Raw genomic sequence first — 71,227 nt, 5'->3', positions numbered from 1 at the left:
GTTAAAAAATTATGAAGACTTTCAAGATGGTGACAGCAGAGCATGAAACCAAGTAAGCATTGGGCACTTCTAAGTGTGGGACCCTGTGTGGTGGTGCAGGTTGCACACTCATGAAATTAGCCCTGTGCCCAGGCTTACCTCCAGGGATCCATCTTTGACTCCTCTCTCTCCTTCATCTTGGTTTGGTTGACACAGTATATAGTGAATCCACTCACAAATATGAGAAATAATGGAAGAGAAACAAATTTTAATGGTGGGAAGGGATGAGAGGGAGATGAGTTCAGTTTGGGCCCTAGGAATGCAGGATGCCAGTGAAACATCTAAATGAGAGAATGCAATAACCAGTTGTCTAGAGGTCAGGCAATCAACCTGCTGTCAACACTCATGGTAGAGGATACTGAACTCCTGGCTGTTGATGAAATTGGCGAGGGAGAGGTCAAGCAGGGCCTTTCAAGTTGGGGTCCATAGACCATTCACACTATAATTTCCAGCTTGTTAAAAATGAAGTCTCCTTGGGCTCACACCAGCCTTCTGAATCTGAATATATTTGGAAACAGGTAAGGCTTGGAAATTATAGTTTGAACAAGCTTTACGTGATTCTCTTGCTCATTAGAGTTTGGGAACAATTAAGGTGAGTCAGAAGATTGACATGGCTACAACCCCTGGGGGGAATATCAATGTATAAGGTAGTGACTTTCATAATTTTTTTGTTGAGACACACAAGGAGAAATATATGTTATGTTGTAACTCCGTAGATATACATGTTTTTGAAACATCTTTCGGCACGTACACATCCTTTTCATGTTGTCTGATATTTTTATACCACTGTATTTCATTATTTTAAAATGCCCATCATGACCCACTAATAGGCTGCATCCTGTAATTTGACAAACACTGGTTAAGGAGTTAACAGAGGGAGAGGGTGTTGCGAGGGTCCAGGAAAAAACTCTCCACAGGTTCTTCCAAGTCTAAACTACATTTCAAAGTTTTTGAGAGCAAGCCTGCATCTGAGTGGTCTTTGAAGAACCCTCAATTCTTCACTTGTTAATTGTTGCTGGACAAATGAATTCACGGAAGCCATGGCTGTGTCAAGAGAGCACAAGAGCGACCCCTGCTGTCCATGCCACCAACCCAGGTTGTAAGGAGGCTATGCAGATTGGGGCAGCAACACCAGATGTTCGTGAACGATGGAAGTGGCTATAGAGAAGCTTCCCTGGCTTCGGCTGTGCTGTCTGCTTACCAGCCCTGCTAAAGATTGTCTCTGTCTTCTGGGTTGCAACTACCTGTCTTTTCAAAGGCCTCCCTGATTCCAGCCTGTACCATATCACCATATCCAACTGCTATCGACATTATCACCCTCTATGATTAGGAGCCCAAGGAACTGGTTTGAGCCTAAGAAAGAAAAAGAGAGCCTCTGACATCTAGGAGTCGGTCTGACATTTCCAGCTAGGCCTCAGTGTTGTTAGAAGTTGACCTGGTGCTCACACCTGGGCCACATGATTCTGCTAAACATAAACAATCTCAGAATATGAACAGCCAAGTCACTTTGAAATCATGATAGAGTGAGAGGAAACAAAGGTACTTCATAATTGTACCCAAGTACAAAGTAAAGGTCACTGCACAAAACTCTGAACATCCCCCTCTCCCAGTTTAGATGTGTGGCAGCTGCTTCTTAACCAATTACAGGTGTGTTTTTTTTTTTTAATCTTTATTTATTTTTGAGAGACAGAGCATAAGCATGAGCAGAGGTGGGGCAGATAGAGAGGGAGACACAGAAACCAAAGCAAGCTCCAGGCTCCAAGCTGTCAGCAAGAGCTGGATGTGGGGCTCAAATCCACAAACTGTAAGACCATGACCTAAGCCAAAGTCAGCACTTAACCAACTGAGCCACCAAGGCACCCCAACCAATTACAGTTTTATTCTCACTCTGGTCTATCCTTCCTATCAATAAGATTCATAGAATTGTCCTTGGTTTCAATCTACAGCGAACCTCCATTCCTTGCCCCACCCCTCCAAATCACCCAACAAATCCCGTCTTTTTTTAAATTTCTTTCTTTATTTTTGAGGGGGGAGCAGAGAGGGAGAGGAAGAGCGTGTGCAAGCAGGGAAGGGGAGAGAGAGAGAGGGAGGGAGTGAGAGAGAGAGAGAGAAAGAGAGAGAGAATCCCAAGCAGGCTCCGAGCCATCAGCACAAATCCAACCCAGAGTTCAAACCCACAAACTACCAGATCATGACTTGAGCTGAAGTCAGATGTTCAACCAACTGAGCCACCCAGGTGCCCCTCATTTCTTTTTAGTGCAGAGTAGTATTACATAATAAAGAAATTGTTTTTTCAATGGCCAGTTGATAGATATTTAGTTTGTTCCAGTTTATGGTTTTCATAAACAATGCTATTTTCATATCAGTCTTTGTGCAGGCATACATCCACATTCGTTCTTGGGTAAATACCTAAGAATAGGATTAGTGGGTTATAAGGTAAGTATGTATTTAACTTTATAAGACAATGCCAAGCTGTTTCCTAAGTGTTCATACCATGTCACAACCTCACCTACAATGTGTTAGAGTTCTAGTTTGCTTTATTCTTTTTATAATTTTTAAAGCATATTGATTTTGAGAGAGAGAGAGAGCATGAGCAGCGGAGGGGCAGAGAGAGAAGAGGGCTTTATTCTTTTTAACAGCTGAAATGTAATTGCTGGAGAAAAAGCAATAAAGCAAATGTAGAAAAGTGTTAACAATTGGCGAATTTGGATAAAGAGTATATAAGTGTTCATTTTACTACTCTTTCCATTTGTCTTTATTTTTTATTTTTAGAGAGAGCGTGCATGAGCAGGAGAGAGGAGCATAGAGAGAGAGAATCTCAAGCAGGCTCCACGCTCAATGTGGAGCCTGACTCGGAGCCCAATCCTACAGCCCAAGGATCATGTCCTGAGCTGAAATCAAGAGTCAGATGCTCAACCAACCGAGCCACCCAGGAACCCTGCATTTTTCTTTAATTTTTTTTTCAAAGAAAAAAAAAAAGCTGGGAGAAAGACTAACTGTTGTAGACTCTGGGTCTAAAGTTCTCTCTTGTCTTATCAAGAGAATGGGATCAGGATTAAAAAATAGGAGAGAGAGAGATGGCTTGATGTCCGGGAAAAGACAAGAACCCCAAACAAGGGTCCTTGCCCCGTATTTATTAAGATCAGGAGGCTTACAAATGTGATGGGCATGCAACAAGAGATAAAGAAACTGTGAACATTAACTTACGGGCATGAGGAAAAAGTGGGGTTTTTGAAGATATACAGTGTTTGGGGTTTGGGTCAATATAAACCAAAATCCAGGCGCCAGGCAGATGGACAGAGGTTGTTAACGGCAGATAGGAGGCGCCCTGTCTGTTTACCTTAGCTAGCGTCGGGGAGAAGACAGATGGGGGAATAACCTCAGGGTTACCAAGACACCTTTCTTTTGTTAACCATCTCAGCCTTGGGCTGCTTCTCCTGCAGCACAGTGGTCTGTAGTCCAATTTACTTGTTTTGCCCAACCTGGCCCTATTCTCCTGTGAAAGCAGCCTCTCTGCTACAGGACTAAACTGGGGGGGACTTTTGCCCTGCGTGTCTAATCTTGCTTACCTCATATACCTTTGTATTGGAAGCCTTTGCACCTATTCCTATTTTGGGCCTTTGCCCACCCCTCTCTATTTTGGGGGTTCAGCACCTCCCTATTCTTGTGGTGTCTTTGCACTGTCCTATTCTCGGAGTGCCAATCATGTTTACCCAAACTCGGGTGTGAGCCTACTGTGGCTTTTTATTTCTTTATGCCTTGTTAACCCATTGGTATAAGCCCGGGGGATTCCTAAACCTATTTCCCACAACGAAATAGCATATTATATGGAGTTGGATTGATTCTAAAGTTTATCTGTCAAGGTAACTTTGTAAGGAGAGCCCAAGAAAATTTTGAAAGAGAACAATGAAGGGTAATGGATCCGACTATATATCAAAACTGCCTTCTAAAGCTATGGTGATTTAAACATATTTTATTGTCATGCACAAAAGCTTCTCATATAAACTATACAGAGAGTCTAGAAAAAGGTTCATGTGTCTATGGGTATCTAGTTTACAATAAAAGTGGCATTTTATTTAAAAAAATTTTTTTAATGTTTTATTTATTTCTGAGAGACAGAGAGAGGCAGCGTGAGCAGGGGAGGGTCAGAGAAAGAGAGAGACAAAGAATCTGAAGGATGCTCCAGGCTCTAAGCTAGCTGTCAGCACAGAGCCCGACGTGGGGCTCGAATCCACTAACCATGAGATCATGACCTGAGCTGAAGTGGAATGCTTAACCGACTGAGCCACCCAGGCACCCCAAAAGTGGCATTTTAAAATCATAAGGGGTCTGGGGCGCCTGGGTGGCTCAGTCAGTTAAGTGTCTGACTTCAGCTCAGGTTATGATCTCACAATTTGTGAATCCGTGCCCTGTGTCAGGCTCTGTGTTGACAGCTCAGAGCCTGGAGCCTGTTTCAAATTCTGTATCTCCCTCTCTCTGCCCCTTCCCCACTTGCATTCTCTCTCAAAAATAAATAAACATTAAGAAATTTTTTTAATCAGGGGCGCCTGGGTGGCTTAGTTGGTTAAGCAGCCGACTCTCACTTAGGTCATGATCTTGCGGTTCGTGGGTTCGAGCCCCGCGTCGGGCTCTGTGCTGACTGCCAGCTCAGAGCCTGGAGCCTGTTTCAGAGTCTGTGACTCCCTCTCTCTCTGACCCTCCCCTCCTCACTCTGTCTCTCTCTCTCTCTCTCTCTCCTAGAAATAAATCAAACATTAAAAATTTTAAAAAAAGAAATGTTTTTAATCAGAATGGGTTAATATTATGGTGAGACTTGACTTTTATTTAAAAAGTTGAGTCCTATTCCATCCCACTTACAAGTGTGAATTCAGGAAATAATAGAAGTAGGGGTGCATGGGTGGCTCAGTTGGCTAAGCGTCCGACGTCGGCTCAGGTCATGATCTCATGGTTTGTGGGTTTGAGCCCCATGTCGGGCTCTGTGCTGACAGCTAGCCTGGAGCTAGATCCTGGAGCCTGCTTCAGATTCTGTATCTCCCTCTCTCTCTGACCCTCCCCTGCTCACACTGTTTCTCTCTCTCTCAGAAATAAATAAAACATAAAAAAAGGGAAAAAAAGAGGAAATAATAGAAGTAAATATATTAGAAGAATTATATGTGATGTTATTTTTTTTTTAAAGTTTATTTATTTTGTGAGAGAGAGAGCACAGTTACACCGGAGGGGCAGAGAGAGAGAGAGGGAGAGAGAATCCCAAGCAGGCTCCACTCTATCAGCACAGAGCCCAACTCAGGGCTTGATCCCACCAACCATGAGATTATGACCTGAGCTGAAGCCAAGAATCGGTCACTTAACCAACTGAGCCACCCAGGCACTCCTGATTATATGTGATTTTAAAAATAAATCCGGGGTTGGGGTGCCTGGGTGGCTCAGTTGGTTAAGTGTCCAATTTCAGCTCAGGTCATGATCTCACAGTTCATAGGTTTGAGTCCCCGTGACAGGCTCTGTGCTGACAGATCAAAGCCAGGAGCCTGCTTCAGATTCTGTCTCCACCTCTCTCTGCCCCTCCCCTACTTGTGCTCTGTCTCTCTCTCTCAAAAATAAATAAACATTTTCAAAAAATTCACTTTCTTGACTAGTATATTAAAATCTTAATCAATCAATCAATCAGTCAAGGAGTGCCTGGGTGGCTCAGTTGGTTGAGCGTTAGACTTCAGCTCAGGTCATGATCTCACGGTTTGTGGGTTCGAGCCCCACATCGGGCTCTGTGCTGACAGCCAGCTCAGAGCCTGGAGCCTGTTTCAGATTCTGTGTCTCCCTCTCTCTCTGACCCTCCCCTGCTCATGCTGTCTCTCTCTCAGAAATAAATAAAAACATTAAAAAAAATTTTTTTTATCAATCAATCAATATGGGGTAGGCATGCCATTCCTAAGCAAGATATAAATCCAAAAGCAATAGAAAATACTGATGTATTTTGTACATAAATATTTTTAAATTAGTTTAAAATTTTTTTTTTATTTTAGAAAGAGAGAGGCAGAACAGGTACGCAAGTGGGAGAGAGGGGCTGTGGGAGAGAGGGATAATCTTAAGCAGGCTCCACACCCAGTGCAGAGCCAGATGCGGGGCTTGATCCCACCACCCTGGGACCTTGACCTGAGCTGAAATTAAGGCTCGGATGTTCAACTGACTAAGCCACCCAGGTATCCCCCCAAATTTAAAAATTCTTTAGAGTAAAAATAACATAAGGGCACCTACGTGGGCTCAGTTGGTTGATCCTCTGACTCTTGATTTCAGCTCAGGTTATGATCTCATGGTGAGTGGGATGGAGCCCCACATCAGCATCTCAGCATCTGACAACATGGAGCCTGTTTGGGATTCTCTCCCTCCCTCTCTCTGCTCCTCCCCTACCTGCAAACAGCCCTCTCAAAATAAAAAGAATAAACATGAAAACAATTTTTTAAGTTAAAAAAAAAACATACAGTATATCTGTCCATGTGTGCTCTCAGTAATTTGTCTTGTGGAATTTCCCATAGTATAGATTTTACTGATTGCATCCCCATAGTATCATTTAACATGATTTTCTTTACCTTGCATTTGCTTTATTATTTTTTAGAAGTTTATTTATTTATTTACTTTTGAGAGAGGGAGCAAGCACAAGTAGGAGAAGGGCAAAGAGAGAAAGAGACACAGAATCCAAAGCAGGCTCCAGGCTCTGAGCTGTCAGCACAGAGCTGACGTAGAGCTCGAACCCACAAACTGTGAGATCATGACCTGGAGTGAAGTTGGATGCTCAACCAGGCACCTCTACCTTGCATTTGCTTTAAATTGACAGTTATATCTAAAGCTTGGCCAGATTCAAACTTGATTTTTCAAAAAAAAAATTAATGTTTTATTTATTTCTGAGAGAGAAAGAGAGAGAGAGAGACCGCATGAGCAGGGGAGGGCCAGAGAGAGATGGGAGATACAGAATCTGAAACAGGCTCCAGGATCTGAGCTAGCGGTCAGCACAGAGCCCGACGCGGGGCTTGAACCCATGAACAGTGAGATCGTGACCTGAGCCAAAGTCGGACACCTAACCAGCTGAGCCACCCAGGTGCCCCAACCCTGATTTTCTTTTTTAAAGCCAGACTACTTTATGATGTTGCATGCTTCTATCACAAGGAACATTAGAACATTATCTTCTCTCTCTCTCTTTTTAAAGTTTATTCATTTATTTTGAGAGAGAGAGAGAATGAAAAGAGGTGGGGCAGAGGGGGGGAGAACAGAGGGTCGGAAGTGGGCTCTGTGCTAACAGCACCATGCAGGGCTCTCACTCACAAACCGTAAGATCATGACCTGAGCTGAAGTCGGCCACTCAACCGACTGAACCACCCAGGTGCCTCTACAATGTTCTCAGTTCTTGATAGTCTTTTCCTAGATCCACTAATTCATTAGGGGTTACCAGCTGGTGATGTTTTAATTTCTGTTTTACTTCCTAGAAATTATTTCTACTCTGCTTATTACTTCTATACAGAGATATTTCCTTCTATTACCTATTCAGCTACTCTGAGATATTTAGTTTGTATAGGAAAAGCATAGCAATGGGGCACCTGGGTGGCTCAGTTGGTTAAGTGTCTGACTTTGGCTCAGGTCATGATCTCACGGTTTGTGGGTTTGGGCCCCACGTTGGCCTCTGTGCTGACATCTAGCTCAGAACCTGGAGCCCGCTTCAGATTCTCTGTCTCCCTCTCTCTCTGACCTTCCCCTGCTCATGCTGTCTCTTTCTCTCTCTCTCTCTCTCAGAAATATATAAAACATTAAAAAATTTAAAAAAAAAGGAAAAGCATAGCAAATGTTGATTGTTTTTTCTTTACCAGGTTTCAAAATAACGAGCTGATTTCCTATCGGGCTTCAACGGTCACCAATAAAATGGGTTTTATAGTATCATTATGAATAACGTATTTAATCCTATTTGATATTTCAATTCATTGTAGCTATTACTCTTATTGATGCTCAAATGGCACAACTTTTGGCAGTGTGAGTTTAGGTTGGTTTCTGAGTCCTTTTGACACACCAGTTGTCTTTGTTGATTTCTTTGCTTCCTGACATGACAAGGTATTTTAAGCTCATCTTCTACAATTCCTGCCAAAACTGGAATCAGCCATCACCAAGGAGTCCAGTTTATTTTTTTTAACATTTTTTATTTATTATTGAGAGACACAGAGAGACAGAGCATGAGCATGGAAGAGGCATGAAGAGGAGACACAGAATCTGAAGGAAGCTCTAGGCTCTGAGCTGTCAGCACAGAGCCCAACGCAGGGCTCAACTCACAAACCACGAGACCATGACCTGAGCTGAAGTCCGACACTTAACCGACTGAGCCCCGGGTCTAGTTTATTTTTAACAAGAAATAATAATTAAAATGGGGTGCCTGGGTGGCTCAGTCGGTTAAGTTTCCAACTTCAGCTCAGGTCATGATCTCACGGTTTGTGAGTTCGAGACCCCGTCGGGCTCTGTGCTGACAGCTCAGAGCCTGGAGCCTGCTTCAGATTCTGTGTCTCCCTCTCTCTCTGACCCTCCCCTGATCACGCTGTCTCTCTCTCTCTCTCAGAAATAAATAAAAAACGTTAAAAAAAAGAAATAATAATTAAAAACAATAATCTGGGTGCCAAGGATGCTCATTGGTACTGGATTTTTCATGGGTCTTAGTCCTTTTCAGCTGAGAGAGCTAGAAAATACAATTAAAAAAAAGATAAGAGATGCCTGGGTGGATCATCAGTTAAGCGTCTGACTCTTGATTTTTTGACATCATCATACGTCAGCATCTTTTTTTTTTTAATTTTAGAGAGAGAATCTTTTTTTTTTCAGTAAAAGCTTAAAAAAAAAGAAAACTTGGTCTTTTTACTTAATGCTTCATGAGATAGATTCCTCCACCCAACACCCCTCCAGCAACACTCAATTTGTTCTCTGTATTTGAGTCTCTTATGCTTCGTCCCCCCACCCCGTTTTTATACTATTTTTGCTCCCCTTCCCTTATGTTCATCTGTTCTGTATCTTAAAAAAATTTTTTTTAACATTTATTTATTTTTGAGAGACAGAGGAGCACGAGCAGGGGAGGAGCAGAGAGAGAAAGAGACAGAGAATCCAAAGCAGGCTCCAGGCTCTGAGTAAGCTGTCATCACAGAGCCCGATGGGGGGCTCAAACCCACAAACTGTGAGATCATGACCTGAGCCGAAGTCAGACGCTCAACCGACTGAGCCACCCAGGTGCCCTTGTTTTGTATGTTAAATTCCACATATGAGTGAAGTCTTATGACATTTGTCTTTCTCTGACTGATTTATTTCGCTTAGCATAATACCCTCTAGTTCCATCCATGTTGTTGCAAATGGAAAGATTTCATTCTTTTTGATCACTGAGTAATATTCCATTGTATATATATACCACATCTTCTTTATCCATTTATCAGTCAATAGACATTTGGGCTCTTTCCATAATTTGGCTATTGTTGATGCCCCTTTGAATCAGCACTCCTGTATCCCCTTTGGATAAATACCTAGTAGTGCAATTTGTGGGGTTGTTGGGTAGTTATATTTTTAAAAATGTTTATTCATTTTTGACAGAGAGAGACAGACTGTAAGCAGGGAGAGGGCCAGAGAGAAAGGGAGACATAGACTCTGAAGCAGGGTCCAGGCTCCGAGCTATCAGCCCAGAACCCGATGTGGGGCTCAAATTCATGAGCCATGAGATCATGACCTGAGCCGAAGTCAGATGCTTAACTGACTGAGCCACCTAGGAGCCCCTCTATTTTTAATTTTTTGAGGAACCTCCATACTGTTTTCCAGAGTGGCTGGACTCTGATATGTGCTACAATATGAATAAACCTTGAGGACAGTATGCTAAGTAAAATAAGCCAGTCTCAAAAAGACAAATATTGTATGAGGCACTTATATAAGGTACCTAGAGTAGTCAAAATAATAGAGACAGAAGTTAGAATGGAGATTGCCAGAGATTTGGGGTGAGGGTAGGGATGAGAAGTTACTGTTTAATGGGTATAAAGTTTCAGCTTTGTGAGATAAAGACTTCTGGAGATGAATAGTAGTGATTGTTGCACAATATGAATGTCCTAATACCATTGAACTATACACTTAAAAATGGTTAAGATGGTAAATTTCATGTTGTGTGTATTTTGCTACAAGAAAAATTGGAAAGGGGTGCCTGGGTGGCTTAGTCGGTTAAGCACCCGACTTTCGCTTAGGTCATGATCTCGTGGTTCGTGGGTTCGAACCCTGTGTCGGGCTCTGTGCTGACTGCCAGCTCAGAGCCTGGAGCCTATTTCAGAGTCTGTGTCTCCCTCTCTCTCTGACCCTCCCCTGCTCACACTGTCTCTCTCTCTCTCCTAGAAATAAATTTAAAAAATATTTAAAAAAAAAATTGGAAAAATATATAGAGCAATACATAGAATCTTTATTAAAATTTTATTAACATTTTAAAACACAAATACATAGATCTTTTATAATAACAGGAAAAATAAAAATTATTAATAAAAAAATGAAGGAGAAATTAAGGCATTTCCAGATAAACAAAAGCTGAAGTTCATTACAAGTAGACAAAAAATGCCTCGCAAGAAATTTCAAACTGAGGGCCTCCTGAGTGGCTTAGTCTGTTAAGTGACCAACTCTTGATTTTGGCTCAGGTCATGATCTCATGGTTTGTGAGTTCAAGCCACACATTGGTCTCTGTGCTGATGGTGCAAAGTCTGCTTGGAATTCTCTCTCTTTCCCTCTCTCTCTGCCCTTCTTATGTGCTCTCTCTCAAAATCAGTAAAATAAACTTAAAGAAATTTCAGCCTGAAATAAAAGCACACTAGACAGTAACTAGACGTCATACAGAGAAATAAGGAACAATAGTAATTGTAACTACATATAGGTAAGTATAAAATTCAGTATTGTATATTTGATTTGTAACTTTTTTTTTCCTATATGATTTAAAAGACAAATGCATAAGACGATAATTATAAATCTATGTTAATGGGCACACAATGTCAGCACAGAGCCCACTTCGAATCCTTTCTCTCCCCCTCTCTGCCCCTCCCCCTCACTCTCTCTCAAAAAATAAATAAAAACATTAAAATAATATAATAATAATGACTTAAAAAACATTATGTTAAGTGAAAAAAGTCAAACACAAAATACTACATTAAATTTATATGAAACTATTTATTTGAATCCTTTCTTGAGAAGTCTGGCTAGACATTTATCAATTTTATTGATATTTTTTCAGAGAACTAGGTCCTGGCTTCACTGACTTGTTCTATTTATTTTTTTATTTTTTTTGGTTTCTATATCATTTATTTCTGCTNAGAGCCTGCAGCCTGTTTTGGGTTATGTGTCTCCCTCTCTCTCTGACCCTCCCTTGCTCACGCTGTCTCTCTCTCAGAAATAAAACATTAAATTTTTTTTTTTAAAGTTTGGTCTTGTTTGCGCTTGATGTTTTACAAACTTCCGTCAGGCCAAACTGGATGTACTTTGACATTTAATTTTAGAAAACAATTGTTTGTTCAAGCTCATTGCATTCCGTTAAATTTTGGTATTGGGGATTTCATAGGTTTCTTGGAGTGAGGAAATTAATGGTCAGATTGAGTGCCTTTTATTTGATAATATAATTGCGGGTTTGGTATAAATTTACTTGGTTTAGNGTTTGAAGCCTGCTTCAAATTCTCTCTCTCTCTCTCTGCCCCACTCACGCTCTGTCTGTCTCTCAAAAATAATAAATGTTAAAAAATTAAACACAGGTATAAAAATAAACTGAATTTAGACTCAGAATTTTTTAGAGAGAAATATGACTGTTTTACAGAAACATAATTTATTGTCAGGTTAGCTCACAGACTGTGTACACAGTGTGCTCTTGGTTTTGGGAGTAGATTTCCTGGGATTCATCACTTACATACAAGACCCAGTGCTCATCCCAACAAATGCCCTCCTCATTGCCCATCATGCATTTCCCCTCCCCCCATCAACTCTCATTTGAAGTGGGTCATACCAGTTATATGAACATATTGATATTTTTAAAAATACAATTATAACAACAACAACTAACATTTACTGAGTCTTGCCTTGTGCCAGGTTTTGGCTGACAACTTGGGGCACTTGGGTGGCTCAGTCAGTTAGGTATCCAACTTGGGCTCAGTTTATGATCTCAAGGTTTGTGAGTTCAGGCCCAGAATCAAGCTCTGTGCTGACAGCTTCTGGATTCTGTGTCTCCCTCTCTCTGCTCCTTCCCCCACTCACTCTCATTCTCTCTCAAAAATAAGCATTAAATGGGGCACCTGGGTGGCTTAGTCGGTTAAGCGTTCGACTTTCGCTTAGNGCCCCCCCCGCCCACTCCGGCGTGCGGGCCCCACCCCTTAGCCCTAGTTGTGCCTAACTATGAAGTAAGCTGGGTTAAACTATTAAATGGCATGTGCAGGCATTTGAAATAGACAGAGATGGCTTATTTATATCCATGCTTCTATTTTGTCAAGTCTAATGTGTATTAACTGAATTAAAGGAAAACTCTGGTCTCTCTCAACGATCTGAGAACTGAGAACCCTAACCCCCCAGAGGGACCTGATTCTTGTCTTGAGGTAAAGTGGTACTGGCTGAATTTGGTTCATTCTTGATTTTGACTTGAATTATGTATATTTTTTATTATGTAAATGATTTATTGATACCTTTAATGGTGGAACATTGTTACTCTCCAAGTATTATTTTCCTGGACTATATTTTCCTGGACTATATTGAGATTGTTGCTAGGTTTGAAAAGCTGCATCTGCTTTTGTTGCTATGAGGAACCAAGGTTTGGGGAATGGGGACATTAAGCTTCAGAAATACTACTATGTGGGGGCGCCTGGGTGGCTTAGTCGGTTAAGCGTCCGACTTTCGCTTAGGTCATGATCTCGCGGTTCGGGGGTTCGAGTCCCGTGTCGGGTTCTGTGCTGACTGCCAGCTCAGAGCCTGGAGCCTATTTCAGAGTGTATCTCCCTCTCTCTCTGACCCTCCCCTGTTCACGCTGTCTCTCTCTCTCTCTCCTAGGGAAAAAAAAAAAAAAAGAAATACTACTATGTGAAGCAGAGCCAGCTCAGGGTGGCTCAGTTTGTTAAGCATCCGACTTCAGCCCAGGTCATGATCCCATACTTTGTGAGTTTGAGCCCAGATTCAGGATAGGCTGACAGCTCAGACCTGGAGCCTGCTTCAGATTCTGTGTCTCCCTCTCTCTCTGCCCCTCCCCTGCTTGCACTCTGTCTCTCTGTCTCCCAAAAATAAATAAACATTAAAAAAAATTTTTTTTAATGAAGCAGAGCCCCCCCCCCCAAATGTTTGTTTTAGTGTTAATTTATTTTAGAGAGATCAGAGCACGAGTTGGTGAGGGGCAGAGACAGAGAGGGAGACACAGAATCCGAAGCAGGCTCCAGGCTCTGACTAAACTGTCAGTATAGAGCCTGACGCAGGGCTCAAAATTGGGAATGGTGAGATCATGACCTGAGCTCAAGTCGGATGCTTAACCAAGTGAACCACCCAGGTGCTCCCAGAGCTTCTTTATTTTCTATGGTTGATTAATATTATATTCCATTGTATGCATATACCACATTTTCTTTCTCCATTCATCTGTTGATGGACACTTTAGTTGTTTCAGCCTTTTGACTATTGTGGATAATGCTACATGAACATCAGCATACATATATTTGCTTGAGTCCCTATTTTCAATTATTATGGGCATATACGTAAGAATGAAATTTCTGAGTCATATGGTAATTCTATGTTTAACTTTTTGAGGAACCCCAATGCAGACTTAAAAATATAGATAGATGTCATTCCCCTCCTTAAAACCCTGTAATGCTTTTCACTTTAAACGTATTATAAAGTTACAATAGGGGCACCTGGGTGGCTCTGTCAGTTGAGCGTCTGACTTCTGCCCAGGTCATGATTTCCTGGTTTGTGGGTTTGAGCCCCACATCAAGCTCACTGCGTCGGCACAGGGCCTGCTTCAGCTCCCCCTGTCTCTGCCCCACCCCTGCTCATGCTCTCTCTCTTTCTCCCTCTTTCAAATATAAATAGACATTAAAAACATTATTAAAAAATAAAGTTACAATAATCAAGACAGTGTGGTACAGGCGTAAGGACAGACATAGGTCAATGGAATGAATTGAGAGCCAGACACAAACCCATTCATTTACTGGCAAGAGGAGGCATACTACTGTCTGCCAGCTCTTTTCACTGACCTTTACTCCCCTAAGATTACCACTGATGCGGTCAGAGATGTCCTCTTCTGAATCTGAGGGTGTGGAAGAGGGGACAGCAGCTGGCAGGGAGAAGAGAGAGGAGCTACTGATAAATAAAACCTGAACGATTTTGCTTAAAATAAAATAGAAAGATATAAATCAATAAAAACAGATCCAAGAGTAATAATGGTGATGGAACTAACAAAGACATAAAAGCAGTGATTATAAAAATGCTCTATAAGTTCAAAAAGGGAGGGGAAAACATGGCCACAATAATTTTAAAAAAGAAAGATATAAGAAAGATCCGATGAAACTTCTAGATATGAAAAATACAATATCTGAAATGGAGAATACACTGGATGGGATAAAAGCAGATGCTGAAGAAAAGATTAGTAATCTGAAGAAATATAATAGAAATTAACCAAGATAAAGTACAAAGACAAAAAAGAATGAAAAAGTGAACAGAGCACCATTTATTTATGGAATATTAAACAGACAGGTATATGTATAATCCCATAAGGATCCCATAAGGAAAGAAGATGGGTGAGAACAAGTTTAGAAAAAACATTTAAAGACAAAATGGCCAGAAAATCCAAATTTGCTGAAAGTTACAAACCTACAGATTCAAGAAGCTCAACGAATCCTAAGTTTAATAAACCTAAAGAAAAGCACACCAACTCAGTAATGAAAACGCTGAAGCCAGTGATAAAGAGAAAATATTAAAAGCAGCCAGAGAAAAAAGACATATTACTTACAGAAGAATAAACAGAAGAATGACAATAAACTTATCAGAAACTATGCAAATCAAAAGACAGAAGAAAAATATCTTTAGAGTGCTGAAAAACAAAAACCTGTCACCTAAAATCTTTACCCAGCAAAATTATCATTTGAAAGTGGAGGCACAATTCCTTAAAATGTTAAATATAGAATAACCATATGACTCAGCAATTCCCCTTTTTGGTATAAACTCCAAAGAACTGAAATCAGGGACTCAAATAGGTACTTGGGGACAAATGTTCACTGAAGCATTATTCATAATGGCCAAAAGACCGAAACAACCAGAATATCCATCAACAGATGAATGGATAAACAAAATGTAGTATATACATATAATGGGATATTATTCAGCCATACAAAGGAATACAGTTCTCTTTTTTTTTTTTTGCAGTTTTTAAATGTTTTTATGAGTTTTATTTTTTAAGGAAAGAAGTTCTGATACCTGCTACAACAGGATGAACCTTGTAAACATGATGCTAAGTGAAAGAAACCAGACACAAAAGGATAAATATTGTATGATTCCACTTACACAAAATATCTAAAAGTGGCAAATTCATAGAGATACTAACAGATTAGAGGTTACTAAGGGCTGAGAGCAGGGGATAATGGAGAGTTGTTGCTTAATGGGTAGAATTTCTGTTTGGGGTCATCCAGAACAAGCTTTGGAGATAGTGGTGATGGCTGTATAACTACTATGAACACGATTCATGCCTCTGAACTGTACACTTAACTGTTAAAATGGAATACTTTGTGCTATGTATATTTTGCCACAGTAACAAAATGAAGGCAAAAGGAACTATTTTTTAGACAAACAAAAGATGGGAAAATTCATCACTCAAATTTTGATGAAAAAGAAAATTCATGCTCTACAAGAAATGTTCAAGGAAGTTCTCCAAGGAGAAGGAAATGATGCCATGTGGAAATTTGGATCCATACAACAGAATGTAGAGTGCCAGAAGTAGTTGATACATGGTAAATGTAAAAGACATTTCTTTAATCTTTAATCTCTTCAGTAGATAATGGGCTCTTGAAAACACAACGGACAACAATGGGGTTTAAAGCACATGCAAAAGCAAAATGACCACAATAAGACAAAAGATGAGAGGGAAAAAATGAACATATACCTCTGTAATGTTCTTCTACTACATAGGTAGTGATATATTAGTTGAAGGTAGAAGATAATTAAAATGCATTTTATAGATTCCAGAGCAACAACTAAAGAAATAAAAGGTATAACTAAGATGTCAGTAATGGAGACAAAATGGAATTATGAAAAATAGTCAATCCAAAGGAAAGCAGAGAGACAAGAACAAAGTAACAGAGGATATGGGACAAATAAGAATTTTTTTTTTCTTTAGGAAAAGAGTATAAAGGGGAGTGGGGAGGGGAGAAAGAGAGAGAGAGACAAATATCTTAAGCAGGCTCCACTGTCAGCATGGATCATAACTTGGGGGTTGATCCCACAACCCTGGGATCATAACCTGAGCCAAAATCAAGAGTCCAACACTCAACCGACTGTGCCACCCAAGCACTCCGTTTGGTTTTTTTAGTTGTGCCTTCTTTTATTATGCTTCTAGTGATTACTTCAGAGATTATAATATGCATCACTACAAAAGCTTACTTCTATTTACCCTACTTTGACAGTCAATCTTAGCAGCTTGATGTGTATCCTGCTACATCTTTTTTCCTTATTGTATTCATTTTAACACATGTGTCGTATTCCATTGGACATATGTTATTATTTTAAGATTTTAAGTAATCTCTACACTCAATAAGAGCCTGGAACTTAAAACTCTGAGATCAAGAGTCACATGTTCGGGGCTCCTGGGTGGCTCAGTCAGTTAAGCATGTGACTCTTGATTTCAGATCAAGTCATGATCTCACAGTTCATGAGTTCAAGACCCACATCAGGCTCTGTGCTGGCAGGGCAGAGCCTGCTTGGGATTCTTTCTCTCTCTCTCACTCCTTCTCTCTGCTCCTCCCCTGTTCGTGTGTGTATGTGTGTGTGCTCTCTCTCTCTCTCAAAATAAATAAATAAACATTTAAAAATTTTTAAAAGAAAAGAAAGAGTCACATGTTCTACCGAGTGAGCCAGCCAGGGGCCCCTGTAATATTACTGAAAAAAACCACAATTCAGAAATTTTTGAAACATGACTTTTGGCATTCACTAAGACATCTGCATACAGGAAGAAGTGAGAGGAGTTTCTGCCAGTTAGAATCTGGGTAGTATCTGACCTCAGTTCTTAACACACTGGTTTCATGGGTTCTCTTATACAGGAGTCAACTCAAGACCTGCTGCCTTCCCAATTTTTCCAGAAATCATTTTGGAATCTAGAGGCAAAGAAGGCCCTTGTCCACACAAGCAAACAAATTTCAAAATATTGAAAAGGTTGTATTTATTTTGAAAATGCCACGGGGGGTACTAATATTAATTAAGATAAAATGTATGTTTGAAAAATGCTCCAAATATGCATTTTGAAAACAAGTGGAGTCACAGTAAACAAGGTAAAGTATACATCTGAAAGGAGATTCAAATATTTGAAAACAAAGGGAGTAGTAGTACTGTATTCAGAGTGTTTAATCTTTTGGATATGTGACTCAGAGTTCCTTTGATTAAGGGACTGGTAGATTTCCCTCACCAGAAATTGATATAGGTTTCCCACCATCCACTTGAGTCACATTTATAGCAACATTCACACCTCCAAGCTTTGATTCTAGGATGTCCCTCTATAGTTATTTCTCTAAGAGTCCTTAGAGGTGGGGGTGGAGATATTTTTTATTGATATCATCACAACAGCTGCCAACAGTTCTGCAAGCCATCAGCTTTCATTTCAACTGCTATTGTGGTCTGCTGGCTATTGCTCTGCTGGCTGCTGTCACCCTGTTGTCCACAGGCCAGTGCCCACATTGGTGCCAATTAATCATGATGGAGCTTAGGCTGCTGCTGACCTTTTCTTTTCTTCAGTGTCATGGCTGCCTGCCTGACCACTACCTCAGCAGCTGCAGTCGCTGCCAACATGAGTGCTCAAAGCTCTCTGGACAAAGGGGTCATTCCTGTATCACAACCAGAGGGGATTCTCACAGCAGAGATGTTGAGCTCCTAAACACTCAGGTCATTCTTTGACACTATAGATCCCTCCTTCACTGAACAGACTTTCTGAGAGACTATCAGAAAATGGTCAGGATTCCTGACCATCAGAGGTGTATGCAGTCTAGAAACATCAGTAAAGAGACATATCATCAAGGACATCTTCAATCATAAAAATACTATTATGCAGGGGCGCCTGGGTGGCTCAGTCAGTTGTGTGTCCAACTCTTTTTTTTAAAAGTTTATTTCTTTATTTTAGAGAGAGAGAGAGAGAGAGAGAAATCGGGGGAGGGGCAGACAGAGAGGGAGAGAGAAAAGAATCCCAAGCAGGATCCACACTGCCAATACGGAATCTGATTCAAGGCTCAATTTACGAATCGTGAGATCATGACCTGAACCAAAATCAAGAGTTGGATGTTTAACCGACTGAGCCACCAGGCATCCATGAGTGTCTGACTCTTGATTTAGGCTCAGGTCATGATCCCAGGGTCATGAGATCAAGTTCCATGACAGGCTCACACTGAGCATGGAATCTGCTTGATTTTCCCTCTCTCCTTCTGCCCTTCTCCCCCACTGCTCACTCTCTCTCGCTCTCTCACTCACTCTCAAAAAAACAAAACTATTTTCTGTTTCCAGACTTTGTGGATATTCTGCCTAGACTAGAACCACTGCTCTTTATTTATTATTATTTTTAAATATTTATTTATTTCTGAGAGAGAGAGAAACAGTGTGAGCAGGGGAGGGTCAGAGAGAGAGGGAGATACAGAATCTGAAACAGGCTCCAGGCTCTGAGCTGTCAGCACAGAGCCTGACGCGGGGCTCGAACCCACGAACTGTGAGATCATGACCTGAGCCAAAATCGGATGCTCAACCAACTGAGCCACCCAGGCGCCCCACAGAACCACTGCTCTTTAAAAAAATCCAAGTATGCTGTTTGGTCCAGCCCACTCCAGCAGACTCCAGCTAATGATCTATCTTTCAAGGTTTCCAATGATTCTGACTTTTTCAGAAATCCTTCAGCCATCTAGTAGCACACATTTCAAATTCTAAACATGGGCCAGGTTCCAGTTCTTGCCTCACATGGCCTCCTAGGCCTCCTCCATACCTCACGTTTCAGTATCTGTCAACACCATATGACCTTTTAAAGCTCTATAGTGTTGTTGACAGCCGGTCTGCCGTAAGCACACTGTAGGGGGCAGTGTTGTATTGCTACACTCCAGCCTCAGTGTCTCATCTTTAACCCAGCCAAAATGTTGTTTTATTGTTATTACACACATAAGTAAACTAATACTAATTAACAATAAACAGTGTTTTTAAGATTGGCTTGAAAACCCTTCAGAAGCATTAAACACTGGAAATATTACAATGTTCCTTCCTATCCCTGTATAAAAACTAAAAATAAAAACAATACCAATGCTAAATTAACTGTAAGAACTTGCAGCAATGTTGATTTTTCTCGAGATGATTTACTCAATGCCATGTTAGAATACCAAATATCAAGAGTGTCCAACTGGTAGAGTCAGTAGGGCATGGAACTCTTGATCTCAGTATTGTGGGTTCAAGCCCCATGCTGGGTGTAGAGATTACTTAAAAATAAAATCTTTAAAAATGTGGAATACCAAATATCAAATTATTTCAAAAAGTTTTTTTTCTTATCTTTCTACTCTTACTCTGTTGGTTCGCTAAATAAGTGGTTAGTGTCCCTTTCTGTCTGTGTTGACTCTTGTAAATATGTAATTTTGCACTTGCATAATTCTCTAGAATACCTCTCTCTAAAAATGAAATTATTCAAAGGGCATAAAATTTAAAATTTCAAAAAATATTGCCAAATTGTCCTTAAGAAGTGCACCAATTTGTACATTTACTAGCAATATGTAAGAATGCCTATTTCCTCACTCCCTTACTGGATTTCATTAATCTTCTATGTCTTTGCCAAACGAGTAGGTAAACATGACCTCTATGTGTCAATTTATATATTTTTAAGTATTAGTATAGTTGACCATCTTTCTATATTGGCTACTTTAATTTCATTTTCTGCAATCTATTCATGTCTTTCACCCAATTTTTTTATTGGGTTGTTTTATTTTCTTTTTCTTTAAGATTTGTGTAATAGGGAAATTGCTCTTTGCCATATTTTGCACATATTCTTCTCATGTCTCTTCTCTTTTGGCTTTTTCCCCTAGAAAGATGTCCTACATTGTTCTGTAGTAAAACTCACCTGTTTTCCCTCTTTTCCCTCCTCGTGGTTATGGGTTTGTTTAGAAAGGTTTTTTCCTATTCTAATATTATAAAAAGTATTTCATATTTTATATCTAAACCTTAGCTCCATCTGAGGTGGTTTTTGAGGGGTGTTTTTGGGGGGTAAAAGAAAGTGAGGTGGTCCTTCATACGTCACTAGTAGTTCTGTAAGATGGTGCAGCCATTTCGAAAAATAGTCTGGCAGTTCCTCAGTATGTCAAACAGAATTATGGTATGACCCAGCAATCTCACTCCTAAGTATATAACCATGATAAATGAAAACTTAACAATCTGATATGATCCAGCTCGAGCACATCACTGAATAAATTATGAGGAACTACAAGAAAAAGAAAATATTCATTATTTTAACTGTGGTAATGGTTTCATAGGTGTAAACATTTATGAAACCTCATAAAATGTACCCCTAAAATGTGCAGTTTGAGGTTCCTGGGTGGCACAGTCAGTTGAGCATCTGATTTTGGCTCAGGTTATGATCCCGTGGTTCATGAGTTTGAGCCCCACGTCAGGCTCTATGATGACAGCCTGGAGCCTGGAGCTTGCTTCCGATTCTTTGTCTCTCTCCCTCTCTCTCTCTCTGCCTCTCCCCAACTTGTGCTCTGTCTCTCTAAAAAATAAATAGGCATTTAAAAAAATTTTAATGTTCACTTTGTCAATCATACCTTAATAAAACTGTGGAGAAAAGACAGAGAAAAGGTAACTATTTATTTAAAAATTTTTTTATGTTTTATTTATTTCTGAGAGAGAGAGACAGCAAGGGACGGTCAGAGAGAGAGGGAGACAAGGAAACCAAAGACCGGCTGCAGGCTCTGAGCTAGCCGTTAGCACAGAGCCCAATGCAGGGCTTGAACCCACAAACCGTGAGATTATGACTTGAGCCGAAGTCAGATGCCTAACCAACTGAGCCACCCAGGTGCCCCAAAAAGGTAACCATTTAAAGCAAAGCATTAACAATGTATTTTTGGTTTTATAATGTGTTGAAGTAAAATGTATGACAACAATAATAAAAGAATGGAGTGTGAAAAATGGAAGGCTTTTATATTACACGTAAAATGTTATATTGTTTAAAGGGAGACAGTGAGAAGTTAAAGATGCATACTGTATCACTAGAACATAAAAAGTAAAATGCAGAGGTATAACAAATAAGCCAATAGTGGAAGATAAAATGGAATAACAAAAAGAAGGAAGAAAAACAGATGGGGAAAACAGAAAATACAGAGTCAAATGATAGATTTTAACCTAACCCTATTGATGATTACATGAACTATAAATGGTCTAAACATATCAGTTAAAAGGCATAGATTATACTAGATTAAAAAAAAACAAGACTATGATGATTTTGAGAAGTCTACTTTAAATATAAAGACAGAAGTAAAAAGTAAAAGGATGGAAAGAGATTATACTATTCAAACACTAATAAAAAGGAAGTTTGAATGACTATACTGATATCAGAAAAAGCAGACTTCAGAACAAGGAATATTATTAAAAATAAAGACGTCTATTTCACAAACCACTTTATTTTTTATTTTTTTTAAAGATTTTTTTTAATGTTTTTTATTTATTTCTAGGAGAGAGAGAGAGAGAGACAGCGTGAGCAGGGGAGGGTCAGAGAGGGAGTCACAGACTCTGAAACAGGCTCCAGGCTCTGAGCTGGCAGTCAGCACAGAGCCCAACGCGGGGCTCGAACCCACGAACTGCGAGATCATGACCTAAGCGAAAGTCGGACGCTTAACCGACTAAGCCACCCAGGCGCCCCTTCACAAACCATTTTAAATGTGTAGATACCCATGCGGTGAGCTTCAAAATACATGAAAAGAGTGAAAAGAACAGAAAGAAAAAATAGACAAATCCATAATCATAGTTTTTTTTTTTTTAAGTTTATTTTCAGAGACACAGAGAGAGAGTACAAATAGGGGAGGGACAGAGAGAGAGAGAGAGAGAGAGAGAGTGAGAGAGAGAGAGAGAGACAGATGATCTGAAGCAGGCTCTGTGCTAACAGCAGAGATACCGATGTGGGGCTCAAATTCATGAACTGCGAGATCATGACCTGAGCTAAAGTCATATGCTTAACTGACTGAGCCACCCAGGAGCCCCTCAGACTTGTTTCAATATGCCTCTCTTGGTAATTGAACAAGTAGACAGAAAATTAGCAAAGATGTAGAAGACTTGAACAATCCTATAAACCTACTTGCTCTCGTTGACATTTATATAACATTTCACCAACAGCAGCAAAAAACACATTCTTTTCAAATGCACATGAAACAGTCACCAAGACAGACCATATACTGGCCATAACACAATCTGTATAAATAAAGAAGGACTGAAAAACCAAAATCAGGTAAACTATAGACTTAAACAAGGAAAACAAATAATAAAGCTCTTAGAAGATAATATAGAATATCTTTATTATCTCAGGATAAAGAAAATTTTCTTAAAGAACAAACAAAAAGCACTAATTTAAAAAGAAAATATTAATAAATATATCAGTCGGAAGTCCAACAAGAAACAGATGACACACTCATATTAAAATGGTCTGAGGAGCATCTGGGTGGCTCAGTTGGTTGAGCGGCCAACTCTTGATTTTGGCTGGAGTCATGATCTCACAATTCCTGAGATAGAGTTCTGCATTAGGCTCTGTGCTGGCATTGTGGAGGCTGCTTGTGATTCTCTCTCCCCTAGCTCTTTGCCCCTCCCCACCTCAAAATAAACACTTAAAAATAAAACAAAATAAAAACGACTGAGAAAAGGTCTTTTATATTTTAAAAGATTACTAACAGTAGTATGGGTATAGAGAATTTAAGACAGTGCTTTGACTGGGAGCTACAGGCAGCAGGATGGTTACCACACTTGGGCAAAAGCAGTGAGCATAAGGAACAGATTCATAATCCCTGAAGGAAAAGGTATGCAGAAGAGACTGCCTGGAGGAAAGCAGTGATTTTTTTTTAAAAGAGATTTCTTAATGTTTTTATTTATTTCTAGGAGAGAGAGAGAGAGACAGCGTGAGCAGGGGAGGGTCAGAGAGAGAGGGAGTCACAGACTGAAACAGGCTCCAGGCTCTGAGCTGGCAGTCAGCGCAGAGCCCGATGCGGGCCTCGAACCCACGAACCGCGAGATCACAACCTAAGCGAAAGTCGGACGCTTAACCGACTAAGCCACCCAGGTGCCCCAAGAAAGCAGTGATTTTTGATTTGAGGACACAGGAGGTTGGGGGTAGGATAAATAAATACCTGCTCTCATTCTCCACCTTCTTATGATATCCTGCTGGAACACCCCATTGGACCAAATCCAACCAGAAGCCAAAGGGCACAGAGTCCAGTGATGTAGTTCCTAAAAGTCACCCTCCCCAGGCAGAGAGCCAATGGAGAAAGGTGGAAAGTGTATATGGAGGGGGAAATGGAAGATTATTTGACTAGTAAGAAAAAAAAAGTAGGCTTTCTGTTCAACAAAAAATACAATAAAGTAAGTAAGGCAAGAGAACGAACTGGAGAGGATAGTTACACAGTATAAAACTAACAAAGGAATTGTATCCAAAATATATAAAGAACTTCTACAAATCAATGAGAAAAACAGACAACCCAATTTTTTTAAATGGGCAAAAGACTTACGCAGACACCTTCAGAAGAGGAAATCCAAACACTCAGTGAATTTGAAAAGGTGTTCAACCTCATTAGTAGTCAGGGAAATCCAAATTAAAATCACAATAAGGTAACATTCTATCCAGAAGCTGGGGGTGGGGCTTGATTTAATAACTTACCTAGAGGGGACAATGTGGAACAAGAACACTCTTGAGCTGCTGGCAGGAGTGTAAATTAGTAAATATTTTTGGAAAACTGGCATTATCTAGAAGATTGAAGATGCACTTACTCTATGACCAGCACTTTCCCTTCTGGTTTTAAACTCAAGAGAACTCTCACACATGTACACCAGTACACATTTGTAAGACTGTTCAGAGCAGCATTGCATTACATTGACAAGCAGCCTGAATGCCTGTCAACAAGTGAATAAACAAGTGAATTAATAAAAAAAATCGAAGTATGCGGGGGACTATTATACATCAGTGAAACAGGAAAGTCACAGAATAGATACATTATGGTACATTTACATAAAAATCTTAAGTATGTAAACTTACAATATAAAAGGTTGATAAAAAGGTATATATCAATATATACTTCTGTCAGGCATTAACCCTTTATTTGTTGGATTATGGGACAGTTTGGGAGATGTGGTGTGTGTGTGTCCCTGGATAAGAATATATTGAGAGTTCTAGAGAGGAAGTGAGTTGCCTGAAGTTACCTGTGAGGCCAAGACAGAGCAGGAATGAGAATCTAGGACTTCACAGTCCTGCTCCAATGCCCTTCTTACCATACTGCTGTCTCAAAACTATTCATTGATGAGTTCCAGTTTTGTTTCCTCAGCCCTGAGCCCTCTACCAAGTTCTAGTAGCATAAATCTTCACTGATTTCTCAACATTTTCACTTAGATGTCTCAAAAAACACATCAATTTAACATATCCCCAAACTTTCCCAATCTCAATGAATAGCACCACCATTCATTCAGTTCTTGGGAACAATGTCTAAGAGGCACTCTTAATACCTCACTCTTCCTCACTGCTCCCCAACCCTCACCCACCAACCAAGTTCTCATTTATTTTTTAAATATTTGTCAAATTCATCTACCTCTATCCATATTCTTTACCACTTTAATTCAGGTGACCAAAATGATCTCTCACCTGGCCTACTGTAGTAGCCTAACTGATCTCAAAATATCCACTCCAGACTCCTTCAGTCTATTCTCACAGCAGGTAGATAAAGCTTTGCAGCATGCAAATCTGATCATGTCACCAGGCTATAACAACATTCAGTGATACTGACAGGATATTTAATATCAGTTGATTACCATACTCCTAATTCTTTTAGATGCAGTAACAGAAATGTGGTTATATGTTTTTTTTTAAGGCTTTAAGCTTTGAGTTATGTATGTAAATTATTAACGAATGCAATTAATATCTTCTGTTTACTTCAAAATAATCCAATGGGAAGTGGTAAGAAAGGTATGGGTTTGGGTATTAGAGATACAAAAAGACAGACCATGGATTTGTAAGAGCTGAATAGGATGGAGGCTTGTTATACTATTCTTTCCACTTTGGTATGAGGCAAGACCTTTAGATGAGGTCATGAGAGTGGAGCCTCCATGATGGGATTAGTATTCCTATAAAAAGACCAGAGAGCTTGTTCTCTCCCTCCCCACCATGACAGGACACAGCAAAAAGCCATCTGCAAGCCAGGAAGAGAGCTCTGAGGAGGAACCAAATACGCCTGCATCTTGATTTTGGCCTTCCCGCCTCCGAGAACTGTGAGAGATAAGTTTGTTGTTTAAGCCCCCCAGTGTATATTTTGTTACAGCAGCCAAGCTAAGACACACACTCTTCAATAGCTTCCTATTGTCTTCAGAATACAGAGCGAAATCTTAAGCATGCCTTACAAAGGCTCTGCAGGCTCTGATCGCTATGTACTTCTCAGCCTCATGGTCCATTGCTCTCCTCCTCATTCCACATAGACTTTCTTTCAGATTCCACAGACTTTCTTTCTCCATCATGCCCTCTCACCAAAAGGCCTTTACACATACTATTCCCTGTAACTGGAAAAAATACCCAGCCTTACTCATCCTATGCTTCCACCTTCACCTAACTTAACTCTCACCATCAAACCTCAGCTGAAACATTGCTTCCTCAGTAAAGATTTCTATTGTTATGTTAATACAGTTTATACCTGTTTCTCTCAACCTAATTACCTGTTCTCCCTTTTACTCTCAAAAGCATCCCAGTTGAAATGATAAATTACAAGGTCACCCTATCTGTGAAGAAGTCCCGCCACCGCATGGGTCAGCAGCCAGTTATGTTCTTATAGCTCTTTGCACATTGCCTTCATTAGGTTCACATTTATACAATTATTTGCTATGATTAATATCTTTGCCCCTTGTTAGCCTGGGTAAACTTTAGTTACTGGGACTGGTGTCTTGTTTTTTTGTTCATTCGTGATTGTGTCCTCATCATCTCTCCACAGAATAACATATTATGTGCTTGGCACATAGTAAGCAGTCATAATTGCTGAGTGGATGAATTTTTATGTCTGGAAGGTTAATTTATTGAAATACTCTGCACTCTGCCCACCTTCCAACCTACTCCCAAGGTGAAAGTCTGGCATTTGTTCTCAATCCTGAGCTCCATAAGAGGATCATGCTAGGAGAGAAGGAGAGAGAGGAGAGACAGAGGAAAAGTGCCAGCACGGCAGAGTTCCCAGGCCTAGGAAGGACATAGGTCTGCAGTTTCCATTAGTGGGGACCTGTAGCTAGTCTTCCTTATGAAAACCTGAGGGGAAGGCCGGGGGCTTTATGGTGAACATGAGGGTTCCTTTATAAGCCATGTTGCCTGCTGCTAAATTTAAGGTTAACAGGTCATCTCTCGTAGATAACCAGAACAGACTAGAGACCAAAGGCCCTCCTCTCCCCACTCTCTAGAACCAAAAGTCTTCAAATGAGGGCCTGTCTTATTAATTTCTGTTTCCAAAGGTTGACAGCAGGTTCTGAGTCTGTTGAATATACTGGCCAGGCTTCAGCTAGTCTAGTCCAGCATCCAACAGTAGGCAAGAGCCCCATCTACTGGCCTCTTCAGTAACTGCAGACAGTTTAAGCAAGCTATGCAGGGAGCAGGGGAGGGGGGATGAGAACTCAGTAATTTGTTGGAACTTCGCTTTCCTGGCAGCTGTAATAGTGCCACGAGCATTGCACTGGACTATACCCATTTCCTAACATACACGAGTGGACCAAATAGAGTACTAACTTCTGATCTGGGTACAAAAGGCCATTGCTGTTGAACCCTCTATCAGACTTAGCATTACCTACCCCCTACCTCCCACATACCCTCCACTTGCTCCATCCTATAGTCCCTCTTCTCCCACTAGAAAAATTTCTTCTTAAAAAAAAAAAAAAGAAAAATTTCTTCTTAGGGCACCTGGGTGGCTTAGTCAGGCATCCAACTCTTGATTTCAGCTCAGGTCATGATCTTGTGTTTTGCGGGATCAAGCACCACATCGGGCTCCGTGATGACAGTGCAGAACCTGCTTGGGGTTCTCTCTCCCTCCTCTCTCTCTGCCCTTCCCCTGCTCACGTTCTCTCTCAAAAAAATAAACTATTAAAAGATTTCTTCTTTCTTGCATGGTATGTGCCTTCTTTGCATCTGGCAAGCTGCGACTCTTCAGAATCCTGGGCCAACGCCAGCGAAATCTTTCCTTGCTTGTCCCCTTTGAGGTGCTACTCTGGCCCTTGGTGACAGGACTCAGCATGGTGTACGGAACTGTTCCTATATCCAAATTCCCTCATTAGACACTGAGTTCTCAAAAAGGTCTATGGTTGGTACAATATAGATACTCAAACAATTCTGAATACAGGTAGACAAGATATTCAAAAACACAGAGATCTGGATTCTTAATGTGCCACAAGTTGCAGTTTTATCAACCCTAAGCAAATCACCTGATACCTGTTTCCCAGTGGTTCTCAACTGGGGGCAATTTTGTTTCCCAGGGAACATCTGGAAATATCAGGACCATTTTTGGTTGTCCAAAGTGGGAAATGCTACTGACATCCAGTGGTAGAAGCCAGGGATGCTGCTATACATACTACAAAGCACAGGATATTCCTTCACAACAAAGAATTACCTGGCCCAAAATGGTATGGTGCTGAGGTTCAGAAACCTCGATCTAACAGGGTTGGGTTACAGTAAGGATATAACCTGTAAAGCACAAACCTACAAGGTGTTGGAAAGCACCCTACCTCTTGTCTGTATGAGGTAAGTATACTGCAGAGGGGCATGAACCATCATGTGCATGACTCACTGAATTTATGGATTTCAGCAACAGTGACAGAACACATTAGCACTGGGTGGGAATTCTAGATCCCTCACAAAACTAAAGTTTCTAAGAAATAAGATCAATTCTGCATTATCAATATTTGGAATCATGAATGAAGATGCTAAACAGACAAACATCAAAGAACAAAAATAATTGCCTGGATATAACCATTAACTCTAAGATATGATTCAAGACTTTGTTCAAATGGTATGTTGCATATCAGAAAGACACCAAGAAATATCATTGCCCTTTGACTGTGCAAGTGGCAGTCACAGAGTCCTTACAATGTGCCAGGGACTGTACTAGGTGCTTTAGTGAAATCCTCAGTCCTTAAAACAGTCCTCTGGTGTTGTCAGATGTTACAGGTAAGATGAGAAAATACTCTCATTTTAAATATGAGAAGTAGACTCAGAGAGGTTAAGTAATCTTTCTTGTAAATGTTGTGTTCGACAATTTGCTAAACTTCCTCATTTGCATAACATGTTAGCTGCACATACATACATATACACATCAGGTTGAATTTGCATGGCCCTAAGTGGAGAGGAGATCTACTAAGTTAAAAGAGCAAACAAGGTTAGGAAGGGTTGTATTTATAAAAGGCAAAAAAAAAAGTAAATAAATAAATAAACCACAGATTTAAACAACAAGCTGGGGCAAATGGCTGGCTCAGTCAGAAGACATGTGACTCTTGATCTCAGGGTCATGAGTTCAAGCCCCACGGTGGGTATAGAAATTTAAACTTAAAAAAAAATTTTTTTTTATGTTTATTTATTATTGAGACAGAGAGAAACAAAGCATGACTGGGGGATAGGCAGAGAGAGAGGGACACACAGAAACTGAAGCAGGCTCCAGGCTCTGAGCTGTCAGCACAGAGCCCGATGTGAGGCTTGAACCCACAAACCATGAGATCCCGTGAGATCATAACCTGAGCTGAAGTTGGATGCTTAACCAACTGAGCCACCCAGGTGCCCCTTGAAAAAATTTTTAATCTGTGATTATGGGCCAATATCTTTAATATATCAAAAGCACTTACAAATCATTAAGAAAAAGATAAATAATCCAATTAAAACAGGAAACAGGGGCGCCTGGGTGGCTCAGTCAGTTAAGTGTCCGACTTTGGCTTAGGTCACGATCTCACAGTTCGTGGATTCGAGCCCCACATTGGGCTCTGTGCTGACAACGCAGAGCCTGGAGCCTGCTTCAGATTCTACGTCTGTCTCTTTCTACCCCTCCCTTGCTTGTGTTGTTTCTCTCTCTCTCTCTCTCTCAAAAGTAAACATTTTTTCAATTTTTAAGAAAAGAAAAAAGAAAAATACTGTATGATCCCACCCATATGAATTATCTAAGGTAGTAAAAAATCATAGAAGGTAGAAAGATTGTTGCCAAATGCTGCAAGAAATTAGTGTTTAATGGTTACAATTTCAGTTTTGCAAGATGAATAAGTTCTAGAGATCTGTTGCACAACAATATCAATATACTGAACACTACTGAACTGTTCACCTAAAAATGTTTAAGACTGGGGGCACCTGGGTGGCTCAGTAAGTTGGGCATCCAAATTTAGCTTGGGTCATGGTCTCAAGCTTGTGAGTTCAAGTCCCACGTTGGGCTCTGTGCTGATGGCGGAGTCTGAAGCCTGCTTCAGATTCTGTGTCTCCTTCTCTCTCCCTGACCATCCCCTGCTCGTGCTTGGTGTCTCTATCTCTCAAGAATAAACAAACACTCGAGTGGCCTGAGTGGCTCAGTCGGTTGAGCACCGACTTCAGTTCAGGTCATGATCTCACAGTTCGTGAGTTTGAGCCCCATGTCGGGCTCTGTGGTGACAGCTTAGAGCCTGGAGCCTGTCTTCGGATTCTGTGTCTCCCTCTCTCTCTGCTCCTCCCCATTCATGCTCTCTCTCTCTCTTTCAAAAATAAATAAACTTAAAAAAAAAAAAAAGAATATAAATAAACACTTAAAAAAAAAAAGGTTAAGACTGGAGGCTAGAATTACCCTGATACCAAAACCAGACAAACACTACCAAAAAAAGGAAATTACAGGCTAATACCCCGATGAACAGAGATGTAAAAATCTTCAAAAACATATCAGCAATTCAGGAATACACTAAAAGGATCATATATCTATAGAAATGCTGATGCATATGTCTACGGCCATACCACCCTGAAAGCGCCCGATCTCGTCTGATCTCGGAAGCTAAGCAGGGTCGGGCCTGGTTAGTACTTGGATGGGAGAAATGCTGATGCATAGGAGCACATGTACCCCAATATTCATAGCAGCACTCTCAACAATAGCCAAAACATGGAAAGAGCCTAAGTGTGCATCAACGGATGAATGATCAAGAAGATGTGGTTTATCTATACAATGGAATACTACATGGCAATGAGAAACAATGAAATCTGGCCATGTGTAGCAACATGGATGGATGCTGAGCAAAATAAGTCAGGCAAAAAAGGACAAATATCATATGTTTGCACGTATAGGAGGATTAGGAGGAACTTAACGGAGGACCGTGGGGGAGAAGAAGCGGGGAAATGGTGGGGGAGACGGAAAGAGGCAAANGATGGGCATGGAGGGGGGCACTTGTGGGGATGAGCACCGGGTGTTATATGGAAACCAACTTGACAATAAACTATTTGTGAAACATTATAAAAAAAAATGTCAAATCCAAAAAAAAAAATATATATATATAAAATAAAAGGACCATATATCACAATCAATTGGGATTTATTCCAGGATTGCAAAAATAATTCAATATCTCCAAAGCAATGAACATGATACAAATTAACAAAAATGAATAAAAATTGTATGATCATTTCAACAGATGCATAAAAAGCATTTGAAAAAATTCAACATCCATTTATGATAAAAATTCTCAAAAAAAAAATTCTCCACAAAGTGGGTAAAGTGGGAATATACCTCAAAATAAGAAAGGCCATATATGGCAAATCAACAGCTAACATCATACTCAACAGTGAAAGGCTGAAAGCTTTTTCTCTAAGATCAGGAACTAGACAGAAATGTCCACCCTTGCCACTTTTATTCAACATAGTACTGGAATTCCTAGCTATAGCAATCAGAGAAGAAAAAGAAACAAAAGGCAACCATCATTAAGGAAAAAGTAAAACTGTCACTATTTGGAGATGACATGATAATTTATATATAGAAGACCCTGAAGGCTCCACCAAGAAACTACTGGAACTAATAACTGAATTCAGTAAGTTGTAGAACACAAAATTAATACACGGAAATTTGTTGCATTTCTATACGCTAATAACTAACACCCAGACAGAGAATTAGAAAACAATCCCATTTACTACCAAATAGAATAAAATACATAGGAATAAATTTAACTGAGGAGAGGAAAGATATGTACTCTAAGAATTTTAAGACACTGATGAGAGAAATTAAAGATGACAAATAAATGGAAAGATATACCATGCTGATGGATTAGAAGAATACTTAAAATGTCCATACTACCCAAAGCAACCTACAGACTCAAAGCAATCCCAAAACACCAACAACAGGTTGCAGACATTACTTAAGAAAAAGTCTTAAAAAAAAAAACAACACAGGCACTTGAGTGGATCCATCAGTTAAGCATCTGACTTCAGCTCAGGTCATGAACCAAAATCAAAACAAAACACCAATATTTTTCACAGAAATAGAACAAATAATAAATAATCCTGGAGCATCTGGGTGGCTCAGTCAGTTAAGCGTCTGACTTCAGCTCAAGTCATGATCTTGTGGTTCATGAGTTCAAGCCCCATGTCGGGTTCTGTGCTGACAGCTCAGAGCCTGGAGCCTCCTTCAGATTCTGTGTCTCCCCCTCTCTCTGGCCCTCCCCTGCTCATCCTCTGTCTCTCAATAGTAAATAAACATTAAGGTTTTTTTCTTTTAAAGAATAATCCTAAAATTTGTATGAAACCACAAAAGACCCTGAGCAGCAAAGCAATCTTGAGAAACAAAAACAAAGGTTGGAAGTATCACACTTCCAGATTTCAAAGCTACAGTAATCAAAACAGTATGGCACTGGCACAAAAACAAATACACCAATCAATGCAACAGAAAAGAGATCTCAGAGATAAACCCACATTTATATGGCCAATTAATGTATGACAAAGAAGAGGAGAACAGAAAATGAGGAAGATATCGTCTCTTCAATAAATGGTGCTGGGAAAACTGATCAGCTACATGCAAAAGAATGAAACTGGACCACTTTCTTATGCTATATGCAAAAATAAACTCTAAATGGATTAAAAACCTAAATGTAAAACCTGAGACTATATAACTCCTAAAGAAAACACAAGCAGTAAATTCTTGGACGTTGGTCTTGGCAATATTTTTGTGGGACTTAGTCTCCTCATGCAAGGGCAACAAAAGCAAAAAAGAAAGAAAGAAAGGAAGGAAGAAATAGAAAGAAAAACGGAAAGAAGGAAAGAGGGAGTAAGAGAGGGAGGAAAAAAGAGAGAAGGACGAAGTGAAAGAGGGAGGAAGGAAGGAAGGAAGGAAAGAAGAAAGAAGGAAAGAAGGAAAGAAAGAAAGAAAGAAAGAAAAGTAAAGAAAGGGGCATCTGGGTGGTTCAGTCGGTTGAGTGTCCGACTTTAGTTCAGGTCATGATCTCACGGTTCGTGGGTTCAAGCCCCACATCGGACTCTGTTCTGACAGCTAGCTCAGAGCCTGGAGCCTGTCTTCTGATTCTGTCTCCCTCTCTCTCTGACCCTCTCCTGCTCAAGCTGTCTCTATCTCTCTCTCAAAAATAAATAAAATATTTAAAATATTAAAAAAAAAAGAAGGAAATGAAGGAAGGAAGGAGGGAAGGGAAACTAAAAAGTTTTTGCACAGCAAAGAAAACCATCAACAAAACAAAAAGGCAATCTACTGAATGGGAGAAGATATTTACAAATGACAAATTCAATAAGGGGTTAGTATCTAAAATATATTGAGAACTCATACAGCTCAACACCAAAAAATCAAACAATCCAATAAAAGGGCAGAGGACCTGAACAGATATTCTTTCAAAGAAGACATACAAAGGGTCAACAGACACATGAAGATGCTCAACATCACTCCCTCATCAGGGAAATTCAAATCAAAACCACAAGGAGATATCACTCCACACTTGTCCAAACAGCTAGTATCAAAAATAACAACTGTTGAGGCGCCTAGGTGGCTCAGTCGATTACGCGTCTGACTCTTGATTTAGGCTCAGGTCAAAATCTCATGGTTCGTGGGTTCCAGTCCCACGTTGGGATCTGTGCTGACAGCACAGAGCCCGCTTGAAATTGTCTTCCTCTTTCTACCCCTCCCCTGCTCTCTCAAAAATAAATAAACATAAAAAAAAAAAAAAACTGCTGGAGAGGACATGGAGAAGACGGCACCCTCATGCACTGTTGATGGGAATGTAATTGGCGCAGCCACTAGGGAAAACAGCATGGAGGTTCCTCAAAACATTCAGAATAGAAATTCCAGGGGCACCTGGCTGGCTGTCAGTAGCGCATGTGGCACTTGATCTCAGGGTCATGAGTTTGAGCCCCAAGTTGGGTGGAAAGATTACTCAGAAAAAAAAATGTTTTAAGGGGCACCTGGGTGGCTCAGTTGGTTAAATGCTCGACTCTTGATCTTGGCTCAAGCCATGATCTCATGTTTTGAGTTCGAGCCCCATGTCAGGCTCTAAGCTAACAGCATGGATCCTGCTTAGCATTTTCTCTCCCTCTCTCTCTGCCTCCTGTGCATGCACTTTCTTGCTCAAGGCAAACATATACTTCAAAAAATTTTTTTCATAAATCTGAGGCGCCTGGGTGGCTCAGTCAGTTAAGCACCCTACTCTTGGTTTAAGCTCAGGTCATGATCTCACAGTTTCATGGGTTCATGCACTGCATCGGGCTCTGTGCTAGCAGAGCAGAGCCTGCTTGGGATTCTCTGTCTCTCTCTCTACCCCACCTCTACTCGCTTTCTCTCTAAATAAACTTTAAAAAAACAAATCTTAAAAAATAAAATCTAAAACAGAAATTCCATTATGATCCAGCAATTCCACTTCTAGGTATTTACCCAAAGAAAACAGAAACACTAATTCAAAATGATACATGCACCCCATGTTCACAGCAAAATTTACAATAGCCAGGATACGGAAACAACCTAAGTTTCTATTGACTGATTAATGGATAAAGATGTAGTGTGTATGTATATACACAATATATGTATATATACTCAGCTATTAAAAACAATGCAATCTTGCTATTTGCAACATGGATTGACCTAGAGGATATTATGCTAAGTGAAATGTCACACAGAGAAAGACAAATACTGTGATTCCACTCATATGTAGAATCTAAAAAACAAGCAACAAAACAGGAAGACTCAGAAATACAGGAAATACTGGTGGCTGCCAGCATGAAGGGGAGTGGGGAGATGGATGAAATAGGAAGGGGACTAAGTGGTACAAGATTTCAGTTATGTTACAAGAATATAAAGTATAGCATAGGGAATATAGTCAATAATGTAATAACTGTATGGTGACAAAGGGTAACTAGAGTTGTGATTATTTCATAATGTATATAAATATAATGCATATAAACGCTGAATCACTATGTTGTACACCTGAAACTAATACTGTATGTTAACTATACTTCAATTAAAAAAAAATAATTAAAGAGTGCCTGCATGGCACAGTCAGTTAAGCATCCAGTTCTTGATTTCAGCTTTGGTCATGGTCTCATGGTTTGTGGCATTGAGCCCCACGTCCAGAACTGTGCGCCCAGCTCAGCGCTGGAGTGAGGAGCTTGCATGGGATTCTCTCTCCCTCTGCCCCTACTGTGTGTGTGTGCTCTCTCATAATAAAAACTTTAAAAAAATACACACACACACACGTGTGCATATATATCCATGTAGAGCAGTAGGTGCCATAACTGGCCACAATGTGGCAAGAAGAAATCCCTGAAGCAGCCCAAAAAGCAGGCGAAGGAGATGGGAGGAAGGTAAGGCATTGAAGCAGAAACACAAAGAAGAAAACTTGAGAAGCTAAAAGTGCAGGCTGTGGGGAAAGCCCCCCTGGCCACAGATGGAATTAAGAAATGTGGCAAGAAGCAACCTATTCCTGGTGCCTGAGACAATGGTGATCCTTAATTCCATTCTTGTCTTTCCTGTCATAGTATCTGTCCTTATCTATAGCTAGAATGAAGAATTATCTTAGATCCTGTTATACTTTTAAGAATAAACTCTTGCAGGGGTACCTGGGTGGCTCAGTGGATTAAGCCTTTGACTCTTGATTTCTACTCAGATCATGATCCCAGAGTTGTGGGATCGAGCCCTGCATCCCAGCATCTGGCTCCACAGTTAGCGTGGAGCCTGCTTAAGACTCTCCCCACCCCCCACAAGGCTTTAAACTCTTATAATATCCATTGTGCAGGGTCCCTGGAAAGAGGACACCTGATGGGTCAGTCGGTTAAGTGTCTGACGTTGGTTCAGATCATGCTCTCATGGTTCATTAGTTCAAGTCCCGCATTGGATGAGCATGAGTCCCACTTCAGGTGAACACAGCCCTGCTTTGGGTAAATATGAGCCCCACTTTGGTTGAGCCCCGCTTCTCTCCCTCAAAAAAAAAAAAAAGGCATATCCACTGTGGATCTTTGTAATAGCAAAATACTGAAAAAACCTAAACATCTACCAGTAAGTTACTGGTTTGAATAGCATTCCATTTCCATACAATGGAGTACCATGCCTCCATTAAAAATAAGCTGTTGTTATGAAATGAAGTCCAAAGTTATGAAACGCTGCAAATAGCAAGCTACCCCATTTGTGTTAAGGGAAAAAAATGAGTGGATGCACATAACAGTACATTCAGAGAAACTGTGGAAGAGACACAGAATCAATTCCCAGGAACTCGGGCTAAGAGGGAAATTTAAATTTCACTTTATGCTATTAGATTTAACAGCATATTTGAAAATGGAAGCAGGAAAGGAATGAAAAATACCAATTTAATTCTTTTAAAACAGCTTAGAGTAGTGGTTTTCAACCTCAGCTGCTCATTAACATCACCCATGAGCTTTAAAGAAAATTCTAACACCCAGGCCCCATCAGAAAGCACCAGAATCTCACTCAGCTGGTCTGGGATAGCCCCTTGAGTATCACTGTCAAAAGTTCCCTAGGGGCGCCTGGGTGGCTCAGTCGGTAAAGCATCAACCTCGGCTCACGTCATGATCTCACGGTTAGCGGGTTTGAGCCCCTCGTCGGGCTCTGCGCTGATAGCTTGGAGCCTGGAGCCTGTCTTCAGATTCTGTGTCTCCCTCTCTCTCTGACCCTCCCCTGCTCATGCTGTCTCTCTCTCAAAAATAAATAAAACATTAAAAAAAAAAGTTCCCTAGATGATTCTAATTTCAGCCAGTGTTACAAAAACAGTGATTTAGACCAGGAGTTAGCAAACTTTTTCCAGAGGGCCAAATAGTAAATACCGTAGGTTTTATGGGCCACATAAAGTCAGTCACATAGTCTTTCAAGCACTTATAAAATGGAAAAACCATTCTTAGCACCTAAGCATTACAAAAACAAGCCATGGGCTGAAATCACCCATAGGCCATTTTGCCAACCTCCAATTTAGACTATGCACAGCCTGAACTATTGCCTGGAAAAGGCACCAGGACATAAGGTATGGCCAAGAAGTCAACAAGAAAAGTCACTGCCAAGAAGTGTTCACTACAGTGAACTCAGAGGTCTTGATTCCAGCCCTCTAACTGGCACACAAGTTGTTCCGGTTGGAATAGGTGGGAGGGCTTTGAACTCAATAAAGAAACTCCCAAGACACATTATAAACCAGCCAGTTTATTATTTTGTAGTAAGATGTGTAACTTTTACCATGCAGACTGATGTACCTATGTCAGCATGAACAGTGCGTGTTCTTCCTAGAGGCTTTTGGGAAAACCACGTTATTATCAAGTTACTTGGCAAGTGTGGAATCCAAACAAGGGGAGGCTAACTTTAAAACCTACACCTTGCTCATCCATTAAGCAAGGGCACACTTTCCCACCACAGAAACAGCTCAGACTCTAATCTGCTGTTGCCTCTCCCCTCCCCATCCTGCTCTGGCTAATACACAGTCATCTCCAACAGCTTAACCATCAGCTAGCTTGGGCTCGGAGTCTTCTCTCTGCTCACTGGTTTTTACCATTTTCTCCACTGTTACTGACAGTTAAGGTTCTGAAAGGGGCACATCAATTGCTCCTATGTTCCAACTACAAGACAATAATCTTGTTAGGATGCTTACCTAACCCCACCCCACTCAGGTTTTACCATGTAATATGCTGTATAAAGGTTTAGCCCATCTCCATTACACACACACAGATTACCTATAAACTGACCTCACTAATGTAACCTAATTCCTACTGAAGATTGAGGTTTTTAATTACAATTTTTACTCTTTCCTTTCCTTGATCACATTCCAACCATGTAGGAGTTAATGAACCCAATTTTGTGTCACCACTGTTACCAAGACAGAAATACCAAACGATATGTACTTTTCAGATTAAATTAATTATCATTTTGTTCTGTAAAATGTAAAAGCCAAGACACAGTCCTCAACTCAGTACTACTAAGGATCATCAAAAAAAGTCTTTGAACAATAGAAAAGTTTTATGTTTTCAAATTAAAAAACTAAACAAGTACTGCAAACATTAGGTAATGTTAAAATTACAGAAAACAAAATTATCAGACTAACCCCACAGCATTCATACTACAACAGAACTGCGTCTGCAACAAAAGTGAATTTTACCCCAAAAAGTAGTTAAGTCCATACTCACTGAAAACATAGGTCCTAGACCCCATAACAGGGATGAAGAACACAGTGCATGCTTACCAAACACAGACGTTAGCCATTCTTAACTGCCCCTTCCTGGAGCGCTGAAGGGTAGGACGGATGAACTGTAGACCCATGCACTCACATAGGCAGAATTCTCCAATTATAAAAACTCATACATGTGACCTTTACTATGTTTTAGGCAATAGCTTTTATCTGTGGGAACCCACCTCTGAAAATCACAACAAAAATCTATAGAAAATGATTTAATATAAAATATACAAACTTCTCAGTATGAGGACTTCCGCAGAACAGGGAGAAGAGAATGACAACTAAAATTTTCCTTTTTCTTAAAGGAGAACACTCACCTTATGTTGTCCTTACTACTCAACACTCAAACACAAATCTGTACAAAACTACGGAACACAGAAAAGGACCAGAGAGGATGTTACAACGCAAAGTCTTCGGACCTATTCTAAACTGCTGTCCTCACCAAGATCCTTCCTTAAGAGAGCTGACAGTTCCCAGGTCCACTGGGGAAAGCAAGTGGTCTCCAATCATCACCCTGCTTCGCCACAAACAGCCCCAGGTCATTCGCTGTCAAACTTAATGGAATTGACCTGGACAGAGATGGAGCCTCCCCGGTAGCTGCCACGCTTCTTCTTGGTTTTCTCATGCCGAAAGGATTTGCCTTTGGTGAACTTCAGAACCTGATTGGCTCGCTCCCCCCAGTCTCCAGCTGCACCCCGCTGGTAAGCAGAGAGAGGTGGTTAATACACAGAAGGACAATACCAAGGCCCTGTTACTTTTTTCTCTTTGCTCAAGGCAACCTGAACCCAGAGAGCTTCCAACCAACCTAAACCAAAAAGCTATCCTCTCTTCTACCCATTCCCCTCAAGAATAGCCAACACCTGCACCCCACTCACCTTGGCATCAAAGGAGTTGTCTGCCACTCGAGCATCTACCTCAATTTCCTCCTCCCTGATCCTTCGGAATGGGGATGATGCCCTTTTTTCTCCCTGGAAAAGAATGAAGTAAGAAATTAAAAACAAAGTGGTCATATAACCGAAAAGCCCTCCTGAGCTACACACAGGTACATTTATGGCAGGCCAGGCAGAGAGCTGTCAAGATGATCCCAGATTTTTCTTTCCAGTCTTTAAAAGCTGGCTCCTGAGAAAGAGATATGATAACTTACTTTCTTCCTTTTTGGAAATGTGTTGGGAGTTTGGGGCTTTATCTTCTTGGCCTGAGGAGTCTCTGTCTCCTTGGCAGCCTCATTCTGCTTCCGCTTCTTTCCTGAACCTACAAGACAGCCAGACTCAGGAGACCTGTCTGCTGTTCCTCCTCCCAAGTTCCCACACACTCAGTACATACAACTGGAAACCTAATTATGAGTCTCCTCTCCCTGCCCCATCCTCCAAGAGTATATCCCACCCCATTTGGGGGGCCAAACTCAGGAGGCAGATTCTTTGGATACAGACCTGGCTTAGAAACCGCTACTATTGTCTTTTTCTTTTCTTCTTCTCCCTCATTGCTGTCCTTGTCTGCTTTTCCATTCTGGGTAGTCAGTGCAGAGGTCCCATTGGTCTTCAGTGCTTGTGGTCTTATAGTACCTTTGCCCTTAGGCTTTTCTTCCTCCTCCTCTTCCTCACTAGAATCATCAGAGGAAGAACTGCTGCTCTCGGCCTTTGCTTTCTTTGCGGCAGCTGGCTTGGAAAAGACTACCACTTCGGCTGCCTTCTGTGTCTTCTTTTTAACTGGGGATTTTGACATCTTCTCTTCCTTCTCTTCCTCACTGCTAGAGCTGTCTGAATCAGAGCTGCTGTCCCCACCACCCTGGGAGGCCTGTTTGGCAGGCACAGATGGAGCTGCTTTGGCTGTCGCCTTGGACTTGGGGGTGGCCACGGTCTTCTTCGTCTTCTCCTCTTCACTCGAACTGCTCTCCTCCTCACTGGAGCTGCTATCAGCCTTTCTGGTCAGAGGCTTCTGGACAGTGCCTGCAGCTTGCTTGGGAGTTGTGGCCAGTTTAGCTGCAGGTTGCTTGGGAGTGGCAGCTGGCTTACTTAGGAGATTCTTGGTGGTACCACCTGGCTTGGCAGGAGCTTCATCCTCAGAACTGTCAGAGTCTAGACAGAGAAGATAGAATAAACAGAAGTCAGACCGAAGGGAGCCCCTGGAGTGCCCACTGCCCTGAGGGCCTCCATATGCTTCACCTGAGCTGTCTGAAGAGCTCTCTGATGCCTTCTTTGCTGGAGCTGGTTTATTGATTGCTTTAGAGATGACTGTCTTAGCTGGGGGTTTCTTTTCTTCCTCAGAACTCGAATCTGAAGAAAACCTATGGCATTAGATTGGGACCAGCATACCAACCCAACCAAAAGCAATAAAAAGAAAGATGCAAAGGTCCACACAGCCCTGTCTTGCTTCAGCGAAAAGCAAAAGAGACAGAAGTATTTCTGTCTTCTATATTTTTCATGTAGCTTCCCAGACCCATTCTCCACAGGTGGGGAACTCACCAGACTCATCACTGCTGTCCTCACTACTCTCCACAGGCTCTTTCTTCTCTGCAGCTTTCTTGGGAGCCTGGGTTCCCAGGGACTTCTTGGATGGGGCAGCAGAAGGCGGGGGGACTGAACTATAGGGACCTGTTTAAGAAAAACAATGTCATGGTTTTAATATACATATAAAAATTCCTTAATACTGTCCCCTTCTAGAAATGGAGCTTAATTCCCCTTCTTTGAGTGTGGACTAGAATTAGTGAGTCATTTCTAACCAAAAGAATATGGCAGAGATGACGACATCATTTCTGCATCTTGATTATAAAAGGCAATGCAGATTTCTCTAGGAAAAGCTGGCTGTCCTCGTGTCAAGCAGTTCTACAGCAAAGTCCATGTGGTGACTGCAGAGATCCTTCTGTACTGGATCTGGTCACAATCATGCAGCTTGAATCCCCCTGTCCAGTCACCTGGTTTTTTCTTTCTTTTTTTTTCAAATAACTTTTTTAAATTGTTTTATTTTTTATTACTTGAGAGAGAGAGAGAGAGACAGCGTGAGCAGGGAAGGGTCAGAGAGAGAGGGAGACACAGAATCTGAAGCAAACTCCAGGCTCTGAGCTGGCTGTCAGCACAGAGCCTGATGAGATGTTCGAACCCACGAACCACGAGATCATGACCTGAGCTGAAGTTGGACACTTAACCGACTGTGCCACCCAGGTGCCCCACCTGGTTTTTTCTTTATGGGTTTTTTCTGCTCCTCCTCCTCCTCACTCGAGGAGTCCTCGCTGCTGGAGCTCTTTTGGGTAGGGGTGGCTGCTGCTTTCACTGGGGCCTTGGCCACAACTTGTTTTTTAGGTACAGTCTGCATTATACAGAGAAAATCAATTACCAAAGGAAAATGCTGGTCCAACCAATCTTGGCAGGAAATGGAGAAACCCCCAACCCGTCCCTGGTCCTCTAGTAGAAGTTACGGCCGAACCTTCTTAGGTATGGCTGCTGTCTCCTCCTCCTCTGAGTCATCGCTGCTGCTGCTGCTGCTGCTCTCACTGCTGGCTGCTTTGCCATTGGCTATTTTAGATGCCACTCGAGCTGGTGGACCTAAGAAGGAAAAAAAAAAAGTGTAAAAAGTATCAAGCCTAGGGGCGCCTGGGTGGCTTAGTCGGTTAAGCGTCCGACTTTCGCTTAGGTCATGATCTCGCGGTTCGTGGGTTCGAGCCCCGCGTCGGGCTCTGTGCTGACTGCCAGCTCGGAGCCTGGAGCCTGTTTCAGTCTGTGACTCCCTCTCTCTCTGACCCTCCCCTGCTCACGCTGTCTCTCTATCTCCTAGAAATAAATAAAATTAAAAAAAAAAAAAAGTATCAAGCCTATAAAGGACCATAGAAGGGGGACCTGGGTGGCTCAGTCAGTTAAGCATCCGACTTCGGCTCAGGTCATGATCTCACAGTTAGTGGGTTCAGGCCCCGCATCAGGCTCTGTGCTGACAGCTAGCTCAGAGCCTGGAGCCTTCTTCAGATTCTGTATCTCCCTCTCTTTCTGACCTTCCCCTGCTCACGCTGTCTCTCTCTTGCTCTCATAAAGAAATAAAAAGTTAAAAAGAAAATTTAAAAAAAGGACCATAGAAACCTGTAGCTCAGAACGTAGGAGTCTATCAATCCTCTTGCCTTTAGAGCAGGCATGACGGAGACTGCCATGGCTGACTATCAAAGGATGACTTTCCTGACTAATTTCAAGAATAAAACTATCTTTAAGCTAATGATATACTGTAAGTCATTCAAATATGCTCTAGATCTTTCATTCCAACTTCCATTCAGAGAAGCTCCTGTAAATCATAACTTGTCATCACAAGAGAACTACAGAAGTTTCTCACATGCCCTATGGAGAAATTCCACAGGAAGCATAATGGTACTGAAAAGGACAAAGGATAGAAATATAAGTGGCCATAATAGGACAGGACTTGTGAGAATATAAATCATCTATGAAATTGACAAGAACGGTAAACGGCTATCATTTTTAAGAAGTTTTCCTTACTGCAGTTTATCTCTAATATCTAACCCCTAATTATGTAATCTTCACTTATTTAAAAAAAAAAAAAGCTTCTTTAAAAAAAAAAGACACTAATCAATACCTCTAGTTCGGTACCATTTCACCCCTGTGCTGAATGAACAATTTTTTTTAAATGTTTATTTATTTTTGAGAAAGACAGGGAGCGCAAGCAAGGGAGAGACACACAGAGAACGGGGTAACAGAGGATCTGAAGCTCATGCTGACAGCAGTGAGCCCAATGTGGGGTTCAAACTCCTGAACCAGGAAGTCATAACCTGAGCTGAAGCCAGACACTTAGCCAACTGAGCCACCCAGGCACCTCCTGAATGAGCAATTTTAATACCAGTCCCCACAGCAACCTGTTCCCCAGCCTGGACTCTTGGAACAGAAATAGTACCTGATTTGGCTGAGGCTTTAGCCTGAGCCTTAGCTGCCACAGGTGTTGTCTTCGGCTTCTGGTTCTTTGGTGCCTCATCCTCTGAGCTTGAGTCTGAATCAGAATCAGAGCTCTTGGCCTTCTTAGGAGGAGCTTTGACTGCCTTGGGTTGGGGCTTAATTCCCTTCTGTGAGAAAACACACAATAAGGAGACTCAGCAAGAGCTTCTGGGTACCCAAAGGACATCCTAAGTTAGAAACCAGCCTATTTTTTAGAGGCTAGTAGAACAGTAAAAGCAAGGCAAAGTTAAGCAAAATAGCATCTGGGAGTGCCTGGCTGGCTTAGTTGGTAGAGCATGCAACTCTTGATCTTGGGGTCATGGGTTGGAGCACCATGTGTATGTAGTGTGTAGAGTTTACTTAGAGAAAGACAGAAACACAGGAAGAAAAAAAAAAGAGGGAGAAAGGGAGGGGGGGAGAGAGAGACAGAGAGAAAGCAAGCAAGCAAGCAACCATCTGAAAAGAGCACCAAACTCTTCATAAGAAACAAAAATATTAGCCCTGTCCCTGCCATTCTCTGCTTAGAGCTCCCAAAACCTACCTATAAAACATGCTCTTACTCTTGGGAGTCTTAGTGTCCCAGAGAAACCCAATACCACCTGGGAAACAGAATGGGTTCTTCTAGACGCAGAGCGCAACTTCAACCTCACATATCCTTTCCAAACTTCATACTTCTATCATGTCTCTAAAGTCCTCAGATTTTCTTCTCCGTGGTCACTTGTTACACACCACTGCCATCCCTTGGTTCCAAGCTAGAAGCCAGGATTTCAGGTTTCTTCTTTCTAATTCTTTAAGCAACCTCTTTCCTTCCCAAAGTTGCAAACCTGAACAGGCTTTTTCTTCTTGTCCTCCTCCTCCTCATCACTGGATTCTTCACTGCTGCTGCTCTCTGCTGCTTTAGCTGAAGCCTTTCCAGGATGCTGAGGTAGACTGGCCCGCTTGGCAGGTACAACTGAACAAAAGCACAGACCCCAATGAGCATCAGCCATGTTGTACTGGGAGGCTACAAATCCCTTTCTCAGGGACCACTAACCCCAACTACCTGCCCATCCTTACCAGCTTTCTTAGCTGGAGGCCCTTGGGATTCTTCCTCCTCACTGCTGTCCTCACTGCTGTCACTGGATGAAGTCGTCTTCTTAGCCTTCTTCGCTACTGGTCCATTCGCCTGTAACTTCCGCTTTGGGGCCTTGGTGGACCTGCTGAAGTAGATGAGGCTAATAACTTTTGAGGGCTCAGGACCTTCCCACACCAAGGAACACAGCACAACCCCTTGGGGGAAAAATAGTCACAGTAGTACAGGGAAGACTTACTTGAGCCAGAAGCTGTAGATGTCCAAGAGGGAAGAGGCATTGGCATCCTGTTGAGTCTAGAAAAGAAAAAAAGAAAGCTCAATAAGAAAATTTTATCCTGGCTGTTCTAGGAGAAATTAGATTTTATTTTATTCTTATTAAAAGTAACCTGTTTTATGCCTGCTATATTTGGTGTAAATGTTACATCGTTGGAAGACTTCTACTTGCTTAAATGAGGAGAACAATAGCCTGCTTGTGTACTTCCCAATTTTTGACATCAAAAGCTTGGGCTACCTCTATAGTTTATGGCACCATCTATCCCCAGTCAGTCCTATTTACCAAAGCCCTTAAGAAAATGTGCATTCCCTTTGTTCTAGCAATGCATTGCCTACAAGTTTATCTTTACCCATGAAACAAGAATACAAACATTAATACAAGGTGTTTGCTGCAATGTTGTTTATAATACCACAGCCTCCAAAATTGATTAAAAAGCTAAGTTACATACTAAAAACAAAATTACATTCACCTATTAATTACACTAACATAGATTATTAGTTAATGCAAAAAAAACCAAAATTACATTCACCTATTACTTACACTAATATAGATTATTAGTTAATGCAAAAAAAAAAATGGCAAAGCCTTATAGTACCAATAAAAGTATAGGCTCAGCGTTAGACAAGTACAGATATGAAACTCACCTCTATCTGTTATAACTGTGTGACCCTGAGCAAGTTACTTAATCTGAGACTGTTTTCTTCACTATAACATGAAGATAATACTATACATCTTATTAAATTGTTTAGAAGATTAGAAACAACATATACAAAGGACTTAGTATCTGGAAACACCATCTAGCACTTAGTAAGTCATCCACAAACATTAGTTTTTGTCACATAAAGAATCCTGATTCTCAAAGGCCCAGTTCCATCCAGCCCCTTGTGGAAACACTTTCTGCAGCCTCCCAAACAGTCAATTAAAAAACTGCTCCAATATGAGGGGCGCCTGGGTGGCTCAGTCAGTTAAGTATCAGACTTCGACTCAGGTCATGATCTCGCTGTCTGGTGAATCTGAGCCCTGCTCGGGCTATGTGCTGACAGCTCAGAGCCTGGAGCTTGCTTCAGATTCTGAGCCTTCCCCTCTCTCTCTGCCCCTGCCCCACACTCTTGCACTCTCTCTCAAAAGAAACATTAAAAAAAAAAAAAAAAAAGATTAAAAAAAAAGTTCCAATATGAAAGCAATTGTAGGAGATCACATGGCAGGCTGTCCCAGCTTAAAAAAGTCATTTCTGAAGCTGATTTGATTCTGTTCTTGTGCAGCCTGATTCTGCCAACAAAGGAACTTACCTTCTTTGTCAAGCCCTAAGAAGACTATCAGAGACTACACTCTACTCTCTCATGTTTGCTCTTCTTGAAAGGGGGATTCCAAACCTTTTACCTCCCTAGCCATCTTCTCTTTACTTGTGTTTGGAACATACTAAAATCACTACAACTATGGTAACGGCTTTCACTCACTGATGCTTCCTGAGCACCAGGCAGAGAGAGATTGTCACTTTGTATTTATCATGTTACTGAAATGCACAAAAATCCTACAAAATGGATGACGACATCCCTCATAGGAATAGCAACAGACTCAGAGAGGCTGGGCAAGCTGCTCGGGTTATACATCTTAAAAAGTGATAGAGCCTGATCCTAAATCCAATGTGTTTGATTCCAGAAGTCGAAGATCCAAGACCACTGCTTGGTAGGGCTTTGATGCTCAGTTCTGCTTCAATATACCTTAAACCAGAACCATGCCTCTACTTTCATTCACTTTCTTCTTTACTAACGAAAATTCCCATCCTTCATTTATAAAGCAATTTTATCTTTGAGTCCCGGGCAAATTCGACTGAGAGTTAAGGTTAAGTCACGCTTTGCACAGCCAGCGTAAAACGCAAAGGAAAAACCAAACCAAGAGCCCCCAATGCCTCCGGTGGGACACCACGCTCCCTCCTGGCCGCACTCCGCCAGCCACGTGACCTGGGCCACGAGGATCCCACGCTGCTGTCGTTGCACCGCTCACCAGGAAAAAAAAAAAGCAACAAGACTCTGCGCTATATATTGAGACCTCATGGGAGACCAGATGCGGAGACTCTAAGGCTCTCGGCGCTCAGCACAAAGGCCCCGCAGACACAGGACTGGCCGACTCCAGAGACCTCCGTACCCAGAAACCTGAACCTGTCAAGGCCCGATGTCCTGTGGCCAACCCACCCCAGCCTTTACCCCAAGCCCACACTCACAGCGCCTGTTGCCTTGGCGAATTTATTGGCCACCTCCGAGAGCTGGTTATCGCGCAAAAAGCCGAGCACGAGCGGATACAGGTCGCTGGGAACCACGCGGCGCAAGCCAGCGTCCGCCATCCTCCGGGCAATACGCGTCACTACCGTTGCCGACGTGCACAAGTCAGGAACTCAGGAACCCGGCAGAACGAGGGCGGGCCCGTTATGACGTCATCGCACGGCGCGGGAGCACAGCGGAAGGGGCAGGCACTCCCCACAGGGCAGTTCCGCCTCCACTTTGGAGGCAGGATCAAGGCGAAATCTCTAAGTTCCTTCCGGTGCCGCAAGTGTCGCCATCTTGGTAAGGGCGGAGCCCTCCGTCAGCCACTTTGTGAAGGCGGAGCCCTGACGTCACGTGTCCCGCCTTCGACAGTGGCGGGAAAACTCCAGCCTTCCCGCGCTCTGCTAGAGCCACTTTTTTTCCAGAGCTGCGGTTTCCGGAGCCGCAGCTGGGATTCGCATTGCAGAGTAGTGAACCCGCTGGCTTGAGCGGTTCTAGGAATCTCTAGACTCGGGTCACAGGATCTCCCAACCACTCCCCTTCACAGGGCCAGAAGATTCCCACCTTCATCTTCCCTGCCACCACCACCCAGAAGAGGCCCTTTGTTAGATACGACCCCAGTCCCTATACTCCCACCTCCAATGCAGAGGATCCTTCAGGTTATCCATGGCAACAAAGGGTCGATTCCCCAAAAATGCCCCTCCTTCAATCATGATTTGCCCATGAGACCACCCCTTCCTCCCTTGCATATTCATTCAGCATTAGGTCAGCTCCATGAAGTGTAAAGCCATTGTGGCCAACCCTGAATAATAGAGCAGCAGCAATCTCTTCAAATCTGTAATCCTGTAAATAATCCTTCTACCTCGAGTCACAGTTCACACCTGAACTCTCCCTGTGGGAGAACTAGAAAACCCTCCCAAATGCCTCTGTCATGATATTCAAAAGCCAATGCCCAGGCCTGCCAAGTTAATTACAAGTTTTATCACATTACAGTTCTCATTAGCAGACATCAATCCCTTTACCTACCCACCACCCTTTGACTACTTCCCATTAATACACCTCAGGAAGGGTAAGGACCCACTTTCTCAGGGGACACACGTCTCCTTTACTTTTCTCAAAACAGCCACTCTCCCAGATAGAGCTCCTACATCTCCCCCTTTCCCAGGTCTATCCACAGGCATGCATTCTTCTGAGTAGTTCCTGTGTATAAAGCGTTGTGCTCAAGCTAACATGGTACATGTACACATAAGCTTCAATCTAGAGAACCTTAATTCAGAACAAGTGTGAACTTCCTCTAGGTTCTTGATGGTTAAATCCCTTTCTAGAGACTGCAGCATCAGCATCCCTTTGTTTGAAATGCAGAATCTCAGGCTCCACCCCAGAGGTCGGAATCTACATTCTGAAGAGAACCATTTTAAAGTTTGAGAAACACTACCCTAGAAGACTGATTTCATGGACAACACAACCTGAGGAGCCAAGTTTCAAGTCCAATAGGATTTTGCATTGAACCATAGAGGGGTCCTAGGAACTAAATGGAAGCAATCATGTCCCTGATTGTATTCAGATTGGAAAAGTGAGTATGTCTGGCACTAGAGCCATCAAAAGAAGCACAAGAACACTTGGGAATTCTCTCTATTTGTGTTTATTGGTCTGCATAGTGCCTTAGAACTTCCAAACACAGGGGAACCCCTCAGCCCCATCTTAACATAGGAATGCATTAACCTGTTTCAATGCCTGTTATAAAAAAACAACCCTTTAAAAATCTGATTTAACACATTTTTTATTTCACTTTTTTCCATTTCTTTATAAAACAGTCATCTCCTCACTAGCAGCTCTCTCCCCTAAATTGGGGGAGGGGGTGGAGGAGGTTGGACACCTCCAAAGAAAAAGGGAAGGGGGAGAAGGGCCCAGGGTTACCTCCTGAGGTTCTTCTGGGCCTGTTTCAACAATGTGTCAAAGTCAAGAGAATCAAATTTGCTCTTTACAGGAGCAGGGTCAAAGTCTTCCCGGTTGGAGTCTATAAAAATAGAGACAGACATCAAGGTCTCTGACAACACTTCCCAATCACAGGGTCCTCAAATGGCCAGCCTCCACCCACCCCAATAATGGATCAAATGACATCACCCTGGTTTTAAGTAAAAAAGACTAAAGAGCCCCCATTTCTCCTCTCATCCCACCCCCTTTGTGTGTCACACAGAGACCAGTCTACCTAGCTCCACTCTCAAAAGGCTGGGAACCCTTCTGGGGGCGATATCCAGTATACCAAAGCCTCAGGGTCTCCTCCACTCACCAAGATCAGAATAGCTTCGCTTGCAGAACTGCCTGCGGCCCCCAAAGCAGAGATCAAAGGGCTGCTCATCTGCCTGCCTCAGCTTGTGGCCGCTCTCGATGGCTGCAAATGCCTCTTCAGCATAGCGGTAAGTGACGAAGCCGTAGTTGTCACTGGTGAGGAACGTGAGGCAGAGGCTGGGATGGCTATTTGGGTATTTGCCATGGAGAAGAGATAATTTCCAGGGTAGAGAGAGAGACTGGGGTAGTTCTTCTCATTCCCCAAACGGCCAACCCTCTGACTAGGAGTGAAGGTGTCATCCTACATTTCCTAACACACCAGTGGAAAGGGGAAAGACTAAGCAACATCAAGGTATACAATGGAGTGGAAAGGACATTCTGACCTAAGGATCCAACCTTACCCTTGGACACGGAAGTGGATAGTGCACTCCTCAATCTCTCCGAAAACAGAGAACCTCTGTTTCAGTTCTGACCGAGTCATGCGGCCAGGTATCTTCCCAATGAAGACCACTCTTCTCTCCTCCTACATTGGGACAAGGAAAATTGACACCCCATGAGCCAGGGCCACTGCTGCAGAAGGCTCTCCAACCTCATGGCTCAGGGGCAAGCCCCATTCTCCCAAGACCTATTCCTCTACTCACTATTGCACGCTCCTTCTGCAGCACTCTCTGCCTTTGGTAATGGTCATGTGAACGATAAGAGCTGTACCTGACGTGAGAAGAAGATGCCATCAGTCCCCCAGACATTAGACAACTCAAGTCTCAGAACCCTCAAATCTAGGATTTGCATACCAGATGCACTGACTCCCTAATGATATACTCACCGCCGCCTCCTGTCACTTCTCCGTCGGGGGGATGGGGAGCGGGACCGGCTTCGGGAACTAGATGACGAAGATGAGGACGATGAGGACGATGAGGAGGAAGAAGAGGAAGAGCATCTTCGGGAACGTCCAGAGGAACTGCAACTGGACCTGGAGAATAAAAGGGCACACAGGAATGCTGGGAGTGGTACAGTTATATTCTACTTATCTCACCTTGGCCCCAGCCTTGCCTTCCTGTTAGGAAGCTCAGGACCAAAGGCAAAACAGAGGAAAAGAGATCTAGAACTCCACAGATAACCAAGCTGAGGCCCTCGTGAACTTCAGGCGTATATGGAATGTTTTAGAGTGTTCTCACATAGATCATAGTCATTTTCAATTATGCAATTAAAAACAAAAATGTTTAACAAGTCAGAAAAATAAATGGAGACTCAGGAATAAAGGGCTGAGCCCTAGGCCTAGCCGGGTGTGCCAGGCCTGGGTCTCTGGGTTCCTGCTCCCCTAACATGTCTCATAGCAGTGCATACCTCTGTAGTAGAGGTCATTTCTAAAGAGGTCATTCTGGCTCAGGGGCGCCTGGGTGGCTCAGTTGGTTAAACATCCCACTTCGGCCAGGTCATGATTTCACAGTTCGTGAGTTCGAGCCCCACATGGGGGCTCTGTGCTGACAGCTCAGAGCCTGGAGCCTGCTTTGGATTCTGTGTCTCCCTCTCTCTCAAAATATGAATAAACATTAAAAAAAAGAGAGGTCATTCTGGCTCAAAAACCAAGAATTATTCACGGATTAAGAAAATCTGAGTCTTTAACTGAGAAAAAGGTATTGCCAGGAAATATGAGGCCACAGTGACAATGAAAGGAACTGCCCCGACTCTTTCCTGAAAGATGATTAGAAGAACTGCCATTAATAACCTACTATCCCACCTTCTGACATCCCACAAGAAAAGAGCAGAAGTGAGGAACTGATAAAGTATGTGAAGGATCAAACTTGGGGCAATATCCAACCCTAATCATCTCCCCAAGGCAGGGGTCAAGGAAGCAGGAGACCTCAGGGATGCCCCAAACTCAAACAGGGTACAGAAGCTATCTTCTCACAGCTTGCCTCCTTCAACAATCCAGGAAAGAGGGAGAAGACAAAGGCCAAGGACAGAAGTAGAAGCCTTAATGCCTGAAAATATCAAGCTCAATGCGCAAAAGCTTTCTTCTAAGTAAACCAGAGGAGAGCCCATGGACTTCCTAAATGAAGAGGACCTAACAGGCCATCAGAGCTCACCTTCGCCACCTCTTGTGTGGGGGGGAGAGGGACCTGGACCGGGACCGGGATGAGGAAGACGACGATGAGGATGAGGAGGATGCTTCGCTGGTCCGGTTGGACCCAGAGCTGACAGAATGGCTGCTGCGGCCACGGCAGCCCTGCCAGCCCCGGCTTGGGGGGCTGGCTGACCTGCAGGCTTTCCGGTAACAGCGCACTGACCGCTGCTTAGCTGAGGGCTCAGGGGGAGTCCTAGTGTTCATGTCATTCCGGCAAGGTGAGGCCTCAGGGGAGAGCAAAGCGGATGGGGGAAGGCAAGTTGCTGGGGGATCTGTCTGCTCACTGCTAGTCCTGTGATCAAGTGGCTCCTGGGAGGCAGCTGTGCGTGGGGGAAGGGGGGCGGCCGGGCCCAGGGACAAGACAGGTTTGATGGTGATGTCCTGATGGCGTTTGACGTTCCATCGGGAGCCCATCTCTGGAATGACTAAGGCAGGCGTCTTTTTGGGGGGAGTCCTGCTCCGGACACAATAGTCATGGTCCCCAGAGCCCACATGGACTGGACTAGGGCCATGGACCCCTTCTTGGAGGCGGGCTGCAGCTGGATGTTTGGCCTCTGTAACTCCTTCAGGCTTCAGGGTTCCCTCCTGGGCGGTGGACTTAGGAGATTTGGCTTTGGCCAGCAGTGAAACAGCAGCCAGGGGCTTCCATAATTGGTGGGGAGGGGTGGCTGGTGGGGTGAGCCCTGTGAGGGGAGGGAGGATGGAGATAGCAGGATGAGATCCGATTCTACACTTCCAAACACTGCGTATATAGGCTCCAGAGACCCCCACCTCCTGTCACAAGGTACACCAACAAAGGTCAACAGCCCAACTTTTCCTAATATTGCAACTATTCCTTCCCCCAAGTCCCCATCTTAGGGACCAAGCAATAGAAACCCAGACACCTAGCATCCTCTTGAACCCCTCAGCCTCTCACTGCCCAGACCTAGTGAGTGATCNGCTGCATCTGCCTGGACTCCTGTAATCACCTTCCAATGATCTCCAACTTGGGGCTTAATGCCCATCCACCTCTCTTCTACATTCCTGTTAGAGGGAGCACCCCAAAACCAATTCCTTCTTCAATGCAAAGATAAAGTCCAAGCAGCTTAACACAGCATTCAAAGTTCCCAACATCTGACTTCCTACTTACCACTCCATCTTTATCTCTTTGGTTCTGCCCACCACCCTCATCAGCCACTACACTCCAGCCAAACCAAACAACTCATAATTCCCCAAAACATACCAGGCTGGTTTTGTTTCTTCAGTTCTCCAGCAGCAGCTCCATCTCCCTAGAATGTCCCATCCCCTACATCTGCCTAATTGGTATTGGTGATCTTCTCAAACCTCTGCCTCAGGGATTACACCGTCTGTATACGACCCTCCCCTGACTGACCCATTTCAGATCCCACTATAAACCACAAAGGCTTCTTTAACATTCAATCTCTGATACTCCACATGCTTGTTTATACATCTGCTCCCTGGTCTGTAAGAACCTCAAGGATGAGGATCAGATCTCTGTATTCCCAACAACTACACACATCCGGTGCAGGGCAGGCTCTACAAACATTTGGTGCATAAACTAATCAAAGGCAGAGTTCCCCACCCTGAACCCACCTGCCACGTTGGCCAGTTCTGGGGCTTGTAACCGGTCTAGGGGCCTCTTCTCCTGGGGAGTGTCAACGTTGCTGGCGGGGGAAAAGGGAAAGCCTGGTTCATTGCCTCCTCAACATCCTGTATATGTTTTCCTCATAAAGCAATGGGAGAGGGGTGTGTGCAGAGAACAGGATATACAAACTGCCCCTATCATTCTCCTCCAGCACAAATGGGATTTTAGTGACTGAATGTAGTTTGGTCTCAGTTCAGCCCTGCCCAATTCTAGGAGGCAGGCTGGCTATGACCTTAAATACCCCCCATCTCATTTAAGCCAGGAGCCTTGCCTGCCTAGCTCAAACCAACCCAAAATCAACACAGATGGGCACATGCTTGGCAGAACAAGATAGGGTACCATGAACATGAAAAATGAAAAAACGCCTCTCAGTGCTGGAAGACTGAGGAACAATGAGGTCCAACGGTGTCTCATCCAAGGAGTCAGGAGAGCCCTAGCCACAAACATCTTACCCCACTCAATCTTATATCATCACCAGTGTTGAGCAAACTTAACACTTGTTAAGTTAAAAGACGGAAAGAAATCCCCAAAGGCACATCTGCCAGAAGATAAAAGGCAACTCCAGGACATTGGGAATCTCAGACTGGAATCAGCCAGAGGATGGTACACATCTTCCTACCTTACCACTCAAGACAGTGCCCAGTGGTGATGAGCTGAGTAGGGGATGGGGAAACAGGGAAAGACTCTAACGCTGACTAAAAGTCCTGTAACAGAGGCATCCAGTTGACGATCCTGAAGCACCGGCCGGCTGCTGACCAACAGCTGTAGGGTAACTCGCTCATGTCTCCATACTCACCCTGAGTTTCCTACAGCCAAGCTGTCAGCAGGAGCCGGGGGAGGGCACTCCTTTTTGGCTGCAAAGAAACCAAATTAGTTAAAAGGCCAACCAGATGTTCCAGATTGAGAAGGCACAGGACTGGGTTTGAGGCCCAAAGAAGAAAAATCTACTTTGTGTACAAATTTCACTGGACTCCCCAGAAAGATCCATTCTCTTCTAGTAGGTGCCCAGGTACTATTTTTAATCATGTTTCTGCTCAGAAATATCCTTTAATTCCCCAGTGAATCTGAGATAGAGAATCCAAACATCTAAAACTGGCGTTCAAGGTTCTATAGGACCCAACTTCCTGTTCTTGGTCTATTCTGGTTCTACACTTATACCGTATTACATTTTTCCTTGTATCATAGATACCTGTTACTAACTCAGGGGGCATTTATGTAATTTTTCTCCCCTATTAGACCATAAGCTCCTTGAGAACAGGACATAGTATCTTCCATAACACATAGACTGAGAAAGCTAAGCCATCCACTGCCTTCCAAACATACAACTCTCCTCATACTTCTGCCTTTATTCATCACACACATATCCTGTATTTCAAGGTCCAGCCTGAGAGTTAATTCCCTCCAGAAAAATGTCCCCAACCAACCCAATCCACTGGGACCTCGACATCCATCTACTCTTTCTGGTTCTTGCCATGCTTACTGCCACCCTGTCCCTGCTTAGGCTGTATTGTCCATGAATCTTGTCTTCCCCTTGCAATCAGATTGAAACTACTTCTCTGGGACTGAGACTGCCCCTCCACTGCTCCTTTCCTTCCAACTAAGCAACTAGAGGGCTGGGCCCAAATAAAGCAGCAATAAAAAGGGGTTACAGCATAGCTACCCAGGTGTCCTCACCTTCAGATTTCTCAAACTGCTCCAGCAGACTGGACAGGTCCGATGCCTCAATTCCTGTGGAAGCACACAACACAGGATTGAAATCCAGCCCCTATCGACTGAGTGCCCAGGTCCTGGAATTCCCAAATCATCTCACTTCTCCCTTGATGCTCTCCTTAACCACTGTACTAAGTAAACCAAGACAGCAACCCAAAGCAGAAGGAATCAAACAAACCCAGAGCTCTGCCTTTCAAGAACCCTCCAAAAAGAACAAAGATCCCTCCAAACAAATCTGACAAAGACAAGTCCTATCAGGGTGGTTTATCATGTTCTCTGGAGGACACTCCCCATCCAACCCCCATGACTTTCACATCAACTAAACCACGTGGCACTTACCAATCTCACTGATGAAAGCCTGTACCACGTCCTCAGGACCTTGAGTCCGTGGGGTAGGCAGGAAGGAGAGTTTCCTTAGACGGGCTGGGTGGACAGCAGGCACCTTAGTTGCAGTGCGCTGCTTTGGTGTGGGTATAGGAACAGTCTTGGTAACAGGAGAGGGGGGCTTCTCCCTTGGCCTGGTCTCCTGGATCTCAGGCTTTAGCCTCTCTGATGCAGGCTCTTCAACATCCACACTCTCAGCAGATAGACACGGTGGAGCCTTACTCTGGGGGCTTTGCACTGGGGAGGACACCTTATGTTTCACATGAGGAGACACAGGCACTGACTTGACTTCCAACTTGGTGGGCTCTATCTGTAGAGCTCCCTGGCCAGTTGACCCAAGGCTGAGAGGAGGAGCCACTGGCACAGGAAGTGCACTTTCAGGAGGGCCAGCTGGGATGCCACTGGGCTCCACCTTGGGTGGAGCAGCTCTCCCGATAGATGCCAGAGGCAAAGGAGGTGGTGGCACAGCAGGCCAGAATGGGGGGTGTTGTAGCCCTGGGCCCCATCCCAAGGGCCCATAGGCACAGCTGGAGCTGTAAGGTGGGACTGGGGCAGGAGGGGGTACCCAAGGCACATTGCAAGTGGGGGGCACAGCATAAGTGCCAGGAGTACCAGATACTAGGGGCACTGTTGGTGGGGGGGGCAGGCAAGGATAGCCAGAAGGGGACACAGGGGGATAACAAGGCCAGGGTGGCACAGGAGCATAATGAGTATACGGATCAGGTGGCACTGGTCCCATAGACATCGGAAGACTGGGAGGCTGCAAGGGTGGTGGAGGCAGACTGGGGATCCCTTGCCCACTTGTGGGAAGAGGCATCATAGGGGTCATGCCTAGCCCACCTGGGGGGAAAGGCAAAGCAGTAGGCATTGTGGGGGGCATGGTCTGCACAGTAGGAGGTGGAGGTCTTGCTGGTAGTGGCATCTCTTGGGATGGCACCTGTTCAGTGGGAGTTGAGGCCACAGGTTTGCTTGCAGGTGGCTCAGGACTAGGAGAAGCAGGGCTGGGACCCACAGGCACAAAGCAAGCCTCAGGAGGAACCTCAGGGCTTCTCTGCAGAGTTGTCTTCTTGGCTGGGGCTGGTGGGATGACAAGACAAGGAATGTCTGCCAGCCCTGTGGGGGTCTCTGGGAGACTGGGCCACTTCCCAGCTGGTGGCTGGGGGCTCCTCTCTTCTGCCTCTGCTTGGCGCTGCTGCCTTCGTCGCCGGTACTCTGATAGGCTAAGAGGCCGAGGTCTGGCTTCCTGGGTTGTGGCACTGGTACTCCTTTCTACCTTCAAAGGACCCACAACCTCCTGGACTTCGGGGAGGATGGCCTTTAGAGGGTCCAAAGACTCTGACTCCAGAAGGAGCTGGGGAGCTGGACTCCCCTGGACCGAGGACAATGCACCACGTCTGGGATCAGATGGCCTAGACTTAACTAGCACAGGATCAACTGGAGCCAAGTCACTGGGAACAGAGTCAACTGGTGCTGAGTTGGCTGGGACAGGGTCACCTGGTGGCAAGTCATCTGAGATGGGAACAACCACTGTAGGGTCAGTTTCTGCCGAGTCAGCCAGGACTGGGTCAGCTGCGAGAGGTTCAATCAGCTCTGAGTTGGCTGAAGCAAAGTCAGCCAATGCAGGATCAACAGGTACAGGGTCAGCTTGAACAGGGTTAACTGCAGTGGGACCAGTTTCAACAGAGTCAAGTGGCATGGGGTCGGCTTGAGCAGAGTCAACCAATGAGAGATGAGTTGGAACAGGGTTGGCTTGGATGCTGTCGACCAGGTTGGAATAAAGGTCTACAAGATCTTCTTTAGCAGCACTAGCTTGTCCAGCACTACCCTCCACATTCCCAGAGCTCGGCTTCTCCAAGGCAGCTGCCCAGGCCCGAGCCCAAGCCCGGGGTTTCCCTCTACTACGTGGAGGCGCAACCTCTCTTTTAAGTTCCTCCTGAGGCAAGTTTCCTGCCTGAGAGGTTACCTCTGTAGCCACAGTAGACTGGCCACGAGAAGATGACCTCAGCCTCCTGGCATAGCCTTCTGTACAGGCTGCTGGCTGCTCTTTGCTCTTCTTCCTCCTGCCCTTTCGAGCTCTCTGGGAAGTCAGCATTGTGTTGGCCCGTGGGTTCTGAGACTCCTTGGGCATCATTGGTTCCATGACCTCCTTGGGCTCTAACAAGCAGACTGACTCCAGCTTTTCCTCTGAGTCTACTGACAACTTATCTTTCTGAGGGCAGAGGTCTTCCTTGGGCACAGCAGCCTCTGTCTCTGACTCTAGTGTAGGCATGAGTAGCTTCAAAGCTGGACTGGCCTCTAGTGAGTCATCCAGAAGCACAGGCTGGGGTCCAGTAGGGATCTTCCGTACCACAACTGGGATCTCCAGGTCATTGCCGGCTGCGGCTGCCTGGCCCACAATCTCTAGCACCACACAATCCTCAGGCAGTGTCAAATCATCCGGCTGCTCCTGAAGTTCATCCTCGAGTGACGTCAGGTGCGTGAGGTTGGGCAAGCAGTATGGATGCATGGCCCGCACCAGCTCACTCAAGGATGAGATGCTCTCATCGCCAGCTGCCTGCACTGTCATCTCTGCCGCTGCTGTTTTATCTTCCTCCTCCGGGCAGGCCAGGTGCATAGGGAAATCTGGAATACTGCTCACAGAGTTGTCGAGCTCCCCAGCAAGCATCTGGCCACTAAAGCTGGCCACCTCCTCCTCTTCTTCCCCATCGCTACGCTGCTGGGGAGGAGGAGATTGGCCCCAGCGGGCTCTTGATCTTGGGGGCCTCCAGCTAGGAAGCTTAGGAGAGGAAGTCTCTAAGAAGGAGGGTGGGGAGAAGTCCCAAGGGGGATCTGAGAGGGACATCTCAACCTGCAGAAAAGAAAAGAAGCTGCAGACGTTTTTGCCAAGGATTTATTTTTCCAGGCCTGTCCCCACTTACTCCTCCCTCCTGGGAGTCTCCGAGGCTCCCTAGGTCAGGCTTACCCCACTCACTCTACTACTGCCTGTGCTGGGCCCCAGTGGGTCAACTGGGGTGATAAGGTCACGTTCTGGAGGTGTCCGGGACAGGGTGAGCAGCTTGTGCAGCTGACAGGGAGAAAAGGACTGAGATGAGTTTGTGCTTCAAAACTATATGAATAGGCCCACAGTCATGGTTCTAACATTTGCACCAAGCACACACCCGCTTCCCCTGGTCCCACACTCACAGAGGAGCCCTCCCGAGGTGACACAAGCAGTTCTGAGTCAGGAATGCTGTCAAACGGAGACAGGTTCTCGGAATCTGCATTGTCCAAGATCTCTGTCAGAGCTGTGAGCAGTGACACTTCATTCTGGTCCTCCAGAGACAACCTGCTCTGCTCCAGAAAGACAAAAGGAAGGTCCTACCATCATCCCTAATGATCTACTGGCCACTAAGAATGACTGCAAGCCAAGAGAAGTCTCCCAAGCTCAGTTCAGCTCATTTGCCAGAGAGAGAGATCTGAGTGCCAGAAGGCATGGGCTCTAATCTCATTCATTGTCATCTCCCACCTCTCTAATACCAACAGAGGCTGTCAGAATTGACACTTAGGCTTATGTTTCACTTACTCCCTCCACCCCTATGTGGGATGCTCAGCAGACAACCCTTGGCTAAGCTGGAATTGAACTCAAAACAGAGATGGGAACCCCCTGGACATGTAAGTTGGGGGCCCATGCAGGGGAAAGGCCTTGGACCACAGTCCAAGCCTGCCAGGGCATGTTCACATGGGCCATAATCTGGCAGCTTGTAGCCCAATCCTCCTGGAGAAAAAAAACACAGTTCAAGGACTCAGTTTGGATACCTGGGAGCCAAGATCCCGGGAAAGCAGAGCCACTGTGTCATAGCCTCCAATGCAAAGCTCCCACCTGAAGACATCCAAACCCAGTCCCAGCTCACCTCCCCAAGGCTCCCAAAATCTTCAATGAGGGAGATGAGGGAGGCATCCATGTAGCTCTGCATGGTCCCCAGCAGTGTCTCATCCTGCAGTATCAGCTCCTCCATCTCCAGGTCCTTGTCCCTCAGACAGGGACCAAGCCGAGACAGACTGACAAAACCAGAATCATCCCCTTCCTCATGCAGCAGCACCTGGGGCAAACAGGGCAGTCAGAAGGGCATAAAGTCGGCAGAGCAGGGGGCACCTAGGGTAGCTGAGTGACAGGCTCTGTCAACCAGGTGCCCAGGCCTCCAGCAATGGCCCCAGACTTAGCGGGAGCCCCACCAAAGGCAAACCTCTGGACTTGCCGGACAGAGAGAAGTACACCCCACGAGTCAAAGCCCCAGTCAGGATGGCAGTGTTCATGGATCTTCTGGGCAAAAAAATGTTTGGACTCCATCCAGAAACAGTTGGAGCCACAGAAGATTATAAACCCAGGGAGTAAAAACATCAGGAAGAACAGGATTTTTCAGAGAGTCATGTGCTGGCAGTGGTAAAGGCAGACAACCTGAGGGGTACACCAAAAGAGAGGTGGTCAGTAAGGAAGCAATTACAGAAACCACCTTCCCTCTCTCAAAAATCCTGCTTAGGCCTCTCTTCTCTGCTTAGCTCAAACCCTACCTTCTTCAAGATAACTCAGGCTTCCAACGCATGGTGATCTCTTCTCACAGCCGTGAATTCATTCAGGTTTCTGTACCACTCATTATTCTGGCAATCACACCTTGCCCCCTCTCCACCCTACCATGTTCCTAACATCATTACTAAAACTAGATTCTAAGTTCCTTTGGGGCAAATAACCCTTTGTACCCATACTAGCCTATATCCTTCTTCGATCTTGGAAGGGTTTAAACTGTTCTTATGCTTCCTGATTATTCATGATGCTTGGCACCGTGTCTTAGACACAGTTGTGATTCACACTTAATTCACACTTTTATTTTGAAGGCCCTACAGTGTGCCACTCAACTTCTCAATGCTGTAGTCCCAAAGGAAAAATCTCCTCCCTACTCCTACCATGTGAGAGCAAAAAAGAAGAGAAAGCTGATTCCTTGATTCAGTACATGGAAAAGCCGCACCCCACCACTTGCCTGGGAACCAGCAACATCTTCAGCCTTGTCAGGCAGGGAGCCACCCGCCCAGGCCTGTCAAGAGTGTGGGTGTGGGCAGGGCCAGAAGTAGATGGAATGAGACTGGCAAGGCCAGAGGCCAAAGCCAGGGGTATCTCCACTATAGGAAACAGATGATGGAAAGACTGAAGAACAGAAACAAATACGGACAAACCCATCTCCCCACCCCACCCCACCCCACCCCCAGCAAAGGGAAACTCTGCACCTCTTTCAAGAGAAAAAAAACCCAGAAGAACAGAAACAAACAAAAAAACAGGTGTGACTATACCCCCAAACCCACCCCCCTAACCAAGCTGAGGAGTTCCAATGCCCAGAGAGGAAAGGTTAGATACACTTTAGGAGACCAAGTCCAGAGAGGAAGTGAAAGGTGGCAGGTTTTAGGCACTAACTCCTCCCAGGCCCTCACAATCCTATAATTACAACCAGCAGCTGAATAGCACCTGGCTCAGCAAACACTCTTCCTGGATGAGCAAGGAGGCTGCATCTCAACTTGCCCTGCCAAGTACCTGACCCAGCCACCAGGCAGGTACTAGAGCCCTAGTCAGAGACACCCCTCTCTTCACCTGACAGCACCTATCCCTCAATCCTCACACAGCACAACTCCCAGACTACCAAGATCATCTAGCGGAGAAACCCATCTGGCTTTCTCACATCCAGTCTTATCCTACAGGGTTCAAAACCAACTACAAGTTATTAAGAATGCACATCTGATCACTTTCTGAGATGCTTCCTAAACCCTTCCAATAGCATCTTAACTGCTCTTAGCATTCGGTTTAAACTCCTTAATATGGCTTACAGGGGTCCTGGTCTTCCCTACTAGGTAGGCTTTTCTGCTCCAGTGTGTCTTCTCTCACTACTGTGCCCCTCTCTCTATGCATAAGCCATAAAGGTTTCTCTGTTTCTTCAATAAGCCATATTCTCTCCCACTTAAAGGCCTTCTCATTCTACTTCCTCTGATGAAAACTTCCCTCCCCACCTCAACTTAAAATTGAGACTCGACAATATAGATTACTGCTGCTGATTATATAAGCCCAAATATGCTGCACTTTCCTTTCGTGCCACTTACCATTTATTTATTGCCTATCTTGATAAGACTGGACGATCCTGGAGAACAGGACTATGTGTGGTTTACCACAGCATCCCTTGTGTCTGAATACAGTATCTCAATAAATGGTTGACTCCCCTCAAAAGATAGGGGAAAAGGGGAGGGAAGAGATATACACAATTTCTCCATGAGACCCTCTCCAACCACTAATGACCACCTAATTTGGATTACAGCTGGATCATGGATCCTTCCTGCCTCTGCCCTAAAAGGTGCGCAGCTCCCAAGCTACAGCCCTGAAGGAACTGACATTACCTGGTAGCCTGAGGCCCAATTCCCACCTCCAACCAAACAAAAAAACCCTAAAGCTTTCAAGGGCTTAACTTCATTGCTCGAGAGATAACAGTTCAGACTGAGTCCAGCCCACCTCTACTCTAGGTGGGAACTTTTAAGAAGCCCTCAGCTGAGGAGTGAGATAACACTTTCTCAGTATGGAGAACTGAAAGCCAAGCCAACAGAATCTGATGGAAACTACCCTCATCAACTAGTCGTGAATAGTTCTCAAATGGCCTACAACTTTCCCCATGCCCAGGAAAATTCCAAAGACCACCTCAACTTTTTGCGTGTCAATTCACAGAAGCAGGCCTTAGCCGCCTCCTCAAAAGAGACGCCGGAGGAGAAAAGTGAGGGGAGGAGAAAGGATTCTCTTTACCTTACCTAGGCTTATCCTATGTATATATTAATACTCGCAATGCCCCTTGTATCAAGAATGAAGCCGATCCGCAAGCATCCAAAACGCCAGTGTCCATGACTCACAACCCACAAGCCGGTCAGACAGAAGTCGCCACAAGCTTACTTCACAGCCCTTCGACCTCAGCCTTCTACCCTCGCCAGCGCACTCTAACATCCGCAGGGAACTGACTCCTCAAACATCTGGAGAGTCCTTCACCATTCGCTGTCGAGAGGCGCCGTGGACCAATGCACGAGGGAAAAAAAAAACTACTCCAAGGCTCTGAGCAAAGTTGACTCTAGCAGTCCCTACCTTNGGAGCCCCGGGGCCATCCCCCCCCCGCCCCAACGTGGACCCGCGGGCCACCCCCCCACCAGAAGCCCAACCCACGTGGGTGCCAGGGCCGCCTAGAGGGGGAGGGGAAGCCAACAAGTTCTCCCGGGAAAATTGCTCCCCCCTCATCCCACGTGGCTCCGAAAAGGTACTGCGGAGCGGTGCTAGGGGCACCCCCACTCTACATCCTTAGAGGAAGGTCTTAACCCACGATAACAAGTCCGAATCCCTGACCTCCCCCCACCACCACGGGCCATGTTTCCAACCCATGGCTATGCCCCTCCAGCGTTCCGAAGGAATGGCCATGGGGACCCCGCCTCTGCCTGCATCTCTCCAGCAAACAGCCCAGGTCCATTCAGCCCAACCTGTCTCCCGCAGCAACCCGCATCACCTCCCGAGCGCTTCCTCCCTTTGCTGTGGCGTCCACGTGTCACCGCCCGGCACACGCTGCTTTGCTGCCAGCCGTGGGCCGCCCGCCAGCCTCTCACCTGCTCCCCGCCACTCACAGCGCCCACAGTCCCATACGGCGCTTGGCTTCGACTCCCCCGACTGCTGCCGCGCACTCCACCGCCGGGGTCGGGTCCGGGGCCCCCACTTGGAGACGGCGCGACTCCGTCTCTCCGTCCCCGGCGCGCCGCCATCTTGGCCCCTGAACACTCAGCGCAGCTCTGGTCGCCGGCGCCGCCTCGCCCAGCAGATTGTGGGAAAGGAACTACAATTCCCGGAAGACACTGCAAGACTGCGGATCCCAAAAGACCTTGCGGCAAGACCCACTCGCACCTGGGAAGAGGGCCCTGGCCTCGCAAGGGAGCCTGGGAGTAGTAGTTGCTTTAAGCGGAGCCTAAGGGGCACGTGCTACAGATACACTGTCATGCTTAATTTTGTGTTCCGCGGGGGGAACCTAGTTGGAGAGCGCGAGGTAATAAGGGGAGAGTTACCGTTTGCGCGTCTCTTTTTTGTCCTAATTTGTCCAACTGTCGGAACGCCCTCTTTATCTGACGTTTTATATAATGCGGTACTTTCATCTTCGTCCAGTGGGCCTATGTTTTGAAACAGCACCCCCTAGTGGGCACTCTCACTCCCGGAACTAACCCTCGCCTAATCTACTGCGCCACTCCTGCCAGTTTAATCTTTTTTTAAATTTCTGGTTTCATTAGGAAATGAAATAATTAACATAAATCACTGTATAAGTTTAAGGCATATAGGATGATTGTTTGACTTACATGTACTGTGAAATGATTACCACCATACGTTCAGCTAACCCATCTTATACAAACAAAATAATTTTTCCCCTTATGAGATTTGATTTTTAACAACTTTCCTATATATCATACAGCAGTGTTAGTTATGTAATGTTCCATATTACATACTGACTACTAATTTATCTTATAACAAAGTTTGTAGAGTTTAATCTTAAAACCCCGCATTCAAAGGATCTCCCTGGGGCTTCTCAGAAACCCACACTGGCACCTCATTACCAAATGTATTTCCTGCTGCTGCACATCATCTTGCTGTCCTCCAAAAACAACCGGTGTTCTCCTACCTTTGTTTTTCTGTTTGGAATATTTGAACTTGGGCCCCCTGGGCGGCTCAGTTGGTTGAGCATCCGACTTCGGCTCAGATCATAACCTAGCGGTTTGTGGGTTCCAGCCCAGCGTTGGGCTCTGTGCTGACAGCTAGCTCAGGGCCTGGAGCCTGCCTTTGGATGCTGTCTCTCCCTCTCTCTCTCTCTCTCTCTCTCTGTCCCTCACCTGTTTGCACTGTCTCTCTCAATAAGTAAAACATTAAAAAATTTTTTTAAAAGGAATATTCGAACTTGGAAATATCTTTCAAGATTTTTTTTTTATCTAGGAAAGCCTCTTTGATCATCCCAACCAACCATGGTCCCTCTGTGTATTTTCTACAGCTCATCACTATCACTGCTACTCATTCGTCATTTAGAAGCTCCTTCTGGGGCGCCTGGGTGGCTTAGTCGGTTAAGTGTCCGACTTTCACTTAGGTCATGATCTCGCGGTTCGTGGGTTCGAGCCCCATGTCGGGCTCTGTGCTGACTGCCAGCTCAGAGCCTGGAGCCTGTTTCAGAGTCTGTGACTCCCTCTCTCTCTGACCTTCCCCTACTCATGCTGTCTCTCTCCTAGAAATAAAAAAAAGAAAAAGAAAACATTAAAAAAAAAAAACAGTTTTCTACTAACAAGTTTTAAAATAATTTAAAATGGTGCAAAACTATATATAAAATTACATTAAAATTCACACTTAGCAAATTCCATTTCTGCTCCCCAGATTTGACCCTTGTTGCTTTTGGTGTGTATTCATCCACACTTTTTCTATGTAAAAATATATATGGATGCCCCAACTTTTTAAATTTAAATCTTAGTTAACATACAGTGCAATATTGGTTTCAGGAGGAGAATTCAGTGATTCATCGCCTACATACAACACCCAGTGCTCATCACAAGTGCCCTCCTTTTTTTTTTTTTTTTTTTAATGTTTTNTTTTTACTTATTTCTGAGAGAGCAAGAGAGATAGCGTGAGCAGGGGAGGGTCAGAGAGAGAGGGAGATACAGAATCAGAAGACAGGCTCCAGGCTCTGAGCTGTCAGCACAGAGCCCAATGCGGGGCTCAAACCCACGAACTGTGAGATCATGACCTGAGCCGAAGTCCGACGCTCAACCAACCAACTGAGCCACCCAAGAGCCCCTGCCTTCCTTTGTACTTATCATCCATCCAGCCCATCTCCCATCACCTGCCACCGTAAACCCGTAGTTTGTTCTCTATCATTAAGAGTCTCTTGTGGTCTCTTGAATGCTGACAAAAACTGAGGACTGATGGATGTGGGGGGAGGGGGGGATGGGCATGGAGGAGGACACTTTGGGGATGAGCACTGAGTGTTATGTGGAAACTAATTTGACAATAAANCTTAATTGGTTAAGCATCCAGCTCTTGGTTTTGGCTCAGGTCATGATTTCACAGTTCATGAGTTCAAGCCCCATGACAGGTCTGCACTGACAGGGTGGTGCCTGCTTGAGATTCTCTCTCTCCTTCTCTCTCCCTCTCTTTCTGTCTCTCTCCACTCGCACTCTCTCTTTCCCTCTCAAAATAAAAAAAAAAAAACATTTTAAAAAATCACTTAAAAAAAAAGGAGTCTGGAGGCACCTGGGTGGCTCAGTCAATTAAGCGTCTGACTTCAGTCCAGGTCATGATCTCACGGTTTGTGGGTTCGAGCCCCGCATCAGGCTCTGTGCTGACACCTAGCTCAGAGACTGGAGCCTGCTTCAGATTCTGTCTCCCTCTCCCTCTGACCCTCCCCTGCTCAGGCTGTTTCTCTCTCTCTCAGAAATAAGAAAAAAAAAAAAGTGTCTGTTGTGGTTTATTTCCGTCTTACCCCCCTTCCCAATGTTCATCTGTTTTGTTTATTAAATGCCACATATGAGTGAAGTCATATGGTATTTGTCTTTCTCTGACTGACTTATTTCGCTTAGCATGATATATTCTAGCTTCATCCATGCCATTGCAAGTGACAAGATTTCATTCTTTTTGATGGCTGAGTAATATTTCATTATATATATATATATGCCTGTCATTTCCTTTATTCATTCAACAGTCAATGGGCTTTTGGAAAAACTACATTACCATGAACAGGGCGCCTGGGTGGCTGGGTTAGGCATCTGCCTTCGGCTCAGGTCATGATCTCAAAATTCATGAGTTCGGGCCCCACATCAGGTTCTCCTCTGTCATCATGGAGCCCATTTCTGATCTTCTGTCCCCCTCTCTATCTGCCCCTCCCCTGCTTGCATGCATGGTCTCTCTCTCTCAAAAATAAATAGTAAAACATTTTAAAAAAGTTACAGTGGACATTCTGGAACATTCGTACATGTATCTTTGCACTTTCATATACTCTTCCTATGGAATAGTTTCCTTGAAAAGAGATTGCTGAGTTAAATGAGGTACACATTTGCAATTTCAGTGGATAGTGTCAAACTGCCTTTTAGGAAAGTTGCATCAATATACGTTCTCACACACACACAGTAAAAACTCATGAGAAGAGAGGACCTCTGTTATGGATTGAATTGTGACCTCCCTTCCCACTCTGACAAAATTTATATGTCACCCCAAATATGACTGTATTTGGAGACAGAGCCCTTAAGAAAGTAATTAAACTGAGTGGCATCATAAATGTGGGGGCCTAATCCAATAGGACTAGAGTCAGAAGAGGAAGAGATACCTGCAAGCCAGGGAAAGAGATCTCACCAGAATCCAGCACTGCCAGCATCTTGATGTTGGATCATAGCCTCTTGAGCTATGAGAAAATAAATTTCTGTTGTTTGAACCACCCAGTCTGTGGTATTCTGTTATGGCAGCCTGGGTAGATTAATATGACTTTCTTTTATTTTCTTAATATTTCCCCAGTGAACTAATTTTGTCTTCCCATATAAGCTTTTTTTTTTTAAGTTTATTTATTTATTTTGAGGGGGGAGAGAGAGAGAGAGGGAGAGAAAGAGAATCCTAAGCAGGCTCCGAGCTGTCAGCATAGAGCCCGTTGTGGGGCTTGAACTCATGACCATGAGATCATGACCTGGGCCAAAACCAAGAGTCAGACACTTAACCTACTGAGCCACCCAACTGCCCTTCCCATATAAACTTTAAAAGCCATAAGTTCATGGGGGGCCTGGGTTTGGCTCAGGTCATGATCTCATGGTTTGTGAGTTCGAGCCCTGCATAGGGCTCTCTGCTGTTGACACAGAGCTTACTTTGGATCCTCTGTCCCCCTTTTGCTCTGCCCCTCCCCCACAATCTCTCTCTCTCTCTCCCTCCTTCCCTCCCTCCCTCAAAAATAAACATTTTTAAAAAGCCATAAATTCAGAAACTGAATCTTTTCATATTTTTTCACAAAATAGTCAAATGAGGGCAACAAAGTTTATTTGCAATACATTTGGAAATAACTTACCTATAAAAAATTACTAACAACTAATACAGGATGGCACAATTCTTCCTCTAAGGAAGAAACATATTCTAAGAGATATTTTGTAAATACTGGCCATTTGGGCTCTAATTATGGTTGTTACTTTGGTGATTGGGCTTTGGGGAGAAGATTAATGTTAAAGCAGATAGTTGTGCCGGTTTCACTTTTTCATCATCTGATAAAACAATCTATTCACATAAGTATGATGTCTTCATGGAATCTACTACAAAAAAGTAAGTATATCTTTGGACCTCCAAGGACACTTAGACAGGTGTGTCATGATTCCTTGTCTTCTTGGCAGGTGCATTTCTAAGAGCCATAAAAAAAAATCTCTGAGCCACTTGGCTGGCTCAGTTGGTAGAACATATGATGCTTGATCTTGGGGCTGTGTGTTCAATGAGCATATGTCGGAGATAAACAGTATTCAAAACTTTTTTGTTTATTGGGGCGCCTGGGTGGCTCAGTCGGTTGAGTGTCCAACTTCAGCTCAGGTCATGGTCTTGCGGTTCGTGGATTTGAACCCCACGTCGGGCTCTGTGCTGACAGCTAGCTCAGAGCCTGAAGCCTGTTTCGGATTCTGTGTCTCCCTCTCTCTCTCTGACCCTCCCCTGCTCACGCTGTCTCTCTCTCAGAAATTAAAAAAAATTTTTTAATTTTTTTCTTTATAAATTAAAAAAAAAAGGAAAACCTCAGAGACATAAACCATCAAAACTCTGGGAACCCCCAATCATGTATCCTTGCTTGACTCCATGTTCACCAAGGACTCACCTGATTATAGTAACTGACTTCCCATATCATTTTTTTTAACGTTTATTCATTTTTGAGACAGAGAGAGAGGGAGACACAGAATCCGAAGCAGGCTCCAGACTCTGAGCTGACAGCACAGAGCCCGAAGCAGGACTCAAACTCACAGACTGCAAGATTATGACCTGAGCTGAAGACGGAGGCTTAACTGACTGAGCCACCTAGGCTCCCCTTCCCATATCATTTTCTATGTTGAGAATGTGTGTTGACCAAGTGAGACAAAATGCCCAGTTCACATGACATATTTTTCAGTGAGAATTAACAAATCACTCAGGTTTATTTACTGAGTGCCTGCTATGTGCCTGGCACTGTTTTAGGCACTGAAGATACAGCAACGAGGAAACAGACCAAACAAATAAAAAAAAACAAAAGCCCTCCCTAGTGGTGCTCAAATTCTACTGGGAAGACAATCTGCAAGTAAACAAAGAATCAAAATACTANCACTTGTGGGGATGAGCACTGGGTGTTACATGGAAACTAATCTGACAATAAACTATTTGTAAAAAAAAGAAAGAAAGAAAGAAAGAAAATAAATGAGATAGAGAGTGTAAAAAGTAATTGGAAACAATTTTATATCGTGTGAACAGGTAAGGCCTCTGAGGAGACATTTGAAATTAAGACCAGAAGCACAGGAAGGACCTAGCAATTCAAAGAGCATACGATGTTGGGGTATCTGGATGGCTCAGTCAGTTAAGTGTCCAACCCTTAATTTTGGCTCAGATTGTGATCTCACAGTTCTTGAGATCTAGTCCCACAATGGGCTCTGCTCTGAGCAAGGAGCCTGCATGGGATTCTCTCCCCCCTCCCCTCCCCTGCTCACACTTTCTCTGTCTCTCTCAAAATAAATAAATAAACTTAAAAAAATAAATAAAAGCAAAGAGCATTATGTGGTAAAAAGAACAGTCAGTGCAGAGGTTCTGAAATGGAAACCCATTTGTTGTGTTCAAAAGGAAGACTTTAACTATCAAGAGAAGAATGAGAGTAGTACCAAAAAAATGTTTCATATGTATTTAATTTGTATGATTCAGTGTTCTGAATCTGATGTATCCTGATTCACTGCCTAAACTGAATCTCTAGGTCTGCAACATTGAAGACTAGATCTGGTATGGTCAGAAACCCTCACATGGCTCCCAATAATCTCTACCTCTTGTTATTCACTCTTATTAGCCCCACCCCCAAATCGTAGCCATGTTTCTCTGCATGGCCAATAACACAAAGTGGACATGATGATATATCATTTCTGAGATTAGGTTACAAAGACTGAGGCTTTCAACCCAGAAGCTCTTGTCTGACTCCCTTCTCTCTCTCTCTTCTCTCTCTCTCTCTCTCTCATCTCTTACTCTAGTAAAAGTAATCTGCCATGTTGTGAGCAGCCCTATGGAGAGCCCACATGACAAAAAATTGAAGCCTCTGTCCAGCAGCCATCAAAGAACTGAGGCCTTCCAACAACCATGACAGTGAACTTGGAAGCAGATTCTCCAGCCTTAGTCAAACCTTGCAGACCTGGACAACAGCTTAACTATAATCTTGTGAGAGCCCCTAAGCCAAAACATCAACTAAGCCACTTTTCTATTCCTGACCCTCAGAAACTGAGTGAAACAATAAAAGTCTGTTGCCTTAAGAGGTTAAACTTGAGGGTAACTTATTACACAGCATTAGATAATTAATATACCTGGATTGCAGTTATTCTGTTAAGGAGCTGCAATCCTTCACTGTTTAGTTTTTAGTCTCCGAAACCCAGTTTTGAGGAATGGTTTACACTCTTGAGCTTGCTGTCAAATATCACCTATCATCAAATCTTTGCAATATCGGGACGCCTGGGTGGTTCAGTTGGTTAAGCGTCTGACTTCGGCTCAGGTCAGGTCTCGCGGTTCATGGGTTCGAGTCCCGCATTGGGCTCTGTGCTGACAGCTCAGAGCCTGGAGCTTGTTTCAGATTCTGTGTCTCCCTCTCTCTCTGCCCCTCCCCCACTCATGCTCTGTCTCTCTCTGTCTCAAAAATAAACTATAAAAAAAGTTTAAAAAAAAATCCTTGCAATATCCCCAGAAGAATTAGAAAAGCAAAGGTTGGGGCACCTGGGTGGCTTAGTCGGTTAAGCGTCCGACTTTCGCTTAGGTCATGATCTCGCGGTTCGTGGGTTTGAGCCCCGCGTCGGGCTCTGTGCTGACTGCCAGCTCAGAGCCTGGAGCCTGTTTCAGACTCTGTGACTCCTTCTCTCTCGGACCCTCCCCTGCTCACGCTGTCTCTCTCTCTCTCTCTCCTGGCAATAAATTTAAAAAATTAAAAAAAAAAAAAAAGAAAAGCAAAGATTAGGGCCACTTGGGTGGTTCAGTTGGTTGAGCATCCAACTTTGGCTCAGGTCACGATCTCACAGTTCTTGAGTTTGAGCCCCGCATCAGGCTCTGTGCTGACAGCTCAGAACCTGGAGTCTATATCAGATTCTGTGTGTGCGTCTCTCTCTCTCTGCCCCTCTCCTGCTCATTCTCATTCTCCCTCTCTCTCTCTCTCTCTCTCTTGCTCTCTCTCTCAAAAATAAATAAACATTAAATGAAAAAATTTAAGAAAACCAAAATTACTATCACCCGTCTACTGAGGAAGAAGGCTAAGGAGGCTAAGGAAAGGTTGATCCATTTTCATACAGACACATAGTGAGCAGATTATTGTTTTCTTTGGCTCCTTAGTTCCATCACTGTACTAAGCAGTTGCTTACGGAAAGAGAAGTGAATGAATAGGTTTCATCCACTCGGTGGGAATGCTCTGAAGGCCAGGGGCCCTTTTAGAAAAAAGAACTATTCCCAAATACTAGCAGCATAAGAATCACCAGGGAAACTTCTTTAAAATGCAGACTCTTAGGGGCATCTGGGTGGTTGAGCAGGGGAGTCTGATGTAGGGCTCCAACTCATGAAGCTCAAGATCATGACCTGAGTTGAAATCAACAGTCAGATGCTTAACCAACTGAACCACCCAGGTGCTCTAAGATTTTACTTTTAAGTGGTCTCTACACTCTACATGGGGTTCGACCTTATAACCCCCGAATCCAAATTTTCATGCTCTACTGACTGAGGCAGCTAGGTGACCCTTCCTGGGAGTTTCTTACACACTTTAAAAAACTGCTTTGGCAGAGAAAGAAGTGATGGTTGTATATGGTGAGGTGAAAATGATGGTAAATGGAGAACAGGGAAAGGACTTATATTTTGGGGCAGGGGAAGATAAATCCTGTCAAAATTCTTCTAATCATTTAACAAAGTTATAGAACACATACTAGGTTCTAGGCTCTCTGTTAGACGCTAGGGATATAGTCATCAATAAGATATATATCATCTACTATCTCGGTAAAAAAAGAAAATTCATCCTTGAAATAGAGTGATGCCAATAATAGTTGTGGGTGTTTCAGGGATAAAGAAATGTGGGAGAAAATAGAGTAGGCCAAGGTCTGTTAGAAATAAGCCCATCGATCCAATCAAAGGAGGGACAGAGAGACTCAGAGCACAGTGAAGTGAG

At 43.7% G+C, this 71,227-nt stretch overlaps 2 protein-coding genes across 5 annotated transcripts; both read right to left on the bottom strand.

The window, feature by feature from the left end:
* Positions 1-37,086: 37,086 nt before the first annotated feature.
* On the bottom strand, positions 37,087-46,779 carry NOLC1 (nucleolar and coiled-body phosphoprotein 1). Of its 2 annotated transcripts, none has more exons than XM_077748399.1 (13): positions 46,614-46,779; positions 44,357-44,412; positions 44,103-44,245; positions 43,871-43,998; positions 43,009-43,174; positions 41,548-41,666; positions 41,295-41,430; positions 40,590-40,718; positions 40,290-40,400; positions 39,558-40,202; positions 39,272-39,378; positions 39,003-39,095; positions 37,087-38,825 (listed from the first exon to the last, which is right to left on the bottom strand). In XM_077748399.1, exons 1-13 carry the CDS (start codon positions 46,731-46,733, stop codon positions 38,667-38,669), a joined length of 2,112 nt encoding a protein of 703 aa, XP_077604525.1. In that variant the 5' UTR covers positions 46,734-46,779; the 3' UTR covers positions 37,087-38,666. The 2 variants fall into 2 exon arrangements, with proteins under 2 accessions (XP_077604525.1, XP_077604526.1); XM_077748400.1 differs by having other exon boundaries at positions 44,103-44,242.
* A 1,636-nt stretch (positions 46,780-48,415) lies between these two features.
* Positions 48,416-62,640, bottom strand: PPRC1 (PPARG related coactivator 1). 3 transcript variants are annotated; one of them, XM_077748328.1, is made up of 14 exons: positions 62,451-62,639; positions 58,697-58,885; positions 57,990-58,136; positions 57,769-57,870; positions 54,762-57,654; positions 54,387-54,440; positions 53,509-53,566; positions 52,661-52,731; positions 51,030-51,750; positions 49,766-49,912; positions 49,584-49,650; positions 49,344-49,465; positions 48,944-49,095; positions 48,416-48,670 (listed from the first exon to the last, which is right to left on the bottom strand). In XM_077748328.1, the coding sequence occupies exons 1-14, from the start codon at positions 62,601-62,603 to the stop codon at positions 48,567-48,569; spliced, it is 4,980 nt and encodes a 1,659-aa protein (XP_077604454.1). In that variant the 5' UTR covers positions 62,604-62,639; the 3' UTR covers positions 48,416-48,566. The 3 variants fall into 3 exon arrangements, with proteins under 3 accessions (XP_077604454.1, XP_077604455.1, XP_077604457.1); XM_077748329.1 differs by having other exon boundaries at positions 57,778-57,870; XM_077748331.1 differs by lacking the exons at positions 51,030-51,750; positions 52,661-52,731 and having other exon boundaries at positions 62,451-62,640.
* Positions 62,641-71,227: the final 8,587 nt, after the last annotated feature.

The sequence above is a fragment of the Crocuta crocuta genome, unplaced genomic scaffold (assembly GCF_008692635.1).
Source record: "Crocuta crocuta isolate KB4526 unplaced genomic scaffold, BGI_CrCroc_1.0 scaffold619, whole genome shotgun sequence".
NCBI classification, from domain to species: Eukaryota; Metazoa; Chordata; class Mammalia; order Carnivora; family Hyaenidae; genus Crocuta; species Crocuta crocuta.
Note: the sequence above shows the minus strand (reverse complement) of the source record. Positions and strands in the feature narration are given on the sequence as shown.

Coding starts and splice junctions, on each gene's coding strand:
- NOLC1 (XM_077748399.1), bottom strand. CDS start 46,733: ATGGCGGACGCTGGCTTGCGCCGCGTGGTTCCCAGCGACCTGTATCCG. Junction 41,431..41,547: donor CAGCAGCCATACCTAAGAAG/GTTCGGCCGTAA, acceptor TGTATAATGCAG/ACTGTACCTAAAAAACAAGT. Junction 40,401..40,589: donor GGACAGCAGTGATGAGTCTG/GTGAGTTCCCCA, acceptor GGTTTTCTTCAG/ATTCGAGTTCTGAGGAAGAA.
- PPRC1 (XM_077748328.1), bottom strand. CDS start 62,603: ATGGCGGCGCGCCGGGGACGGAGAGACGGAGTCGCGCCGTCTCCAAGT. Junction 54,441..54,761: donor GGCTTTCATCAGTGAGATTG/GTAAGTGCCACG, acceptor GTGCTTCCACAG/GAATTGAGGCATCGGACCTG. Junction 52,732..53,508: donor TTGGCTGTAGGAAACTCAGG/GTGAGTATGGAG, acceptor TTCCCCCGCCAG/CAACGTTGACACTCCCCAGG.